This window comes from Sinohyriopsis cumingii, chromosome 2 (genome assembly GCF_028554795.1).
Source record: "Sinohyriopsis cumingii isolate HCF-2022 chromosome 2, ASM2855479v2, whole genome shotgun sequence".
In the NCBI taxonomy this organism is placed as follows: Eukaryota; Metazoa; Mollusca; class Bivalvia; order Unionida; family Unionidae; genus Sinohyriopsis; species Sinohyriopsis cumingii.
Genome location: NC_142962.1, coordinates 105,828,822 through 105,889,769, shown reverse-complemented (window position 1 = coordinate 105,889,769; position 60,948 = coordinate 105,828,822). Strand labels below are relative to the sequence as shown.

The 60,948-nt window shown below is 36.5% G+C and overlaps 1 protein-coding gene across 1 annotated transcript; it reads left to right on the top strand.

Annotated features, from left to right (window-relative positions):
• Positions 1 to 728: 728 nt before the first annotated feature.
• On the top strand, positions 729 to 33,361 carry LOC149805560 (uncharacterized). The gene is made up of 5 exons (XM_089936420.1): positions 729 to 976; positions 24,992 to 25,022; positions 28,084 to 28,227; positions 29,827 to 30,069; positions 33,121 to 33,361. Exons 1-5 carry the CDS (start codon positions 974 to 976, stop codon positions 33,150 to 33,152), a joined length of 453 nt encoding a protein of 150 aa, XP_089792546.1. The 5' UTR covers positions 729 to 973; the 3' UTR covers positions 33,153 to 33,361.
• The last annotated feature ends 27,587 nt before the right edge of the window (positions 33,362 to 60,948 follow it).

Sequence of the window (60,948 nt, the reverse complement as noted above, 5' to 3'; positions counted from 1 at the left end):
CTATTTTGAAGCCATTGTTTTAACCTGGTTTGCTCTATACTCTGAGCAGCCTATCTTTGTATTCCTTAATGTACGCATCACTCTATTTATTGTTTATCTGTCGGATAGATAGATAGATGGACATCCGACAGATAAACATATATATATATATATATATATATATATATATATAGATAGATAGATAGATAGATAGAGAGAGAGAGAGAGAGAGAGAGAGAGAGAGAGAGATAGAGATTGTAATTGAGATTTATATCAAAAGCATGTGATCCAAACAACAGTCAAAGTGAAGAACAATTTCACTATTTTAGTCAAGAGAAGCAGGCGACGATTACTGTAAGTCTGTATGTCATTATGTTTATTGTCAGTAAGGTTCAGTCAAATTAGAAATGAAATAACCATTTCTTGTTTGTAGAGTGGATATAAAATCCAAAGTAAAAATCAAACGGAGCTGTTGTGCACGTAATGTGTATTAAAAGAGGCAATTTTATTAATCGTTTTCATGTTCATAACTGAATTGATCGCTGTCGCTAGTGAAGACTCAGATTCGTTTAGCTGTGGCGCAATTGACGTATTTCGATCAAACCAATATCACCTTTCAAAATTCTATTTTTATCTCACGTTTCAAACAAATGCCAGTTAAATCTGTGTTAAAAGCATCGTAATCTCTATCGAGAAGTTTCTAAAACTAAACCTGGAGTCCAAACAATATTTCAGCACGGAAATTATTGATCGAATACGAAACAGGTACGTTCATGTTTAATAATGAATGATGCTAGAACGTGAAAGGGTAACGCTTGAATAAAATATTTCATATTAATAAGAGTCTGAAAGACGTGGTACAGTGAAGCGTTCAGAGTCGAAACTGAGAGGCCTTTTAACGGTAATGTGTGGTCGCTGGACCTTTGTGTAATACGATACCCGCCTGACAGCAAATTCCTCAACGGGAACGAAATAACGGCGATAGCGGTGGAAAATGGTAAGTACAAAACAGGAAAAATGTGATAGTATCTGTTTCTAGTTCGTTGGTTGCATTAATAATTCTTGCAACGACTGAAAATGCAAAACAGTTCGATTGTTTTCCGTAATGCATTTGCCACCTGTTACCGTGTTAAATCAGTATATTAATTATTCATATAAATTACAATACATGTACGATAATATTGACAGATATTGAACACTGTTTGGTATTTTTAATATTTAATCATGTATAATTCTTGCTTGGCAATATTATACAATATGCTTTAAAAACACAAAAAAAAAATCAAATTTGTTTCTCATTTGAATTATTTTTCGGGTTTCGAGTTTTGTATGACTTATCATCTTTTGAGGAAGAGTCAAGCGTTATGGGGAAATACACAGTAGATTACTACGTTTTGTGAAATAGATTTACCTCTAATAACATTTCATCAACGCAAGTATGACATATGTTATGCCAGTATAATTATATACTAATAGTATTATATACCGAGCTTGTAGCTTTCTCTGCAAATGCAATCCTAGGGGTGACCCAGTATATTTATTTGCAGTTTAGTTTGACGTTAACAACATGACTTGAAAGACTCAACATAACGTAAAGACACATAATATCATACATGCTCCACTCTTATAGAAATATTTTAGAAAAAGATTTCTCAGCAAACATATTTATATTCGCCTTAATTTCGGGACAAGATATTTAAATACAATTAATTTATTATTTAATAAATTGGAGATGTATAACAAAAAAAAATAAGTTATAGTGTTTGTATTGTTAGATAATCTGGCCTCATCTCAAGTTCCGTCTTGAGCTTGCGATATCCAAAAAGAGAATTATTATAATTTATAATTAATCTACAAGTTAAGATACTTTTAAAAAATGCTGTCATTTTTTGTGTGAAAAATGGCTTCATTTGATTTAGTTTCCTTGTTCACGTCATGATAATACAAGCACGATTCAAAACAGACAATACTGGAATATCATTCAATCTTAATGTAGACATACCTATGTTTCATGATGACTGCATGTATCCTTGTGCCCCTTTGTATCACTGAGCGGATTTTGAAAACTTCGTCATAATACGTATCGTAATATCTATATTATGTGTTAATGTTCATGATTATAGATTGTAATGGTCATTTAGTAAATAACAGATCAAATACTAATAGCCGCTATAACTGTGGGGTTGCACATTAAGGTGAAGTTATTTTAGTAAACACATTATATAGATTCATGATAGAAGTAAACATGTTGATACGATTTGAGTTCAGGTCATTGGTTTCCTTGAAAAACCAGGCTTACCTATTTCATGACTGGCTAGCTGCTAAAGTACCCAACCTTGCTGACAAAGTTAGATTACATTTCGTCTTAGTCTTTTATATAAAGAACGATTCAATGAAAATGGGTTATTCCTGACATAAACATCAGGCTTAGAGGGGTAATATAGTTGTCTTTAATTCTGTTGATGGATATAATTAATATGATGCAATTATTATATTGGAATTACAAATTACTCAGACATGAGTATTTGATAGCTGTTTTGGAATTACTATGATTCATTTAAAGACATTTTGGAATATATCATTGTGATGCACCAAGACTAATGTCACATCAACACAATATATTTAACTTCATTCGGAATATCACTGGAACTCATTTGGAATTATCGATACTTTTGGACTTGTAATAGAACATTAGGATTATTTAGTAGGTCATTCACCGAAATGTAAGTTATTTTTAATTTTTCATTTGTATTTTAGGGAAGCAAATTATAATTTGAATTTTACAAAACTTGTTGGTTTTCATTCTTTTCTTTTACTTAGTTTAAGACCAAGAGTTGTAACAATGTGTAACTTAGATATGATATATTTTAAACTGGAGTTTGAATATATTTTGCGTAGGCTAATTATAATGTTCGAGCGAAACCTAATTCTGTCTTCGTCATGTTAATTGTTCAATTTTACAAGTTGGTGGAACAAATGTATGAATACTGCTGTAAATAATCTCTTTTTTTTTTCAAAATTATCTTCATCAATATAGAAATACATAACCGCCGGAAGATTGGTTTTCAATAAAAGTAACGTTAACAGATAGAAGAAAACGTTTCGCATGAAGACAAACAAGTTACTGTCAGCTTGAAGTATAGTGTACTGTATAGGTATTTCACCTGTAAAAAGGTTAATCTGCTTGGTGGTCATACAGATGAGAAGGAAAAATGTGCAGAATGCTGAGAGTTGATTGAGGTAATACTTCAAAACGCAAATTATCATACGCGTGCAGTGAAAAAAACACTGGCAACGGCAAATATTTAGGGTCTTTTTTTGTGTCATAGTCCAGCTACTTTTCTCACCCATGCGACAGAGAAATCTAGCTGTTTTGCTAACCTTACTTTTCTTATCTCAGTCTAGTCGTCTCAGACCAGTCGTCTCAGTCAATCCAGAACTTTACTTTAAAAAAAATGAAACCCTTGTTGTCTTCCGCTGTGCCTGACGTAGTTGTACTAAAATCAAACAAACAAACAACAACAGCAACAAATATATAACAAAAACATAGTAACTTAAGGCAAATCCATCTCTGAGAACACACCATAAAAACATTTCGAGTGAGACAAAGACACAAACGCATACGATGTCGAACTTGTTTGGGTATTATGCTAGTTCGTTCCACGCAGCAAGGTCAATTGGCCAAGCTCAGTACATTTTCAGGTCAGCGTCATTAATGTAGCTAAAGCTACCTAACTAGTTTTAAATACTTCGTGTGAAACAAATTATATGTTGTTTGCTACATTTAATGACGCTGACCCGAAAAATGACTGTGCTACAGATAGGATAAAATTCTCAATGCTGTATGAAGTGAACTATAACAGAAAACACTGATCCCTGCACATAGACTATATACCTATACACTTAATAGTCTCCTAACTCTCTTAACAATTCGGAAAATCTAGTAACAGCCTAAAAAGTGTTATATAAAACATGCTTTATTCTAATTTTGTTAAGCAATTCCATTTCGCCCCGGTTAAATCAAAAATTTACCTATACTATTTAATGACAAATAATGCACTTACCAGCCAGAAGAAATCATTTATCCGTCAACACATTAATCCATAAGCAAATTTCAATGTAGCACTTGCCATATTTCCAGGACAAAAGAAATAAATGTTCAAAGAATCCGTGAATTTGAACGTTTAGCACATGGTTATTCGCTCGAGCCAGTTTTTGGAGGATCTAATATACACGGGGATAATTTTACAATAAATATTAAGGACAACACAAGCATGTCACAAACAGTTTCATCTCCTCCACAAAATAGAATAGTTATATAAGATAGTGACACAGATCTCTAATTACCCATGAATAATCTAATGCAAGATATTACTATTCATTACAGCTTGTACTAAATATAACTACAGTAGAGTTGAGTAGCCAATATCGTTTTATTATTTACAATATAACTTTTCAAAATTGGAACTGATGAAAATGAAACAGTTTCTTGTAATAAATATTAATTATTTATTGTCAATTTCATATAACATCTACATATTAAATGTGATAATACCACATTATTATGCGACGTTTTATGTTGTTATTTTTCTTTGCTCACGCGAATAAACTGTGTACTTCGGACGCAACGGTCACACCACAGCCCTCATTAACATATTTATATTCATGCGCCACATGTAAACATTGGACGCGAACACTAGTTAAGAATTCTTTTTACTTTAAAGGAAAATATTGGGTTATAAAAATAATCTACGTTGGGGTTTTGACCGATGCGAGGAAATCCCAGTCGCGGGGTTACATAATATGTCTCCCAACTCACACACGAGAAGGAGCAAAAAACAAACAAACCCCAAATCTACTATCCACACACGGGAAGAGGAGAAAAAGAAACCACAAATGTACTATCCACACACGGGAAGAGGAGAAAAAACAAACCACAAATATACTATCCACACACGGAAGTGGAGAGAAAAACAAACTCCAATATACTATTGACACAAACGTACGCGAACGCATGCAAACACACACTATACTATTCACACAAACAGATACTATACTATCCACACAAACATACACTCTACTATCCATTCAAACGTATGCGCACGCATACAAACTCATTCTCTACTATCCACACAAGGTAAGAAGAAAATAAACCAAAATATAATAATCACACAGAAGGCAAATGAGAAATGTCCTGTAAAAAGTATAAAAACTCATATCTTGTATGCCTTCGTGTCCCTGCAATATGGCTACCTCTGCTGTCTATGTTCCCTCTTCCTCCACTTTCAAAATCATCGATGAACGCATAGATCGTTCTAGTTGGGAGGCCTTTTATCTTCGCCATCCCTTTCACATGTTAATTGCCAGATCTAGCGGCTCAGGCAAAACAGAATTTGTCAATCGTTTGATCGAACATAAACATCATTTGATCGATCGTCCACCTCAATCGATCGTGTGGTGTTACAAAGAGTGGCTATCGGCGTACAGTCTCTTGCAATAAAGTCAAGGCGATTCCATCGTGTTTGTTGAATGCATTCCTGGCGAAGATGACGAGATCGTGTCTGACCCCAGTCCAACCCATCTGGTCATTTTCGACGACATGTTAGACGAATACGAAGAAGAAATTAAACTGTGGTTTATGCGCATCATCGTAATGCCAGTGTCAGTTACATCACTCAAAATGTGTTTCAACAAAGTGAAGTCCATCGCACCATCAGTCTCAATGCTCAATAAGTGGTCTTGTTTAAAAGCTGTAGAGATAAATCGCAAGTGCAAGTCTGAGCTAAACAGTTAGGAACGCCTTGGTTGATTCATGCGTACGACGACGCCACTCAAAACGCTCAAGCCTATTTACTCGTGGATTTAAAACCCACACAACCCAATGGATGGAATACGATCGTTGGCAAGGACAACAGACCCCGCATTTGCCTCCCAATCCTCATTTGACCGAGATGTCCCATTTATAACACGAATTGAAATTGTTGATGGATCGATATCACAAAGGTACGGTCAACTATTTCAACGACTGCAAATATTTCATAAGAAAGATGTAGACGAAACAGCTCAACCGACTCTGAAAGATTTTCAGACCTTGATGAAAAGTCAGCCACCACTACCCACTGTGACCAGGACAGAAAAAGGAGAAGAAGAATAGTTTCAAACTCCACTAGAAAAATTACGCAAGTTAACAACACCACCAGAGAACGTCCGCAAGCTAACAACACCGCCTACATCCAGAATTAGATGGATTAAAAAAATGATGGCCACCCCTTCTGCCACAGACGAGAAACGGAAGGTGAAGACAGAAGTGAAACAACAACCGATTACCCCTGTTCAGACAACCTCCTCCTCCTCGACACCTATCGCTCGCAGGACTTGCAAAGCATTACAATCCAGGAAAATACCACGCGAAACAAAGAGTAGCATCAGTGAAGAGTGGGTGACTTATAAACAAAAATGGAGAAGGTGATAGCCAGCATTTACTACGATCCATCCTATCCTACGGGATATGGTGGGGTTTAGAAAATGTATCGTGCTGCCAAAACCCGTCTGAAAAGTCACCATTTACATCAAGTGCAACGACGATTACAAGAACAAGCCACAGACACTTTACACAAGCCCATTCGACAAAACATTTTCAGAAGTCGCATCCGAGTGGAGAACATGGATCATCGATGGCAAGCCGATTTAGCAGATTGTCTCTCATTTGACCACCTACAATCGTGGCTACAAATATTTGTTTTGTGTCATCAACATCTTTTCCATTTTTTTCTGGGTCGTGTCATTGACTTCCAAATCGAGAAGTGAGTTAATGCGAGCCTTAAAACTAGTGTTAACACAAAGTTTTCGTCACCCTCTTCTATGTTAAACCGACAAAGGCGCCGAATTTGTTAACCAACCTTTCCAAAAAGAATTAAACAAACGTCATTTTTTCGCCACCGAGAATCCTGAAACCAAAGTCAGCATCGTGGAACCTTTACAACGCACATTGAAAGAACGCATTTGGAAATATTTTACGCATCAAAACACTCTCAGGTACATTGACGTCTTTCCGCTTTTGGTCCAAGCGTACAACTAATTTTACCAATGAAGCATTTGACGTGAAACCCCCCAAAGAAGTGTCTCCCGACAACGAAGTGACTATTTTTGATCGCCTGTTTAGTACTTCCCCGACGGTGAATGTCCCCAAGTAAGATGAATTGTTGACAGCAGGAGATTGAGTGCGCATTAGTAAAACCAAACACACTTTCGAGAAAAGTTACTTACTCAACTGGACTACCGAATTGTTTCGTGTCATTGGACGAGTGCCTGGCCGTCATCCTGCCCTCTATAAATTAGATGACATGAACAGGGAAGTGTTAAAAAGAATATTTTTTCTTGCCCGAGTTACAACGTGTGACTAAAAAAGAAGACGAAGTGTGCGACACCGAAAGCATTCTCGAACGATGAACCCTAAAAGTGGGAAAACGACGTGTCAAAGAAGTCAATGTACGTTGGAAAGGATATCCTTCCAGTTTTGATCGACGCTTCGCAAGTCATCGACTATAGAAAGAAGTGACTATCATATCCTTCAACACAGCCTCACCTGGCACTACAACTGCGACCACTCCTTCACCAAGTATCTGGACTAAGCTTGGAGTCTCATCTCGGAAGAAGCAGCGTTGCATAAGTGATATAAAAACTTGCGTGATCATTCCTCTCCTCTATTGATTGCTCTAGAGATCCATCACATCGAAGCTCTCTTGGCTCAGAGTGCGGAGACGAAGCGCTGAAACGGTTACTTGTCAGAGATTTTCAAGCACAAAGTTCGGATTGAATTGATGACTTATCATTACCTGTGAAAAAAACCCCAGAAAAACAAAACAACACAACAATTGGATACCATGGAACTTTATTGTCTTTAGAACAATATTTCGTACACTGTTTCTTGGAATCTTGTTAAAGATGAACTGCCTCATTGCAAACCTCAAGACCATTAAGCTTATGCCAACAAAACGGACGACAGTCATCTCACAGGAACCCACCGGGAAGCCGTCTATTTTCCGAAAGAAGGTTGTGTGGAGAATTTTGATTTGATTTGTATGGATTGCCACTTTTGGAAGACGACATCATCGACTTTATGAGAATAAATGCCAGGCGACATGATTCAATAATGTGAAATTACAAGGCACAAATTCCATTGTGTGTGGACAATATTATGTGTATTGTCTTCATCAACGCAGTCTTGGATATTCTTTAGAACATTTAGTGACTTATTTTGATCGTTACTCATCTAGAAACGATGACAAAGTAGATCGACGATTTTGTGACCATTATGGCTATATTTTCTCTTTAGCTAGGAAACGTAGTGTACATCAATTTCCTAATGACTTTCATCAGTGGAAGTCTCACTTTACTTCACAACGTTGTCAACCTTGTCAAAAATAGTTTGTTTTATTGTTATTTGTTGGATGGTTGCTGTTTGAATAAAAACTGTTGTGTTTTGAAAAATGTGTCTGTCGTTTGTTTTCAACTGTTATCATTATACATGTCATTTGACTTATCTCTATTCTTCACCCTAAAAAAAAACTATCATAGCGTTCAGGCCCAACAAAAATCGTAGGGATGTTTTCTATCGGGTCTGTGCTTGAGTTATATAAAGTGAGGCAGTCTCCAGTCTGACCATCCATTCACATTCATTCATTCATTCATTCATTCATTCATTCATTCATTCATTCATGCATTCATTCAGTCAGTCAGTCAATCAGCAGTCAGCAAGAGGACGTCGACCACAGCACTTCGTGAGTGAGGATCGCGGCTGAAGAGCGGGAAAATCATGGAACTACAAGCAGCCAGGAATTACCATTTGGAATGGAAAAGAATGGCACCGGCCATAAAGGGATATTAAAGTTCAGCGGTTGCATTGCATTGCATACTGCGTATTCAACTAAACCGACCCATTTCACCACAGGAGATGTCTTAACAAATTATCTGGAGCGCCGACCATCATTTGAAAGAGGCAGAGATAGGAGCGGTAAGGCGTGATACACATGGGCTCTGAATAACCAAGAAAAACAGCAAAAAAGGGAGAGTGGCATATACATGTGCAAGCCGCTCGCGGAAACCTACTTACCTCGTCGGGTCTAAAGGCAAAAGAGCTTGGCATTATTAGTCCAGTATGTATGCTGCAGCTGAAAAGTATCAAGACTGGGAAAAGATGGCAGACTTTATTTGAAGAGGCCACATAGGGGTGGGTGCTGCCCACAAGTGAAGAATATGCCAGACCGAATGCCAGTGGAGACCATATCAAGATTAGACGTTCCTGAAACTCAAGGTGTACAAGCCGAGTTACTTTCAAAGTTGCCTGGTCGAATACATGTGGTTCTCATTTTGGCCGGAGAACCAGTTTTGATAATATCTATTTTAATAACCTAATTTGATCTGGGGGTTTTCCGCCATCAAATTGTTTATTCTCTAATTTTTTCTTATGCGTGATACGAACTACGTACAAATCATTTTGACTTCGCTGATTGGTATTTATTAGTTTACTATATGTACACTTTGTACACAAAATTCCAACTTTATTAATGAATGAACCATTTTTGAAATATTTTGACTCAATATATTTGATTAATTGCACAGGTGGCTTACACTATTATTGGTATTATTTATGTCCATTAAATAACTGGACTAGATTTGGTTAAGTACGGACTGGCGTTTCAGGGTCTGTGTCGTTTGCGCCTGTTTCTTGGTACCTCTCCTCCCTTGCTTCTACTGACCCTCTGTACCACGACGGAGATGTGGTACTATTACCACCCGTCCAAACATGGGTGTCCCGATGTAACGACATAGTGGCGACCTTTCGCTAATGTCGTCACTTACTGCTTTGGTCGACACCTAGCTCAGTGATAGCAGACTGAAATTATCCTACTTATGCATGAGTGTGTGTTAAGTTCATTCCCACTCATGTAAGTCCTACATTCAGGTCGTTAGGTACTTAAAATAATATTCCTACGACCTAATGGCTGAATTAAATAGTGTTCTGTGAGCACATAAATGCCTGGGGGATGAGGCACTTATTCCTTCCCCCAGGAGTAAATAAACATCCTGCTGTGCATGAATAAAAGCGACGTACATGCCCTTGTTGGGCGAAAACGTCGTTAATTCAATATAAGTAAGTCTGACCATCCATTGTTGACTCATCCTCCTATGAAGATTTGTGCAAGACTAGCCAAGCTGAACGAAGCTTACGTGAATTTACATCGTGTCAGGCAAACCCTGATACCGAAGCCTGAAGACAGAGAATGTCAGAATGTTGAAAGTGGTCGAAGACCTGATAGAAGAGTTCTTCAGAGAGGAAATCAAGAAAGAACAAGAAGAGTGGACGGAGAAGTATAGACTTCAGAAGCAAAGAGAGCAGAGAGAGCAGCAGCAACAACAGCAGAAGCAACAAAAACAGGGGCCTGACAGAGGATTTGTCGATTGCCATGTGGTCACGAAAGAGTTATCCTTCTCTTTTCGAAGAAGCAGACATTATCCTGTGGGAAAGCCTGTCGCCAGACGGGGATGCAATCGTAGACCATACAAAATTGCCAAAACTCACCGTCCACAAAACAGCCCTTTTCAGGTCTACCCCAATACTCTAGAAAAGAGATACTAATTAAATTGCCAAATTGTGATTATAAACACTCACTCCTTTATTGATGTGATTGTGTGTGTGTGTGTCTGTCTGTCTGTCTGTGTGTGTGTGTGTTTGTATGCGTGCGCGTACGTTGTATGGATATTATATTTGGGTTTGTTCTTCTTCACGTGCGTGGATAGTAGAGTGTGTGCTTGTATGTGTTGGCGTATGTTTGTGTGGATAGTATATTTGGGTTTGTTTATTATTCATCCTGTGCGTGGATAGTAGAGTGTGTGTTTGTATGCGTTCGCGTACGTTTGTGTGCTCAGTATGTTTGGGCTTGTTTTTTCTCGTCTTCCGTGTGTGGATATTATATTAGTTGTTTTTTTTTCTTCTCTTCCAGTGTGTGGATAGTATATTTGTTATTTGGTTTTTCTCCTCTTCTCGTGTGTGGATAGTAAATGTGGGACCTGTTGTTTCTTCTCTTCCCGTGTGTGGATAGTATATTTATGGTTTGTTGTTTTCTCCTCTTCCGTGTGTGGATAGTATATTTGTGGGGTTTTTTTCTTTCTCCTCTTCCCGCGTGTGGAGAGTAGATCTGATGCTTGTTTTTTCTCCTCTTCCCATGTGTGGATAGTAGAATTTGGTTTTTTTATTTTTATTTTTGTTCCTTTCCGTGTGTGGATAGTATATTTGGGGTGTTTTTTTGTGGTCCTTCCCGTGTGTGGATAGTATATTTGTTGTTTGTTTGTTTGTTGTTGTTTTTTCTCCTTCCCGTGTGTGGGTAGCATATTTTGGGGTCTGTTTTTTTCTTCTACCCGTGTGTGGATAGTAAATTTTTTTCCCCCTCTTCCCATGTTTGGATAGTAGATTTTGGGCTTTTTGTGCTCCTTCCCGTGTGTGGATTGTACTTTTTGCTCCTTCCCGTGTGTGGATAGTATATTTTGATCTTGTTTTCCTCTTCCCGTGTGTGGATAGCAAATTGTTTTTTGTTTTTTTTTGTTTTTTTCCCTCTTCCTGTGTGTGGATAGTATATTTGGATTTTGTTTTGACTCTTTCCCGTTTGTGGATACTATATTTGTGTTTCTTTTTATTCTCCTCTTCCCGTGTGTGCATAGTATATTTGGGTGTGTTTTTCTCCTCTTCCCGTGTGTGGATAGTAGATTTGGGGTTTGCCAAGAAAGTAGGAGAAAGAATAAGAAGTTGGTAGAGAAAAAGAAGAAATTAAAAGACTAAGAAGAAGACAACCAAAGGCCATTTTCAGGGCCACTCATATGCCTCGAAAAGATATTTATTCTCTTTGCCTAAAAATGTTTTTTTGTCGATTATATAGATTAGGTGTTGTATAGGTTTTATATGTCTATGTCTATATCCCGCTAGTCCCGCCCCTGCCAAGCGTTGTTTTATTGGTATAGTTTATGAACTAGCTGGACTTACCCGCCACCCGCTACCCGCCACTCGCTGAACTGTTTGCAGTTTGGCCCGATTGTGGTCAGCTCCTTGCCACATTGTTGACAATGTCAAGTACCGTGATGTCACCTTGTCTATTACTTTCCTATTATCCGTATACAGGCCCAATAAGGCCCATGTTAAATTCCCATTGTCCCTATAAATCTTATCCATATACATCCCCAGGGATATTTTAATGGTAAGTCCCATTGTCCCTATACTCCCCCTACTTCTATTAGCTGAAGGCGCAGGTCAAATTGCGTAACACCCTATATTCCAACAACCCGTGTTGCTATCGAATCTTGTATAAAATAACTATTATTATCCTTTTACACTATACCGTCTTAATCCCAAAAAAATGAGCTGGCGTTCGTTACGGATGTTCTGTCCATATTTCCATATTACACAGCCATAATGAAACTCTTAAACGTTGACCTGGGACTCCAAGATCACTAAACTCTAAATTATTCGATGTGAACAGAAAGCGAGATATTTAATTTCAAATGTACACGTCACAATACCCACACCCCCTTTTCAGGATATGTACAACTGAGGCAGCTCGTATGACGTCACTGGAGGAACCCCACATTGCAAATCACCATTGTTATTCGGCGTTTTGGTTTGGTGTTTGTTTTGTGCGTTTTAACGGCACTTTTAGTACGTTATTAGCTAGATAATGTCGAGGAAATGGGAGCTAGAAGTCTTTGCCAAGGACACACGGGGGCAGATTACCGGGGTTTCCTGGGCGGTTATCGAACCCGCGACCATGTGATTACGAGCTACTGCCACCCCCTATGTTGTTGGTGGATGTAGCTCTACGAGCATATCTTCTCAACATCACATAAAATAGAATATCATAATGTAGAGATTTCGTAATCAGCAAAACATTAAATGAAAATACAGTAACACGTAAATCCGTACCAATATTTTTACGTTTATGAAATGTATCCCCCTCCCATAAAAAAAAAAAAAAAAAAAAAAAACAACGCTATCAACAACGTTATCAACAATACCGTGTAAGACGGTTCTGCTGCATCCGCTATATTATTACGAAATGTGTCCGATCACATTCTTTTTGTAAAATGTGGTTCTCTTCACAAGCATGTGTCCATAAGACATGGTTTTGTTCTTATATACATGTATATTAATATATTTACGGTTGATTCAAGTCACAACAGAGAGAGAGAGAGAGAGAGAGAGAGAGAGAGGAGGGAGTGGGCGAGCGCTGAAGAATCCCGAATTACAATTAGAAACGAATTTCTTTTTTTCATTTTTAATTAACCGGGATTCTGAAAGAGTGTAAATTAAACCGCGAGAGGAGCAGAGAGAATGAGGAACCAAATATCGAAAGAGAAGGATTAAAGAAGGGGGCGTGCCCAGTCTCTACTTCACGACAAAGATTATAAATAAAACAAACAATTTTGTTATTATCTTAAAGTCAACTGAAAATAATGTATACTGACTTCACATTCCACTGGTGGGGGGAGATGCCTATGGTGTGATAATCAATACCTTTCTAAAGCTGAAAAATTCAATTTACCAATTAAGTAGAGATTTAATTCTCTAGCATTGAATACATTTGGAAGCTTATAAATTTGGTCGATATTTTGCAGCTTTCAAAAACAGTAATATGAGCTATTTCGATTTTCGAGCATTCATTGTTGAAAATCCAGCATTAGTCAACGATACCAAGATTTATTGAGAGTTTTATGTAGTCCAAACCCACCACATTATCCTGGACTGAAAGAATACACAGGAAATTAACATTCCACAGCATTGATGTGTGCTCTAAGTTTGAACAGTGCTCAATCTGCATTAGGAGTATCACATGTCACGAAGAAAAACGAACAGGAAATTTATAACAACATCAACAACAAAAGTACAACTTAAAGAAAGCAACAACACGAACATTACCTTGAACCAATTTAGATTACAGCCACCTATCCACTTTCTTATTTTATTCATGTTTTCTAATCCATTAATAAATTCAGCTCTTGGCTTTACATAGGATAAGATTCTTTCTCATTCGTAGTAGATGTCGGCGAATTAGGAACGAGAGAAAAAGCGACGGACTCATCCTGAGATGCAAAAATAAAAATTTGAACAGAGATAGCCGCCTATTTTTAATTTTCCTTTGTCCCTAGAAAGTTTGACCCTCTTTTGTCCATATTTCACCGGCCTCTACTACGGCAAGTTTAAAGTTTGCAAACAATCTCATTATATATTTATTTATTATTTTATTGTGGGTGTGGGGTGGGTGTGCATGTGTTTTACAGTCAATTTGTTGTTACTCAGATAAGAAATTTTTTATTCTCTGCTTTTCATATGGGTATGTATGTATGTATGTATGTATGTATGTATGTATGTATGTATGTATGTATGTATGTATGTATGTATGTTGTAGGGTTTAACGCCATTTTTCAGCACAAGATAGGTTATATATGGCGGCCAATATAAATGATGGAGGAAGAACCCGGAAAAACCCCAGAAAGAACCACCGACCCACGAGAAGCTACTGGCAAGCTTTCTCGTATACCCACAATGGCCGAACACGAGACTCGAACCCACGGAGACAGAGGTGAGATGGCAATAATCCGGTATGTATGTATGTATATATGTATGTATGTATGATGGACCTGCCATGGTACGTGCCATTAACTTGAATATTTTACGGTTTTAAAAATGTCTAGAAAGCCGCTAAATCATGTGCGAGCTACCGTTTTTCCGAGCCTGTCTAAGTGTGCTCATTTCTAAACATAAGGTCACGTGACGTAAGTTGGGAATGTGGTTGTTAGGGTAAGTGTAGAATTTTATCCTTTATGGTGTCTTTGGATGATGATGATGATGATGATGATGATGATTTGCATCTAAAAGAGAATTGATTTCTTTCAGAGCGATTACAATGATATTTCAGAACAGTATTTGAATACAACGGAACATTTAAAAATAATTATGAAAAAGATAGTAAACTGAAACAAGTATGAAAAATAAGCTAGTTAGAAAAGAAAATCAAAATAAAAGCCTGAATTGTTAATGTTTTGAGTCTATTTCAAAACAAAGATTTTTATTTTCCTCTGTTAATATACTCTGATGAAGATGTCAATATTGATTCTTTTTCCATTGGATTAATATTTTCTATAAGATGATGTAAGAAGTACAAGTCACTGTAACCAGCGTTTTACATTGCCTTTGCCGTGTCAGAAATTCCGACTTGGGTTTCCTAATAGGCAAAGAAAGTCTGCACGTAAACAGCGGCAGTAACGTTAAGGACGCACATGCCAGAGTGAGTCAAATATCACATTAGTTAAACTGGACATTTTCATTTCGTTTCCTTGATTTGCATTCTAGGAAGTATTTAAATTTTACAATGTTTCTTAAACAACACTTACCATACGCTACTGATCCAAATGATGACGACAGTCTCAAAACGTAAGCGCGAGGACTGGAGTAACATGACACACGAATTAAGAAAGGTAACTATTATTACGGTCAATGATATGTATGTATTTATGTCGTATTTTGAGAGTTTCCATTTTACAAACTCGTAAAACCGTATTGCTGAAATATAACAAAGGTGTCTCTTCAGTGCTGTTCTGGGTAAAAAACGTAATAAATTACTATTTCATGAATATGGTATGAGGACTTCGGGAAAATAGTTCAACTCCATGTTAAACTAAATGATATCTATTGGATTGATGTTGAATTAAATAATAATTAATGACGTAACTACGAATTAATTAGTAATTCATGTTGAAATAAATAGCGAGCAACTTATGAATTCTTGTTGTTTGTCAAATTCCATCACCAATATTATTATGAAAGAAACGCAAATTTTATTATTATGGCTTTCCACCAGACTCACTATTCATAAGCAAATCTATGAAGTCGCTAAGAAGAATGTCACAAATATAGTCCATGCAGCGAAATCAGCCCACTACACTACTAAGATCATGGAAAGTTCCAGCTGCAAAGAGCTCTTCGAGATTACTAACAAGCTAATGTCAAGGAACAAATCAACACCACTTCCAACTACCTTCTCTCCAGTCGACCTTCCGGACATGTTTGCAAATTTCTTCCGTCACAAAGTACAAACCATTAGAGATAAGCTTGACACCACAATTTCAATTGACTTGTCGTCACCATACAGTTGGGATACAGAATTTGAGCGGCAAACTTTAGCAGCATTTCAACCGGTCTCTATGGATTTCGTACGTACAATTGTGATGAAGAGTGCACCAAAGTCACGTGAACTTGATCCAATTCCAAAATCACTGCTGCTTGAGTGCTTAGATCCAGTATTGCCTTCACTAACTGATGTCATTAATACTTCTGTCTCATCTGGGGAATTCCCATCATTTTTCAAAACTGCCATTGTAAATCCTCTGCTGAAGAAACCAACTCTAGACCATAACGATTTAAAGAACTACCGCCCAGTTTCTAAGATCCCATTCATTTAAAAAATCTTAGTAAAGGTTGTTCTATCCCAGCTTGTATCTCATCTAAATTCAGATAGTCTTTTTAGCAATGTACAATCTGCGTATCGCCCTTGCCACATTACTGAAACTACTCTTCTAAAAGTAGTTAATGACATTCTCTGTGCTTTGGATAGCGGAAAGATTACAGTCCTCACCCTCCTTGATTTGTCTGCAGCATTTGACACAATAGACCATGATATATTACTTCACCGTCTCCAGAATGTATTTGGCATTCATGATACAGCCTTACTGTGGTTCAAGTCCTACTTGGTCAACAGGTCACAAATTGTATCTGCAAACGGAATACACTCCAGCCCAGTTGATCTATGTTGTGGTGTTCCAGAGGGGTCTGTTCTTGGACCTGTTCTCTTCATTATGTACACTCAGTCGCTCTCAAGTGTCATAGATCATCATCCAGTGTCTCACCAATTGTACGCTGATGACACCCAAATATACAAATCTAGCCACCCAGCTGAAGTTGATGCTACCATCCAAGGTGTAGAGAGGTGCATTTCTGATGTGAAATCATGGATGACTTGTAACAAGCTGCAGATGAATGATGATAAAACTGAGGCCATTCTGATCACAACACAAAGACTTTCTCATTCACATCCTTTACGTCAAACAATAAATATCAGCAACACCAACATTAAATTCACCCAATCAGTACGAAACCTAGGTGTTACTTTGGACAGTGCTCTCACATTGCACCAGCATGTCATGAACATATGCAAGGCTGCATATCTTGAGCTGAGACGCATCAGCTCAGTTCGCAAATATCTTTGAGTTGATGCCACTAAAACACTTGTGTGTTCATTAGTACTTTCAAGACTGGACTATTGTAACTCAATTCTGTCTGGTTCATCTCAATATCTACTCCAGAAACTTCAAAAAGTTCAAAACACAGCTGCTCGGATCATACTTAGAGTACCACGATCAGAGCACACCTCCCCGCTGCTCTGTACCCTGCACTGGCTATCCATTCGATCCAGAATCAAACAAAAAATTTATTCTCTGTGCTACATTTCACTGTCGGACTCTAGTCCAACATACCTATCTGACCTCACGCATGTGTACACACCAGCAAGATACTTACGCTCCTCTTCTGACAATCGTATACTCATTATTCCCACTATGAAAACAAAGTCATATTGACAGCGTTCTTTTGCATACCAGGGCCCAGCAACGTGGAATGGATTGCCCACTGAACTTAGACACAAAGACACAGTGATCACATTCAAGAAGGCTCTCAAAACTCACTTATTTCGACTGCAAGAACAAACTTAAAGACATTATAATGTTTCCTACCTGAAAGATTCTCAGCATGTTTTTTATTTTTTAATGTTTTTCTAATTTCATGTTGTTTGTTTTTGTAATAATATTATTATGTTTCTTATCTTATAGGTGTTGTCTAATGTTGTAAAGCGCTTAGAGCTTCTAAAGATTAGGCGCTATACGAAGTCATCATTATTATTGTTATTATTATTATTATATGGTATGCAGACTTTGTCCTGGTGAGATGGATTGCTGACACCGGTATGCGGACTTTGTCCTGGGCAAATGGATTGCTGACACCGGTATGCAGACTTTGTCATGGGGAGATGGGCATAGAACACAATTAATTTTACTATATGTTCTCTACATCTGTTTCTCAATACTGACCTTTCTACTGTGTGACAATCAATACAAGTCATATGTTAATCTAAAATACCTTCAAAGATGACTTCACAGTGAAGTTCTTGTCAAAGGTTGACCTGCATTTGTTTGAGAGGGTGGACTGTCAACAGAACAGCATCTAAACAGAACACAGATTTCACTTCCGGATCATCACAAAGACCTTATTATTCACTGTGCACTGTCGTCGAAATAAACACAGAAAACCACACCCTGAGTTCATATTGTCAAGAATAAACAATTACCTTTAAATCCCTACCAAAAATGCATAAATATAACTCTTCTATCACCACCAAAATGAGAGAGGAAAAATGTTCTGAAAATAGACTAGACCTACATTCGTGGATACTGAACTGAAAGTACTAATAGTGACCTGATTCCAGATGGATTGCTGGCACCAATCGGCTGCAGATTTTGATGCAAAGCGATGAAATAAAATATCGGTATTAAAAATGTATACATACTTACCTTTTTGTTGTTAACTGAGTCTTTTTTTTGGAACAAAATGTTTGAGAGAATAGTTCAAATAATAACCAAAGTAAATGATGTATATTGGATATCGTTTGAATTTTAGATGTATACTGTTAAATTGAAAATTAATAATTTTATATAAACACATGCTGTTAAACTAAAATGGAATAACCCTACTTAGACACGTGCTGTTAAATTAAAAAGTAATAACCTTACATAGACCAGTTAAAATAAAAAGTAATAGCCTTATTTAGACACTTGCTGTTAAATTGAAAAGTAATAAACTTACATAGACGAGTTAAAATGAAAAGTAATAACCTTACTTAGACACTTGCTGTTAAATTAAAAAGTAATAACCTTACATAGACCAGTTAAAATAAAAAGTAATAACCTTACTTAGACACTTGCTGTTAAATTGAAAAGTAATAACCTTTCTTGCACGCATCCTGTTAAAATAAAACGTAAATGAGTTACGAATTCACGTTGTTTATCACATTACATCACCAATATAATGATACATTAATGCCGACAATTGTATTTTTATAGATCTATTCATCCAAAGAATAACAATTAAAACACAATTCCATACCACGCGTATGAAAGTATTAAAATCTACAATATATGAATCGCACATTGCTTTCATTGATCAAATATTTCTTTCATTTATTTATTTTCTGTTTACGTCCTCTACATTTGAAATACTTTCGTTAGGTTGTGTTTTATGCAGCTATGATTGGGTGTTGGTGTTAGCATGGATGTCAGTAAATTTTCAGCTACGATTGGGTGTTGGTGTTAGCATCGATGTCAGTAAATTTTCAGCAAAAATAATTTATGACCATTTTAGTCTCTTGATCGTTTTAGTGGCTTTTAGTATTGAAATCTCATTTTGCAAGATAAATTAAAATCTTCGTGGCTGATTTCATTACTTGTCGTCCATACTGTTTAACTTGATATTGGCAGATGGTACTATGTCATCATGTTTTCATTATTTGTTGAATAACATTTTATCCTTAAAAGCTTCTGTAACAAATCCAGTAGTTATTACACCAAACCTCGCTAAAAGTTATTCGTGTAACACCTAGTCCGGCGGCTTTGTCCCTATCAACACTGAAACCGTTGCCATGCTATCCTCCTTTCCAATTGAAAACTTGATATGCTGTTTTGAGGCTTTTTCCAAACCGCTATAGTGTTTGATTCCTCTGGCCAAACCATTTTAAACATCGTTAAGTTTTCGGAATTTGAAATTAAAGCTTTATAGCAAATATACAGTTTTGATGTAAACGGTTTTATCAACTCTGTAGACGATAGCTATGCACAGGCTCTGCTGCTTTGGGTTCCACAGTCGTATTTGTGATTTGAACATTTTCCTTTTGGCTTGTAAAATAGAAATTTGACTATCAATATCTGAGACAAAGAACTTCGGAATTTAGCAGCTCTAATTTTAACAAAGACTTCACATATTTTCTTGATTTGTTTCTAGTATATTTGCAATAGGTATGAACAATTTCTGTTTGCACTCTTTCAGTTCTGTAGAAATGAAGTCATCGCTATTTTATATTTGATAAATCCCAATTATAAATTCCATCTGTGATTTCTCGGTCTCTTTGATCTTTAAATGAATACAGGTAGTATGATATAGAAAAGTCATGTGCAAAGATAGTCATGATGACTAAGACACACGAGTTCAAACATAAATTTAATATCCTATGAATCTTGATAATGACTTTGAAAAGGCAAAGTATCGGATGTTTCCTTATGTAATAACAATTAGAGATTCTAGATATTCAATGCAAATTTTCGACATAAATGAGGGCGCTGGCATGAATGAATTTAACTACCATTTGAAGAAGAAAAAAATCCTTACAATGCAAAACGATACTCTTTATTATCTAAAACCAGATGGAAATACTCTTGTATTATCTAAAACAGAATGGTAATGCTCTTGATTATCTAAAACCAGATGGAAATACTCTTTTTATTATCTAAAACCAGATGGCAATAATATTTATTATCTAAAACCAGATGACAATACTCTTGTTTATCTAAAACCAGATGGCAATAATATTTATTATCTAAAACCAGATGACAATACTCTTTATTATCTAAAACCGGATGGTAATGCTCTTGATTATCTAAAACCAGATGGAAATACTCTTTTTATTATCTAAAACCAGATCGGAATAATAATATTTATTATCTAAAACCAGATGACATTACTCTTTATTATCTAAAACCGGATGGTAATGCTCTTGATTATCTAAAACCAGACAGCATGACTCTTTATTATCTAAAGTCGGATGGCAATACTCTTTTTATGATCTTAAACCAGATGGAAATACTATTTTTATTGTCTTAAACCAGATGGAAATACTCTATTTATTATCTAAAACCAGATGGTAATGCTCTTGATTATCTAAAACCTGATGACAATACTCTTTCTATGATCTTAAACCAGACGGAAATACTCTTTTTTTATTTTAAACGAGATGGAAATACTCTTGTATTATCTAAAACCGGATGGTAATGCTCTTGATTATCTAAAACCAGATGGCAATATTGTTTATTATCTAAAACCAGATGACAATACTCTTTATTATCTAAAACCGGATGGTAATGCTCTTGATTATCTAAAACCAGATAGCAAGACTCTTTATTGTCTAAAGTCGGATGGCAATACTCTTTGTATGATTTTAAGCCAGATGGAAATACTCTTTTTATTATCTAAAACCGGATGGCAATTCTCTTGATTATCTAAAACCAGATGGCAATATTGTTTATTATCTAAAACCAGATAGAAAGACTCTTTAGTATATAAAATCAGGTGGCAATACTTTTATTATCTAAAACCAGATGGTAATACTCTTTATTATCTAAAACCAGATGACAATACTATTGATTATCTAAAACCAGATGGCAATACTCTTTATTATCTAAAACCAGATGATAATACTCTTTATATGATCTTAAACCAAATAGAAAGACTCTTTAGTATATAAAATCAGATGGCAATGCTTTTTATTATCTAAAACCAGATGGCAATACTCTTTATTATCTAAAACCATATGGCAAGATTCTTTATTATCTAAAACCAAATGGCAATAATGTTTATTATCTAAAACCATATGACAATACTCTTTATTATCTAAAACCAGGTGGAAAGACTCTTTATTATCTAAAATCAGATAGCAAAACAATTAAAATCTCTAGGAAAGCGATATAAAACAATGCTAGTATCCAGCACTATATTAGGCCAGAATGGAAAGGAGTTGTTATTTATAATAGCCTGAAAAAAATCGAAGGGAAGAATTGGCTTTATCCATTAAGGACATGCAACACACTGTTGGACGTGACAACAAACAAAAGTACCTGAGGAAATAGAAGTGCAACCAAAACAGTTTGCTGCAAAGATACGATAATATTAAACTCTAGCTGATGGATGCGCATAAGAAAATAAATTTCAGAACTTGATTTTAAATAAATAATCAAACAGAACTAGAGTAAAAAGATTATTCAGTACACAAGGGAAAGCAATTAATAGGTTCTGTAATTGTTTTAGAAGTTATCAAATCATCTAAATATTTGATATCTAAATGTATGATAACTCACTGAAGAGACGAATATGAGCAATAATAATAAACGACCCGAAACAGAAAACCTGCATTAAAAAATCTGTTGAAATAAATTAGCTGGATACCTAACATAGCTGGAAAGAACTTACGCGGAAAGTTGGAAATAGAGTCAATTAAAGGAGTTAGACAAAATTTTTACAGTGATGTGAAAGTTACAAAAAAAAAACTGGAAAGACTGGAATAATTGTTAATATAGTTACACCGATCCCAGTAACCATAGCAACAATTGTCTTGTCTGAAGAATATTTATTCACAGGTGATGTTTGTCTCTTCTCTTCTACCACTGTCGGCCTCAACATATTGCGCTATTTCTTCCTATCGATTCTCAAGCAAACGAACTTTTTTTCACAAAATAAAAAATGACTTGAAAAATTTGCTAATTATTTAAATGATTTCACGAATACGTTAAATTTACAGTTCTTCGCATTTATGGGAGTGTTAAAAACTGGGTTATGTAAGGGTTTCGGCATATTAATTATGTTTTATTAATGGATGGTGTATTCGCATTATTGAGCAAAGGTGCAGAGAAATTACTCAAGAATGTCATTTGAAAGTTGGAGTGGGTAAAAATGTATCAACTGATTTCGAACAAGAAACCACACCATCTCATGCAAGCATTAGTGTCAATATTAATGACGTTTCCTTTGTTTCATGGTGAATAACGTTTTTGTTAACTACACATAGGAATCATCCACACCTATGCTGACAATGTATCATTCGAACGTCTAAGTGTCTGGTCGTGCTCTGTGATTGGGCTTTGTATGTATGCTGATCCCCCTTGCGATGGACCTTGTCACACTAGGTAACGACAGGCACACTTGCGCTGGTAAGACGTGACAGTAGGACTATATCGATTATAATCCGTCTTCTCAGTACACTTTATTTCCACTTTGTGTTCTTTTTTTTCTTTCTTTTTTTTTGTAATGGTTATCATCATGGTCATTGCCAATCTTCTCATCATCGGTATTAGTAGTCGGGATGAACCAAAGTTTAAACCGATCACTGGATTTCTGTAAATCATTATTGTATCCCACAGAACTAGCTTTTTGAAAAACAAGGTCACATGGTGAAATAAATGCATTATAATTACTAATAGCATAACCCAATTTCAATTTTGATAATCTGTTGTATAGTATTTAGATTTTACCATAATCTGTTGTGTAGTATTCAAATTTTATCACATGTTGTGTAATGTTCAGTTTTTAGCATACTGAATTCATCTCTGTGAAAAAATGTGTAGCTCCATTACTTGTTTACTTTTTAAACCGTGTATAATACTACCGAAATATACTGTAATAAATGTTATTTTGTTCCTGTGACCTGATAGCAACAGATCTTCCAGTCTAGTTCCCACTCTCTGGTAATCCACAACTATCTTGTAGAAAGAAACAAGTACATTATGTTGGGTCATCTCCAGTCATGCTGTGGTGGAATTTAAACATACTTACATCTCAGATTAAACTGTTTCATATATATGCTTTGCTTTTTGCACCATCATCAGGTAAAAGTATTTTATATTAAGACATCAGTTTCTCATCTTCAGATAAACATGACATTTGTATACTGATTGGACAAAGCCTGGTCTGCTGAATAACTGTAGGAAATCCCAGAACGCGATGTTATCTTCCACGCTGCCATGTTTAGCTGATTCTGCCACAGTTTCCCACCACATTGTGATCTCTATATTTTCACAATGTCATCATGAACATATTTTAAAACATAGCTAAAATATGTAACGGCTTGAATATGAAAAATGGTGGTTCATTGGAGTAAAACGTATTTCGATTCGATTAGGGTTAGTTAGCCGAATTGTTGTGATAAGCTAACTCACAGTACCAGGGTAAGGCGCCGAACATATTATTTAGTTTAGAGAAATCAACAATCACGCGAATGTGGACAGTGTATCGAAACTAAATATATTTGCACAATTATAAATCGACATTGTTCAACAGTTATTGTGTCCACTGTCTTATGTCTTAACATAATGTAAATAATGGACTTAAGATTTTTTTAAAAACATAACAAGTAAAATATACGTTGCCTTTAGAACGGCTGGACTGGGACCATACATGTTTGTATTTTAGTTTCAATTGCTATTATATATCAGATTTTCAAAAAGTCCCCGAGTAATGCTTGTCGAATGATTTTCAGTTTTGATTTTTAATAGACTCGTTTTGAATGCTCAAGATAATATTGCTCATATACAAAAATGATTGATCCTCAATCCGCCCATCGATATACTGCTGTTTATAGAGGTAACTCTGGTGGGCTTTCGGCAATTGTTTTGCATGGCGATATGCTCCAACAGGAGAAATTTGGGTTATTAAACTCGTAATTACATGTCTTTGTTTTTTTAAAGTATGGGACTTGTATTTGGTACATATTCAAACACAAATTCGAGTTCTTACTGGGTTTATCAACAGACCTCATTTACAGTGTAATTGGATTATTATCCAAAAGTATCTCATATTAGTTTTTTCCTTTTCAATTAGGGATTGCTGTCAATCTGTGCAAGAATATGCTCCTGTATTATGGTTTATATTTATCATTTCAAGTTATGTTAGACTCTGTAAACATTGACACACACACACACACACACACACACACAGTTGCAAGATCATCCTTCTGTTCTTCATCTTCGCATTCACATTGTCAAACGCTGAATCAGGTCCTGTTCAAACACACGAGATTAATAAATTGTCTCTTTGTTCCAGGCTGATGGACTAACGGAGGAGCAGATTGCAGGTTAGTATTTAAATAGTCTCCAGCAGAAAAAAAGCTGCAGATTTCTCGCAGGCTAAATATGAAGGTAGCTGTCATCCAGAAAAGTTGCGCCGTATTAAGCTCTGTTTGGCTGATTGACCAAGATTACAAACTGACTAAGTAAATAACAGGTTGAGTTTGACGCTAGATTGATAACTGTCATCCAGAAAAGTTGCGCCGTATTAAGCTCTGTTTGGCTGATTGACCAAGATTACAAACTGACTAAGTAAATAACAGGTTGAGTTTGACGCTAGATTGATAACTTTTCAATCTTGTTTTGCCCTTTATCCCAGCCATTCAGTTTACAAACTCTGCCTTCAAGTTGTAATACAAATAAGTCAGGAACCAACTGTTTAATTTCGATTGAAATACAAAATACTCCACTTTCACGAGTCGATTACAAGCAACATTTTACCCAGTACAATTTGATGTATTTAAATACATTTTCCCAATAAATAGTAATTATTTAAGTGCGAAAAATGCGAATGTAATTTCAAGTATCATCCAGTAAATTCAACTGTTCGATGCGATCTTTATTGATCATTCCAAAATACACACACTGTATACCATTGGTAAGGATCATTTTAGTGAATAAATCTCCAATTTCTGAACCGTAGATTGTTACAAAATTGTTATTAAAAGAAAGACATTCGCTGAATGCATGGTTATATCTGTTGAGAAAATATTACTATAACTGCCTGAATGGATACTGAAATGAGAGGTATATAGGTCCTTCGTGTACAGTATCAAATTTGGATTCCTGGTAATGGCTAGTTAACCAAGATGCAAATGACAATCTCAGTGACTGATAAGAGTAAACATTACCAACTTTCAAAGACGTTGAATCGCTCGTGTTGCTGAGAAATTTATGGGATATTAAATCATAAATTCATTCATATTTTTCTCTGATTGCTGAAGGAAAATATCGAGGCATTCCGTAGAGAATGTCACACGAAGGAACGTTGTAAGATAAAAAGGAAACTACTGCGGACCAATGTATTACATATTTTTGGAGCGATGTTGGTTTGGATCAGTAGCCTGGGCTATACCCTCAAATAACGCAGTCTGACTTATTGTCAATATCGTTCAAATTTCAGCACATAAATAACAAGTGGACAATATATATAGATGACGTATAGGGTTGTTAGGCCGCCACTGTGATAGGTGTATTATTGTTGGGGTGGGGTGCTCTCAATATTCTATTTCAATTATTATCGAAGTCACACCCAGGTTAGAAGTTAAATTAGTGAAAGATAGATGTAAAGCTCCGAGCCCCCATTCAGCAATACCGACGGTTAAATGATTGAAAATACAAACATATGAAATTCAACGAATAACAATTTAATGACAATTCAATAATCAAATGATTAAAATTTCCCAAGTACTCTTTCTTCCGCTCTACCCTGTGATAGCCTTTTGCGTCATTTGATTAGTAGTGTGAGATAGGTTTCTACCTGTCCTTGTATTCTACTCATATGTGTATTCTTCTTTCCTATTCCTCCTATCTTCTCCTCTTCCCTACGACTTTCTCTAAATTACTTCAATTCTTTGACTTCTCTATACTCCTCCTCCTTCTCCACTTTGTCCTCCTCGACTCCTTTTCCTCCTCCTCCTCGACTCTCTCCACCGACTAGACTTGTCGACTCCAACTGCTCTGCTAGTCTCCTTCTGTCTCCCCTCTTAGAGACTCGTGACTCCACTGAACCGGTAGTTCTGTCCCCAAAAAACTTCCCGTGAAAACACAAGGACGGTACAATATTTTCCTTAGCCCTCTCATCTCACACTACACACAGCCCATCATCAGATAACGGCTATTAAATTCCTTCGGTCACGCATTCATTCACATGGAAATACTGATACGTTCTTGAATGGTAAAACAAAGTCGTATTTAAAGAACGGTATCAGTTACTTGTCATGCATACATCAATAAATTGCGTCACATCAGTACATATTCCGAATCCCTTTATACTAAACAATATCACATCAATCAGACGCATTTCTTTACATTACAGCTCATACAAAGTACAAAAACATTCAAATATTCATGCTCTGATACATCCATATTAACCAATCTTACACACTTCAACCGTTTTCCAAATTCACAATTCAAGCATGTGCAAATTCTAACATATCACATGAATAAATGAACTAGCTTACTTCGAAGTGACCTAATACCGAATTACAAAATTAATTCTGACCACATTCTAACAATCTGCATAGTTCTCTACATAATACTCAAGCTCATTTCTCAAATACGCATGTAAATTAAACACTACAAAGATAAGTCTACGTACTAAACGATCCTATTAATTAAGTATACATACTATGCATAATTACAATCACAATGCCGTAATATTCTTCAAAATCGAGCAAATAACTTACTGACCTTTACGACGCTTTGTCTTTCCTTAGAATCTCCTCTTTAAGGTTTACCGCCAAATTACGAGTGGCTTCCTCTGAGTAACCCCATGTTGCTCAGCAATCTTCCTAGGCAAGACTAAATTTTCGCTTGCTAGTTAGAAGTTATAATTCGGAACGAAGTTGTTATCACAATTCCCACTGGGTGTCGCTTTCACCCGATCCTATCAATCTTAGCGGACAATGTCCTTCTCGCTGTCTGTCCACGTCGGGACGGATTTAGAACACGCCCCGTTCCCGCGTGGGTTCCACTGATCTTAGGACAAAGTTGTAAATCATAGGTGGGAAGTCGCGCTATCTAACGCCTGTGTCGATTCAAAATGCCGGATCTTCTCTCTGGTCACGGTAACCTTGCGTAAGAGATTAACTCTAGCCTGCGGCAATGTTTAGACATCAAATCATGGCTTGTAATAATACCTTAGTTTATACATGACTTACGATATGGAGCTGAGAAAACTTGACTATATATATATATATATATATATATATATATATATATATATATATATATATATATATATATATATATATATATATATATATATATATATATATATATATATATATATATATATATATATCTTTGCTTTTTTACAAAATTCATACTGCATCTGATTTTGTACAGAACTGAAGGAAGCGTTCAGCCTTTTCGACAAGGACGGGGATGGAACCATATCTACGAAGGAGCTTGGCGCAGTGTTGAGGTCTCTGGGACAAACACCGACAGAAGCCCAGATCCAGGATATGATCAGTGAAGTGGACGCAGATGGTATGCCCAAACAGCTTTATAGGTGGCGTTCTCGCTTTTTCCACACGTCATTCCCTGTACACACTGTTGTTTTGGTGTTTTTTTCCCTGGTTAGATCTTAAAAGTTTTCAGTAAATTTCAGTAGACCACCAAGCTTCAACTTTGAAAAAAATTGGATATCTTTGACATTTTTGTTCAAAAAAGGGAAATGTAGGCTAAAAACCAAACAGAAAAAGATTTGCTAACCAAACTAAATCCAGGTAAAATGAAAAAATGTAGAAAAATTAATATAAGTTCACGAAAATGAAACCGTCATTTACACGAAACAACAAAAATTAAATGTTTTTCTTCTCAATTTTGCTAACAAATGTCTTAGTCTTAAGAGATAATTTTTAAAAAAAATCTGATTACTTTCTGCAATTGAATACAAATCATAATTAGCTGATCTACATTATTATACAAACCCTTCCAAATTTTATTTGGCCATTAGACTTGGCTTGATTGTGTTTAAAATGTTTTATTGAAAAATGTTTAAGTACAAGAAGGAACAAAATCTGTATAAAAAAATTGAAAATTGAAATGGTTGAATGGCAAATAATATATTTTACATATAAATACAAATATAACACTACTTGTATATATAAAGTCCAAACAGTTAGAAACAACGTTAAACAAATTGAAAAAGAAAGCCAGGCTCACCGTATATTCTAATCTAGACTTGGGACCAATCCTAGGTGTGTATCTAACTATTAAATATGGTCGGGTTTAGCTTAATTGCTGTGGATCCAACCAGTTTACAAGAAAGTGTGACTGGCAGAATGGCAGCACAAAACCAGTATTTATGTCTCCTTCCGTGTGTGTGTGTGTGTACCAATTACATAAAAGGGACAGCACATTTTGCCAGGCACTCTCGACTTTTCAGATGATAGCGCGAGATTGTCTTCGAAATGCAGGAAATCAATGTGCCTTAAAGAAACCATCAACCTCGAAGAGACGACCGCTTAAGAGTCACTTGTCGGCAGTGGCGTACTTAGGGTAAATGGTGCCCTGGGCGACGATGATGATCCAAAGGAGTTTTGGCGCCCCAAGACCTGTGACGCCTGAGGAACCTCCACCCACACCCTTAGTACGCTACTGCTTGCCAGAACCAAGGCCTGCCCAGATATAAACGAAGAGAGTAAATGCTACGCCAGTCGGGTCCCTTATGAGAACGAAGCGTTGGAGCATACTGACCTGATAAAGCTGGCTGGGTTGTTTTAGGAAACGGCTTGATACACTTAATCAACGGATCGTCCCAAATATAATTTATTCTTCATTCTAAGAGTCACGCTGGCTGAGTGGTTAAATACATTTAACTCGTGACCAGAAAAGTGCGGGTTTGAATTCCCATAATCATTTCAGCCCTGATAGGCTACAGAGTCGTGTCCTTGCGCAAGGCACTGTTCTCTATTTGCAGCCACTCGAAAAAACTTTTGATTGCCGTGACGTAAAACAGCAAACCCAATCCAAACAAAACCGAATTAATCAATATTCTAAGGGGTCTGGAGTACTTTTTTCATCAAGACACGATTTCGTTTTAAAAAGTCTTAATTCATTTTCAACGTATTTGTTCTTTTCTAGGAAACGGCACCATTGATTTTTCTGAATTCTTGTCTATGGTGGCAATGAAGATGAAAAATGCTGAAAGAGAGGAAGGAATTATGGGGGCCTTTAAATTATTTGACAAAGATGGAAACGGATATATAAGTGCATTGGAGTTGCGTCACGTCATGACTGCAGTGGGGGAGAAAATGACAGATGAAGAGATAGACAGGATGATAGGAGAGGCCGACGTAGATGGAGATGGTCAGGTTGACTATGAGGGTAATTTCCAATTCTTTACAAAGCTTGTTCAATCTTATTATTTACTTTATTATTAAATATTTGCTCACTGTGCCATGAGGCCATATTTAAACGAAAACCGCCAGCTTAATTTGCAAACACCAACCCCTCCAAAATAAATTTAAAAAAGTTGATTTTTGTATGCCATTTTCCAATAACCTCCTCGTAGCCTAACAATTATGAATGCATCTTTGAAAATATATACACTTTTTAATGACTCTGAAAATATATACACTTTTAAACAAAACATTTTTGCCGAGAATCGTCAAACAGAATTGGACCAAATAGAAAAATTTATGGCAAAGAGAAATAATTTCTTTTTGTTAAGTTGGTTTATCATTAAATTTGGCAGCCGCTGCTAAATATAGAAAAAATTAATAAACAGTGTCTTCTGTAAACCAATCAAAATAAAATAATCAATTCGACTGAATTCAATCATTATCGGGTCCTTGAATCTTTTTAAACACTGCCTATCTCTAAATAAATATGGCAGTCAATACCACATCATTAAATCAAGCTGATCCGGACGAGCGCGTGTACAAAAAATAAAACAAGCTACATCAATAATCAGACGGCATTTTAAATTAGAAGAAAAATTCTGTGTTAAAACGAAAAGCGAAATAACTTTGAGTGTTAGGTGGTGACTTTTGGATATCTGCTAGTATCTTTATATGAATGATTTCATTGTGGTTTTACGGCGCACCAGCAATCTAAGGCTATATAGTGCCATTACAAATCGAACATACTTCGACAATGCAATACATATTGTTGTGTCTGGCGTTGAAATAGATAGAGCAGCCCTTTGTAACTACTTCCACCTGCTGCTTCTTCCCTTCAGCTATTCCCACTTGAACAGGATGTACCCACGACTGCTTTGCTGAACGAGCTAAAATGCTTTCAGCCGGACATGAATGATTTCTATGCAAAAATGATCTACGAGTGTACGTCATTCTTGTAGCTTTTCACAAAGGCGCTTGTAACTGTCAAAAAGTATTCTGCAAGCTGGTTCACTTTGACGCTCTGTGTAAATCATTTGTACATGCCATAGTCAAGGACCAGAGTCGCCGTAACAAGTTGAAGAGTAAAAAAAATATCAGTTTTAAACACCTTTTTAAAAAAACAAAAAGCTTTCTACTAATCCAGATTATTTTTTGAACGGAAAGCATTCTCCTAACCCAGATTATTTCTGGGACCGCTTTTACATGATCTTCCGGACGACCAGCGAGTAATCTCAGGACAACTACGTTCACTTTTCATACTATGACCTTCAATACAAAAACTTTAAGGTATTTGTCATTATCCAAACGGACATCGACCCCCCTACCCCCAACCCCCCTCCAACAAAAGCATTTAAATAATAAGAAACCTAGACAGCTTTTGCGTGCTCTTCGTACGGCAGGTGAGTACTCTCAGGATCACTACATTCACGTTTTGATACAATGACCTTCTGAACGAATAGTTCAAGGTATTTGTCATTATGAAAAGGACACAAACAAAGTAAATCCCAGTTAAAATATTAAGAAACCTAGGCTCACGTAGGAATTGGAAAGGAATACAAAATTTGTACTACCGTTGAAAAATTACGTTTCTATTCTGAGCTGGGATCCATCTTCAAATCAAAGTCATCAGAGTGTTTAGTATTATCGGTAAAAGGACGGGAATCATCAAGGTTTTGTCAGTTCCTGTTAAAAATGACCTTGTGTTATGTGCCAAATATTGAATTTGACAAAGTTCAAAAGCAACGGCACTAAAACATGTATTGTAATCTATACTACAATTACTACCACTACTACTGCCATGATAAGACAGAAAATTCACTGTGTGCCATGGAGATAACATTGTAATGAATTCCACTATTTTTTTGTCTGTCTATTTTATTTATAAGGAGAAAAATTTAAATTCTTACCAACTTTTTACTCTGTTAATCCTAATGAAATAAAGTTGGTTAAATTCATTTCTTACAAAAATTACCCAGTATTAACAAGTCTATCCAAATATGTTGACAGAATTATGAAATAATTTATTTATTTTCCAGTAACATACAATCTGCATAACCGACTGAATGTGCACTTGTATATGTATGTATGTGCATGCAAAGAAAACATGTTTATGCTTACGCGTATGTATGGGTAGGTATATGTACATGTATATGTAATACGTTATAAAACTTGTTTTTCATAATGTACTGTTTACGTGATTTACTTCATCATGCATGCCCCATTTATTTTGTCATATATATGTTTGTACAATATAACGTTTGATAGCTACTCTTTACACACACTGGCACGTAAGAAAGCATTCTAATATGCTGCCAGCGTGTGGCCGGAGATTTCAATATAAAAAAAAGTTTCTGTTCTCTACTACCACTACTACTACTACTACTACAACTAAGTAGAAGTAGTAGTTGTTTCCTGCGGCTCAGTGAAATAGAGTAAGCCCAATGCATTCTCCTGCACGTCAAAAGAGACGAAAAATCGAGGGAACCTGCCTGTTTGCCGTGGGATGCGTACTGTGATGATGTTACAGTTTAGTGTGTTTTGGACTTGTAACTTAGCTTTAATAATTTATTAATCTTTCAGTCATATCGCTACGATGTCAGCAGTGTGATAGTTTATAGTGATGTCTAGCAATGAGGCATCATGCCGCAGACATGTAGCTTCATGTTCCACCCAGTCACATATATCCTGACACCAGGCCGACCAGTCCTTACACTAACTTGTCTGTGAAAGGTGTTGTGCTATTGTTTAATTGTTTTAATTTTTTCAGAGGTGGAGGGTGGGAAGCACGATAGCTCAGTTGGTAGGGCGACAAAGTAGTAATTCAAGCGTCGTGAGTTCGATATCTGCCCAGACCAACCTGTGGTGGTTGCCTCGGCGTGAAATAACCGTCATATCTCACAATCGAAAAGTTAATTTTTTTAAAATTTTGTGAGGGGTTTGGCTAGGGAGTGAACTTAACGATTTTGAACACTATTCAACAGGGAATTTACCATTCATTGTCCGGCTGATTGTTCCTTTTGTTATTCCATTTCAGAGTTTGTCAGAATGATGATGATGCCAAAATAGAATGGTTCATCCAAATCCAAAAGACACTTCCTGCACATAGAAATCTCGATCATTTTCTCCGAAAGCCCTTGCACGTTGTTTGCTGCATGTATTTATTAGTCGTTTTTCATTGGATTCTGCTAGATATTTTTTGTTTATGTGTCGAAATTTGAAAGATGTTTAATTAACTTGCCATGCATTCGTTTTGCTAAATAAAAAGCTTTGGTTCATGTTGTCACTTTAACTTATGTGAATGCAAACATAAAACAACGCAATACAATTATGTCATATCAGTCAGTTTCCATAATATAATCATTTCCCTGCCATATGCACATGACATGTCATGCAGGATTGCATAATATTATCGTTTATTGAGGTTTGTACTAGAAAGAAACAATTACACTAAGTAAAAGAAACAGTGGGAAACGAACCCGTGCTTTTCTATTGAAAAATATCACTACGCCAAAGTAGTTCCAAGATGGCAAGTTAAATCTATATGCAAAAGTTATTTTCCTAAAGATAAAGGAAACGAATTAATAAATTAATTATTGGACTCAATTTTAGTATATCAGCTTCTGTAAATTCAAACATGTTGTGTAAACAAAATTTCTACATGTCAAATACACTTTTGGGTATGCGTAATAGCAACCTCGCCCACTCTGGAGAGTTAAAGCAGTAATAACTGTTAAACTTACTCGTGATTCAGAATCCACATTCGGAACACCTTAGTAGTTACATTAAAATTATGTCATTCGACGCGTTTAATAGTATCACATCGATTTAAATTCAACAACGGGAGCATACTTATGTGCGCTGTCAATGCAAGTAGGTCCATTATATACTTTAGCCTGGTCAAATAAATGAGTTATTTTCAAATGTAATAGTGATCCTTTAAAATCTTAGCATTGATCAAACATACAATGTGACCATGATGTCCACCACAGAGGCTGATGTATCAAATTCCAAGGTCAAATCAAGGATCGTTTCTGTTAAAAAGCAAACCCAAAAAAAATTTTACGTTATACGTCAACACCATTTTGAAAAACTTGACCAATAAGAATTTTAGACCATAACACTTTTGCTTTTATGTTCGAATGAGGGCAAAATTCGTAAGCATTATTCAGTTTTATTTGTAATGAATAGTGTTGTGGCAGCTTCTCATGAAATCCTAAAAGAAAATAAATCTGTTGGAGACGGGGGAATCTTTAGAAGTACAGTATTCTCAAACCATCCAGTTTGCTTGTATACCCACCCCCACCAATTTTGAAAACAGAAGGTATCAAGGATATAAAAGCTTATTCATTCATTCATTGATTTATAATTTCAACCTGGTTGTCGCCAAGGGATCCCGAACACTGTCAACTTGTTGGCATTTCGAATCAACCGGGAGGTTCTTTAGCAACATGGTCGCCATATTTGCTTTGGCCAGTGCATGTTTTGAAACGGCAGATGTAATGTTGTTTATCTTCTTTGAAAATCTCAGTAATTCCGTAAATATTTGGATTTGCATAACTTTTAACATATGTATACAACAGTTCATCCTATTTATTTGTTCAATACGTTTTACAAATGTTATAATTAGGCATTGCATATATTGGACGCAGACGACACAGTTTTTACTGCAGTAAGTCCTTGTAGAAAGCCAGATATGGATAGCGAGCAGTCTGACTGCATCTTAACATCCGGGGCTTCCGTTTGCGTTCGACAGAGTTAGGGACCCCTTTGGTGACAGTCAGGTAAATCAATGAATTAAATGTTTAAGTTTTGTGCAATGTTTTTAATATCATTGATGCATTTTGTTTTTAAAATCGGTAGGTACTAACGATCGTTAATAGGCGACCTGTACTCTTTGGACCAAACGACACCAGCTACTGGACCATAAAGCCGAGAGATACAAAATAAGCGTTTTATTGGTGAACCCTGTGTTAGATAATACCAGTTTATAATTATATCCAGACATTTTTTTTAAAATGTGGTTAGACACAAACACAGTTTACACTAAATAGCGTATATAAAATCGTAATTTCGTTATTTGTCATCCTATTTACATCACATTTTCAATCAGCTGAAATGGCCAAATTAAACCAATTTGGAATAACTGGACGCTTGTTCAACTGGATTGGCGATTTCCTCACAGGCCGGAAAATTACCACAAGAATAGGCAACACCCATTCGGAAAAATTTTCACTTGAAAATGGAACACCGCAAGGCAGTGTAATAAGTCCGTTACTATTTAACCTAATGGTAAACGACCTTGACCTCAATGTAGCCGCCACAAAAATAAACTTGTTACAATTTGCAGATGATAGTGGCATATGGAGGAATGGAAATCCTGCCAATAACACAGTAGTTAAAGAAATCCAGCAGAGCCTAGACACCATAGGGAGATGGGCGGACAAATGTGGTTTCAAAATATCTCATGAAAAACTGTGGCAATCATATTCACCCCCAAACGAAATAACAACCTAGTCTATCCAAACTTCTATATACAAAATCAATTAATCAAATACGTAACAGTAGTAAAATTCCTAGGAATGTTCTTTGACAACCACCTCACATGGAAACAGCATATTGAACAACTCACCCAGAATTGTAACAAAGATCTCCATTTACTCAGGAACATCACAGGGACTGACTGGGGATCCAACCAGGAAACCCTCCTCACGATATATAAAAGCCTAATTAGATCAAAACTGGATTACGGTTGCCAAGCATATAACTCGGCTAAGCAGCCTGTACTACAAAAACTTGACACTATCCAGAGAAAAGCCTTGCTATTATGCACAGGAACACTCCCCTCTACATCATTAGAAGAACTACAAACACTAACAGGAGAACTACCCTTAAAATTACGCAGGCAAGAACGGCTCCTCCGATACTCCATTCGATTAGATACCCACCCAGACAACCATCCCACCAAAATAGCTATAAATAAGTGTAAAGTTGTCTTCAAACCCAAAATCATACCTATCACACCAAGTGGCAAAGTAATCCTTGAACTAAGAGAAAAGATACCTCTACTAAAAAAACAGGTAACAAACAATACAGACCAGAACAAATCACCATGGTTACAAAAAACCACCAAGGATTAACACTGAAGCTACCAAATTAGGCAATAAAGAAGGACAAGAAAACTTACTAAAACCTGTACTGGTAAACGAAATCAACCAAAAATACCCGGACTATGTTAAAATATATACCGATGGATCAAAAACAAACAACCCATCAAGAACAGCAGCAGCAATAGTCATCCCTGAATTCAATATACAAACGGGATCCAGATTATCTGACTATTGCTCCATTTACACCACTGAATTATGGGCTATACTTGAATCACTACAATGGATCAAAGACAACCAAATACCTAAAGCAGTCATTATAAGCGATTCCCTAAGCGTTATCAAATCGATCCAAAATCGCAATACACACTCTAGGGAACAATTCCTCGACAGAGCATGCCAATTAATCGACGATATCACCACAGCACATCAATTAGTCGAGCTTATGTGGATACCGTCGCACATTGGAATCTCTGGCAACGAAACAGCAGACAAAGTTGCAAAAACCAAACTAGGAGATCAAAACTCTATCAAGCTTAACTATAGCTCTACAGAAGCAATAAGCTTCGCACAAACATATATAGACCAAACATGGCAAGATTTTTGGAACTCCTCCACAAAAGGTGAAAAGCACCATGAAACCCAAAAAAACGTAGATAGGAACATACAGCTACCTAAGGATACCTATTTAGAACAGAAAACCATAAACAGGATAATAAATGGAGAAACTAAACTAGCAAGCAGTTTTGGAAGGTTTATAGGACCCAAACCAGCAACCATTAACTGCTTTAACTGCCACACCACCGAAGATCTACACCACGTATTCAGTATATGCCGAAAATATCAACCCGCTCGGAAAATATTTATCAAAAACCAAAAAGAGATTGGATCACCACACACATACCCAGAGTTACTTATGGACTCTAATAAAAAAAAACAATCAGCATATAAAAATATAAATCAATTCATAGACTCAGCAGGACTTAGGAACAAAATATAATTACTATCCCCACAAAACCAAAAGACCCAGTAACTAGCTAAATAAATTTGGAAGCCACCACATAAAAAACCATAACATATCATTCAATTTTAGAAAAGTATTAATAAATAATTCACTTACGAAGCACCTATAAAAAACTAAGGAAACCGCAAAATCGGATATCCTAGATGTCCTTAACGAACCGAGTAATCAGTTAGGATTCCGGTCCTAGATGTCCTTAACGAACCTTGTAATCGGCTAGGACTCCGGTCTCTTGCTAAATAAAGTATAAATAACATTCAATCTCTAAAAACATCAATTAATAAATAACTTAAAGAGGTAATATCTAAAAACTTATAAATAACATAACGTAGGAAACACACCCTAATCCCATAATAACCTTGAAAATCTCTCTTCATACATGATATTTACTAAGAACCTCTATAAACAGCATAGAACATCCCCCCTCCTTTTTAGAACATTTTGAAGAAGAAAAAAAAAAAAAAAAAAACACCAGGCAAATGCAACAAGAAACCAGCGATGTAAAGCAAGCAGGACCGTTCCCGAGCTCTCCTTCCCACTAATGACAGCCAACCATTCAACTGTAGGGACCTTTATGGATCCACAGATTGAGGCCAAACTATCAGGGTTCCTTGAATCCATAAAAGCCTGGGGGAGGTGGCACCATCCCCTTCCCCAGGAACAACTAGCAGGCTGCGGTGCAGTCAGAAAAAACTGGCACATGCACAATTGTGCGAACGCTACTATAATTAAACTCAACAACAACAAATCAGCTGAAATGCGTTTTCAAATAAGTGGTAGAGCATGTTATTTTTATGCGTAGGCGTGGTTACATCAGTTCTGTCGATTCGTCAATAGTCGTAGTATTGGCAGCTTACCAAGGTCAAAACAGCCTAGATTTATCTGTCATCGCTTTGGTACCTTCAAATATGACGTAACACGAGAAAGAGTAGTAGTCATGCTCGTTAAATATTAACTTTGGAATAAAGTCACACTTATAGCGATATGAGACACCCCAACCCCTTCATGTAGGCTAGACAAACTTAAAAATGTGGAGGTTTTAAAGCATTGTTTTTCACACTCATAACAAACATAAACAACATAAAGAGATGAATATGGAGATGTGCAATGCTTTGATGATTGTTCTTCGTCGCACGAGAGAGAGAGAGAGAGAGAGAGAGAGAGAGAGAGAGAGAGAGAGAGAGAGAGAGAGAGAGTGTTCTGGCATATAGTGAAATTTCAATAGTACAAGCTTTCTTTCGCCTACAAATAAATAAATAAATAAATACATCGATAAATTTCGAACCTTTTTAACTTTAGCTCCCTCTCTTACTACTATGAAGATATAGCCTCCTATCATGTAATTCACAAATCGCAGACTGAGGTGGCCGGGGTTCGAACCCGCGACCACCCGCATCCGAGGCGGACGCTCTAACAACTTAGGCCACCGGAGTTGTCCTATCAAGACGTATCATTATGGATGAATATTTTTTTTTTCGATTTGGGTGTCATAGGAGATTAAAGACGTTACGAAAAGGAATGAATATATATATATATATATATATATATATATATATATATATATATATATATATATATATATATATATATATATATATATATATATATATATATATATATATATATATATGCCCGTATTGCCTTGCAGCCAATAAATAAATCAGAAGAAAATATAAGCTGCGACCAACCCATATTCAGAAAGAAAAGGAATTTGGACCCCTAAAAAAGTTCGATTCCGAGTCTAGAAGCCTTTATCAACTCAGCTGAAAACGACACTTCCAGACACATCAACCAGGTACTCTAATAAGCCTGCAGATAAGGGTTCCGCTGTAGTTGTTACGAATAGGGAAGACTACATCAGTGAAGAAAGTAGACAACTAAGTGACGGTAGGTTCTATCAAAAACTAGACCATGATCCAAACTGGAATATGCAAAAACCATCACTAATATTATTGTCGAGGCGTACCAAATCGGGCACATAGACCAGCAAACGAGAAACTAATTAAGTCCAGAAAACCCAAGGGCAGGTAGATTTTATCTTCTAACTGAAATCCACAAACAACGAAACCCTGGCAGACCTATACTCTCCGGTAACGGGCATCCCACAGAAAGGATATCAAAATATTTGGATCATTTTATGAGACCACATATTCACAAATTACCATCGTATCTTCAGGACATGACAGATTACCTCATAAAAAGCAAAGCAAGGGAACCATTACTGCCAGCTACATTGCTTGTTTCCTTAAACGTCACATCTTTATATACTAACATACCACACAACGAAGGGATACAGGCGTGTAGAGAATCATGGGAAACTAGAACTGTAGACAATCCACCCACACACTTCCTAGTCCAACTACTGCAGCTTGCCCAAAAATTTAATAACTTTGAATTTAATAAAGAAAACTACCTCCAAATTAATGGGACAGCAATGGGTACAAAAATGGCCCCTTCGTATGCAATTATTGTTATGACTGGAGGGTCAACTTTTAGCATCGGTTGAACTTACACCATACCAGTGGGTACGCTTTATCGATGTTATAGAAATGAAGTGGCAACATGGAAGAGAAAGTCTGGATGATTTCATATCAAAGGCAAACAACTTCCATCCCTCAATACATTTCACGACAGAAATCTCCAGCTCAAACCTCGTCTTCCTGGACACAACAACCAGAATAGTAGAAAACAAACTCCATATATATATATATATATATATATATATATATATATATATATATATATATATATATATATATATATATATATATATATATATATATTCAAATGCTTGAATATTTTAGGTACGACGGAAAATTAAGAGAACACAAATACAATGATACAATGTAGATAACTCAATAGATATAATCTTTGGAGAGAGAGAGAGCTAAGTTGTGAAATTAAAATAATTTATCAATACCAACAGAAGTTCCGAACGCCATTTATTGTGATTTTAAAAATATCATTGTACACATGAAAAAGCGAAAATTGACACAACACTTAACATAGTATATTGCATGAGGATACGCTATTATATACGGTACAAATCGACCCTCGTCTTTATTACAGTCCTTCCCGATTAGCACATGATGCAGGATTAAAGTACTCAGGTACAATACTAGAACTTTGAACAGTTCTTGATGATTAAGTTTGGAATAAGAGGTGGAGCTAGCATTCTGCAACACAGAGGCACAAAAAGCAAATAATTAATACCGTATATATTTGCTTATAAGTCGAATCAAACTGCAAACAACAAAGATCCTGATTTGCCGTTAGTTCTGCTAATTACTCCTTGCAAATTGCACAGACCCAAATCTGGCTGTGCATTATGCGGCGGTAGATCTGTGTGTGTGCAGTCTGCAGTTGGAATCGACTTACATATATATATATATATATATATATATATATATATATATATATATATATATATATATATATATATATATATATATATATATATATATATATATATATATATATATGAACTATTTGCAGAAAGGCAGACAATAAAAGACTGCTACTGAGTATACAATCTCCTTTTCATTTGGTATATACGTAGCTAACAATGAGCTCTATGAATGGGTCACGACCCAAAACATGCCGATGAAGAACTTTAAATGGGGAACTGATGAACAAATTAAAGTGAGAGAAATATTTACTCAGATTTACATGACTAGTTTTATGACTATCGATTAGCTCCTGACAAATTAATTCGAGATGAATATGATTCAACAGAGTTAGAGAGGTTGACAAATTACTAGAACGGTATCGAAACCAACATCACCAATACCGTTGTTTATAGATAACGAAAAAATACGTTCTTCACTACAGGACTCAATGTCCTTAAACACAGTTAGGTTTATGATGACGTGGCTTTGTATAGGGCTAGTTGCCTTTTTAGGATGCGCTCTTATATACTTGATTTTTATTTGTCTTTAGCTTGTTTTTGAAACAGAAATGCAATGCAGAACTTGTGTACAAAAGTTGCCGTTATTTTGTCCAGATTCCTCGGTGCTAGACTTCACTAGACACTGCCACACTGCGGATATCATAGTGATATAACTGAAACAAAAATTATTAAAGCTACGTTAAAAATCCTAATCACACACACGCACCTTTTTCTTTGTCCAGTTGTCACATGGATGGACTAGTGACAGGGACAAATGTCACTTCTTAAAGAAGCAAATTTATTTAAAATGCGTCAAATTCACCAACACCTGACACTACCACGCAATCAAGAATATTCAACTACAGGGATAATATAAAAGTCAGACATATCATTTTCGTTTGTTTTAACGGTTTCCTTATATCCCGGATTACTGTGAAATTGTTTTTAAAATAAGATGTAGAGAGCGTCACAGAAATGTATATACTTGATGTTTATGCACAATATATGAACGTAAATGTGCCTATGTTTCTTTAACCTGTAAGGAGTTGCCCAAGAGTGGTTTATTTTCGTCTTCAGCTATTTCAGAATGTTTAATTCGATGCAGTCGATGCTGCCTGAGCAAAGTGACTGCATTGCAAAGTTCTCTGGCTGTTGATTTTTAACCACAACCAGGGTACTTATAGAGTAATATGTCGTTATTCTATCACAATACAACGAGTTTTGTCAGGAAGTTGTCCACTTCACGGAGGGCTTCCCGACCAACACAACGCCTGTAAGGCGCAATGCTTTACATCGGGCTCTGCTCAGCCAAACAGGGTATTGATTGTATGTTTAGAAATACATACACACATAATCTTTACCTATGGCCTCCTGAAAAAAAATCCTGTTGATTGGCTTTTAGTTATATTGGATTTAAAAACAGAAACAATGAATAAACATTATCAAAGCAAAAGGGAGGGAGTGCGATTTACCACCCCCTCCTTAAACGTTTATAAAGCAAAATATCGTAGAGCGGGTACTGCCAAACCAAAGCACATATTCACTGTGTGCTGAAAACAATTTAACCAACAACATTTACGGAAGCAATCGTAAACTGTAGAGGTAAGTGAAAAATTAAATTCTTATCTCGCTATCCGTCTTATGTGACAAAATTGTTTTTTATATTGGATGTTTCAAAATGTATTCAAAATTTTACAGAGTCAGAACTATGTCGTACAATGCCGTGCTACCACAGAGACGATAGTTTGTTTCAAGCAGATCATTTATATAATCGGGCAGCTAAATGTATATTCATTTATACGCTGCATGTATTAAAGGACGAGTAACGTTCCAGTCCTTGTAATTCAACGATATTTTTCTTGTCGTACAAGGATTTATGTACTAACGTGGTGATAATAATAATAATAATAATAATAATAATAATAATAATAATAATAATAATAATAATAACAACAACAACAACAACAACAACAATAATAATAATAATAATAATAATAATAATAATAATAATAATAATAATAATAATAATAATATATGTAGAGTAGATCTGTTTAAATGAATTAATGAGTAATGGGGCGTATAACAAAAGTCAGTTGGAGAGAAAGTAACAACAAGTAATGTGGGCATCTAACTCAGTTTGAAAGTTTGAGAAATTATTGGAAAACATTAACTCATGAGTGAGAGAAAATTAGAATTGGATGGCTGTGAAACTGTGCTGCAATGGGAATGTTGGTATCTACTATTACTCTCTGCAGCAAATTTTGAAAATGGTTTGGTAGCTGATGGAGGAGGAACAAAAGGCGTTGATGCCCAATCAGCAGGTAAATGTGATTCGTTTATTTAAACAGTTGAAAATGGCACACCAGGTATTCGCAGTTATTTGTTTGAGCTAGCCAAACAAAAGTAGCATTACCTGCCAGTAATGGCAGTGCTAAAAGATTAATTAATGGCAGCATGTTCTTTTACGTGATCTGGAATCAGCGAGTTTGTAATTGACATTTTTAGTTGCAGGTACAAACAACATGACTATTATTAGAGGTCCAGAATTTACTTCAATAACTAAACTGCAGCACCGCTTCGGTGGCTTAAGGGGTTAGAGCGTTCGCTTCGGATGCGGGAGGTCGCGGGTTCGAACCCCGGCCGAGTCATACCAAGGACTTAAAAAATGGTACTAGCAACTTCCTCGCTTGGCGCCCAGCATTAAGAGGTTAGTGCTAGCTCTTGTCGTCCTGGCGTCAGCATCATGTGACTGGGTGGGGCATCAGTCTACATGTCTGCGGCATGATGCTCCAGTGCTTGACATAACCATAAACTGCCACACTGCAGACATCGTATCGACATGACTACAAAATTTTTAAAGCTAAGTTAAATATCCTAATCACACACACTAAATTACATCAGCTCCATCAACAACAGGCATCAAGATAAATGATAGTTCGTTTATTTGTCGTGTGTCACCTGAATATCCGAGTATCTATCTGATCGCATTAGGAGCTCTGACGATGGGACGTGCTCGCATCATAATCCTTCTTTCTTTACACAGCTTTTATTCAGCTCGTCTTCTTTCTATCAACAAAATTTATTGCCGCACCATTTAAGATTGTTTATCAGCGTTTTGAATACCACTTTTTGGTACTATGTCGATGTTAATGCATAGTTTAATTACAGTTTGAAGGAATCTTTGAATTTTTAAATTTTATTGTTGAATCCAGTGATAATAACCATTCTCATAGCCATGTCAGTAAAACAAAGACGTAGTCACTACAAACAGTATTACCCAGATTTGAGGCGCACATAAAGTTTTAAAATCTCGTCATAAAGTGTTCGTCTGGTTTGTAATTTTGTTAGCTAGTATTAATTCCAAAATAACTTGATAACAGTGTCTTAAACAATGTAATAAACTGTAATAGATGTTGTGTTTCCCACATGTGCTCATAAGACAAATTACATAACTCCTTGACTTTGTAATACCTTTAGGTGTTAATACAATACCATATCGCAGAAATTAGTGTGTCGAGTCAGTATGTTCATCTGTAGAAGTATTCTCGTTAAAATATTCGTTTGGTGAAGTAACATTCCAATTACGATTAATTTAACCCTGATTATTTCTATTTCTTCACACTCTAACAAATCTTTATGATTTTCAGTAATGCTTAGCGTTACAAATGTTTTTTTTTAATTTTTTTTTATAAAGCTTCTTTGATGTAAAGTCATTACGATGTGATGAATGTTAACATTATTAAGATAAAATTAAATTGCTTTGTGTGTGTGTGTATATATATATATATATATATATATATATATATATATATATATATATATATATATATATATATATATCTGTGTGTGTGTGTGTGTGTGTTGTTCGGGGCTGGTTCGGTTCTGTGCGTGCGCAGGTGGCTGATGAGGCCAATCCTTGCACGGAATGTTCGTTTGCATAAGGGACAAGGGATGAGTGGACATATCCAGGTGGGTTGATGGCACGCGCTTGTCTGGCTTGCCTCTTCAGCTCTACAGCTGATGTCCTGCTAGATTCACACAAAATGGAGGTTTTGTGCACGGAGGAACGTCAGTGCGCTTACTGTTTGCTCCCATGAATCAGGGTTTATGTTGAACGCTTTCAATGCAGCTTTCAGATTGTCTTTGAAGCGTTTCTTCTGACTTCGGTGGGTTCGTTGTCCTTGCTGTAGCTCGCCAAAGAAGAGTCACTTAGGTAGCCGGTGGTCTGACATGCGTTCAACATGTCCTGCCCAGCGTAGCTGGGACTGCGTCAGGATGTTGTGGATGCTTGGGAGATCTGCTTGGGTGAGTACCTCAGTGTCTGGAACCTTGTCCTGCCACTTGATGTTGAGGATTTTCCTGAGACTTGTGGTGTGAAAGTGGTTCAGCTTCATGGCGTGGCGTTAGTACACCGTCCACGTTTCGCATGTGTAAAGTAGTGTAGGGAGCACAACTGCGCTGTAGACCTTTAGTTTGGTCTGGATGATGATGCCTCTTCTATTCCAGATGTTGACATACAATCTGCCGAAAATTGCGCTGGTTCTGGCAATTTGGAGGTTCGCCTCGTCGTCAATAGTGACGCTCTGTGACAGTGTGCTGCCAAGGTAGGTGAAGTCGTTCACTACGTTGAGTTTTTGGTTGTTGAAGGTGATGTTGGGCTTTCCAGGAGCTGGTTGATGCAGGACTTCAGTCGTCATGGTACTGATGGTGAGACTAAAGCTTGTGCAGGAGCTGGAGAACTTGTCGACGCTGCGTTGCAAGTCGGCTTCTGAGCTAGCGTTGCGGGTGTAGTCACCAGCAAATAAGAACTCCCTTATGGTGTCTGCCATAACCTTGGTTTTCGCTTGAAGTCTTACGGGGTTGAACAGTTTTCCATCTGTACTGTATCTGATGCCGACTCCAGCATCTCCGTTTCTAAAAGTATTAGTCAGCATGGTGGAGAACAATAGACTGAAAATTGTTGGTGCCAGAACACAACCCTGCTTGACGCCACTGTTACTGGGAATGGCTCAGATGTCTCTCCATTGCCATGGACTTATGTTGTATGCCGTCGTGTCAATGCTGCACCATGGATATAAAGTTTCCCTGGCATCCGTACTTGGCCATTACCTTCCACAAGCCTTCTATGCTGACAGCATCAACGGCCTTTGTCAAGTCAACGTAGATGGAGAAAAGGTCAGCGTTTTGCTTTTGACATTTCTCTTGTGGCTGCCACGTAGCAAACACCATGTCAGTGATCTCACGTTCTTTCCGGAATCCACACTAGCTTTCTGGCAAGAGTCCCTGGTCAAGGTGCGTAGTGAGGAGGTTCAGTAGGATTCTGGCGATTATCTTTCCTGCGATTGAGAGCAAGGATATACCCCTGTGGTTGTCGCAGGCCTGGCGGTTCCCTTTACGTTTATACACGTGGATTATGGAAGTGTCTCTGAATTTCTGGGCGATCGTCTCTTGCTGCCACATCAGTTACAACAGTTGATGGAGCCTTTCTATCAGGGATCTGTTCCCTTCCTCGTAGACTTCAGCTTGGATTGTTGTACGCATCTTTCGTGGAGGTGGACTTGGGGTTGCTGAGGTAGGTTTGATGAAGGCGGTGTTTCTCATTCAGCAACTGCTTGATCTCGTCGCAGTTCTCATCAGACCAGTCTTGGTGCTTTCTAGTTGATGGTCCTAGGATTTCCGAAGCCGTTCTGTAGACAAACTCTCGGAATGCCTTCCAGTCGGCCTCCACATTCTGATTGTCCAGTGGGGTAATTTCAGACGTTCTTCCAGGGCATCCACGAGAGACTCTCTGGTACTGGTGCATTTTAGCATGGTGATGTTTAGTCGTTTAGGAGCCTACTTTCCCTGCGGAAGTCTTTTGGGCTGAATGAGGTTGCTAAGCTAGGTGATGATGATGCGGTGGTCTGTTCAGCAGTCAGTGCCGAACAAGGACTTGGTCACACGCACATCCTTCCTGTCCCTCTTCCTAACAGTGACGTAGTCGATGAGATGCCAGTGCTTAGAGCGAGGGTGTATCCATGACGTCCACTTACGGGTAGAGAGCCGGAAGACTTTATTGGTGATCAGCATTTATTGCTCGGCGCAAGTCTGGAGCAAATGGAGACCGTTGCTTTCACGGTGACCCACTCCGTGCTTTCCTAGCACTCCATTCCAGGCAACGTGATCACAGCCTACTCTTGCATTGAAGTCGTCAAGAATGACAAGCTTATCTGCCATTGGAATATCAGTCAGCAATGACAGAGTTAAGATCGCCATAGAGCTTGACCTTCACTTCAATCTGGGTTGGTCATGGTTAGAACGTATCAACTAATGATGGTAAGGTGCTTTCTTCTAGACAAGAAGGGGAGTTTCATGGTCATGAATCTGTCGATTACTCCCTTGGGAGGTCCAGCCAATATGTTAATCAGTACTGTCTTCACTGCAAAGCCGGCACCAGCCTAACGGGGCTCTTCATTTCCTCGGCCGCTCCAAAAAAAAGTGTATACGGAGCCCCTTTCACAGAGTTCGCCTTCTCCTGCAAGCCGGGTCTCGCTCAAGGCAGCAATTTCCACGTTGTATCTGGCGAGTTCCTTTCCTATTAGGGCGGTTCTCCTCTGAGGTCTCTGTCCCGTAAGGTGCGCTCATTCCATGAGCCAAGTGTAAGAGAAAAAATCCTCATTTTCTTCTTTATATTTCGACCTTTGGAGCAGGGTCCCTGCCAGCCGCGGTAAGCTGGCTATGGAAGTTTAGAGCAGGCAATGTTTAGGGCACCTTTTGTAGTCCCTTCCTCATGTCAGTGAGATGAGCAGTGTATTCCTGAAGAGGGCTGCTCAGTCGCTCAAGGAGCTGCCGGACACTGCTGCTCCGTGTCAGTGGTGACGACCCTAATGGCCTGAGCCGCCTGCATGCAGGTTTACGGCTACTGTCACGGACTTGTATAAACCCTTTTATTTATTAAATATATGTAGTCGGGTTTCGTTTTTTATTGTGTACAACGATACCCTATGGTGATTTATGTATATTATACAATGATTTTGAAATAGTGAGTTCGTTTCATCCTATGCGTTACGTGCGAAATGCTTTCGATGGGAAGAACCGAATAGTTCCAACGCACAGACAATGTATTCGGCATCGTCTGTGTATAAATACCTTACCGTAGGACAGAACCTTTACATAATGGAACGTCTTGTCAGTGAGCGGTCTACTTTAAGGACTTGCCCATATTCAGCTGTAGAGGTATGTGAGTTATTTATTAATTTTTTGTGTATAAGTTATAACTATTGTACAACCACGTTTTATTTTTTTAAATATATTTTCTATGTAGCTTCGGCTTACGTAGTATCATGCAAATATTTTCTATTCTTGTTTGTGACTTAGCAAGAGATTTATAGTAGCAACATATTAAATTGCATTTTTAAGAAAGGTTTAGTACCGTAGGATTCTTGTCGGGCACTGTTGGGTTCACTTCTGAACTTGTTCATTGTTTTATAATTATTGTGCCGATAATGTAATCTGTATAGCTTACCGTATATAATGTCATTACGTTTTATCGTATATGCCCGTGTCATGCATAGTACACGGTGTTAGATGTATTTTCGAAAGGTACGACACTGTACAAAAATAGAAAAAGACGATTGGTCGCTTCATCTTAGCGCGTTGTTGAAAGGTAAAGCCTTAGACGTGTATTTGAGTTTACCCGCGGACGATTCCCTGATTTATCTCGCGTTAAAAGACGCACTTCTGAAGAAATACGAGCTAACCGAGCGAGAGTTTCGCAAGAAGTTTAAGTATAGCAAACCTGAGGGAGGTGAGACATTCACCCGGTTCGTCAGTAGGGTGTGCAATTACTTGCAGCGATGGGTGGAATATTGGTAAAGTCGTTAAGACAATTTAGGGTCTTATCGATTTGTTGATTCGGGACCAGCTATTGACAACTTGTGGCAAGGAGTTATATTTGTTCTTGAGACATTTGAGGGGCTTATCGATTTCTTGCTTCGGGACCAACTCTTAACAACTTGTGGCAAGGAGTTATATTTGTGCTTGAGGAAAAAGTCCTTCACGAATATATGTGAACTGGACACACATGCGGATTTATTCGCTGAAGCTCGGGGAGTTTCACAGAACGTTTTCTAGCGAGAGATCAAAGGTGGGAATGAGGTCAAGGACCACAAAACCAGATAACCTGAAAAACCTGGTAGGGTTAATAAAGGAAGTCATAATCTTATATCACGTGTTTAGGCTCGAATAAACAGTAGCACAAGAAAGATGAAAACAACAAGTTTTGAAAAATATAATTTTTTCCCCTGGAAAATTTCTGTACAAATGAAAAGAATATGAACTTACGGTTTTAAGAATCAAATCCAAAAATAATCCAAGAATAAAGTTTTAGTAGTCCTAATGACAAAATGTTCTACTGATTTCAAGTTCGAATCCCGACGAAGAATCCAAGATGGAAGACGATGACGTATGGTGCAATATGTAGTGTTGAAGTCTACAGTTCCTTGTAGAAACAAGAATTGTCACTCCGGTTTCTGGTAAGATCTAGACTCCCAACCATGTCCGACTTCCGATTCGCGATCTTCGAAGCAGTGCAAACCTGAGCTCTGGTTAAAGAAGATAGCAAACCTCTGCGTAAATTAAAAGTACCGGAAGCCATTACTGATATCTCCCGCGAAGAATTTCTGAATGAGCAAGGACGTGACGAGTCTTTACATGCAACCGCGGAGAAAGCATTATCGGGTACCGTTAGAAAGTGTAAGAACGGGGGTTCCTCTAAATTTCTACTTCGAAAAAGTTTAATGTAAAGGGAATACTCTACGCTCAGTAGGAATTATTTGCAACTAGTGGTTCTCCAGAAATTCAGGTCGAATGTACTCAAGGTCGCGCACGAGTGGAGTATGGCGGGTCATTTAGATATGAATAAAATAACGGTTAAGGTATGACGTGAATGTTATTGGCCCAAGGTTACCAGTGACTTGGCACGATTTTGTCGTTTGTGCAATGTTTGTCAGAAGACGATCTCAAAGAAATTGGACTCATTGACATGGAAAGTAGGTCCAGTTTGCAGAAAGATTAAGAAGAAAGACCTAGTCAACCAGTTGATTAACTGATCCAATATTAGGATTTTATATACTCACGAATCAATCATAATTATTTTCTCATTCAAGTCATTTATCATTAAACATTGTCTTTGTGTCACCATCAAAAGTGTTCTGTTGTAAATCCGAAATCCCACCCGTTATCTTGTTACAGCTACGGTTACCAGTGTACCCACACCTGCGCTTCGTCGCTTGCGTCTCGCGACAGGACTTTAGCAGGGTAGGAAATGGGATGGATATAAGACAAGAGTGACTTGTACGGTGACTTTGTTTTTAGTGAGGAAGAGTTGCGCAACTTCACTCTTTCGCCCAAAACCAGCAGCATGACAAAGTCGAGACGGCCGGAGACGGAGTGGTATGCAATGGATGACCAGGACGTCATACGTGTATCGCCGAGTTCAACATATATATATAGATATACATATATATACATGCATATACATATATATAGATATACATGCATATATATATATATAGATATATATACGTATACATATATATAGATATATATACGTATACATATATATAGATATATATAGATATAGATATATAGATATATATAGATATAGATATATAGATATATATATAGATATATATATATATATATATATATATATATATATATATATATATATATATATATATATATATATATATATATATATATATATGTGTGTGTGTGTGTGTGTGTGTGTGTGTGTGTGTGTGTGTATAAATGTATAATATCACATTATGATTAAAATCATTGTGCATGTTTTATTTTGAAGTAAATGTGAAACCTGTAAGCAGATTTAAGTAACCCTGCTAAATGTCAGTAGAAAACCACATGAGTTCTTGCCATCTACGCTTTTCAGTTTAGCCAAAATATCATGCTACATTGTGCCTTTTATCAGTATAGAGAATCTTCGCTGTGGAATTTTAAAGTGTGATTAACAGAAAGATTTAATGGCTTGTTTAGAAAAGAGTTCCGTTAGAGTTTATTTTTTAAATATCTGTTTACATACTATACGGTGACTGAGGGAACTGTGACGTTAAATTCAGTTGCTAGACACGGGTAAGGTCATATACTTGTTAGTTATTGTAATATAAGGTTTATTGTTTAACTATGAATAATGCTTTGAAATTTACTTTTCTTATGTAAATAGATTGAACCTCATTAACTGTTCCCATGTAATTCTAGTTGATATCCATCTCTCAAAAAAGTTCATCAGTCGTCACTTGAATATTAGTTTGTTGATTCTGCACAATGTTTACATCTCTGATATTCTGCATTAAGTTTTTCCATTTCTTCTGTCAATGTTTCTTATTTGCACTTGCAATCTACCCGATTTTAAGTATTTTTAGGGAGTGAGTTAGAAAGGCAACTTTCTTCAGTGTCTGTTGGAGATTTTGAAATTCTGCTTGGTTTAGCGACCTTAAATTTACGCGTTCCAAAGATATTATTTGTTAATTAGCCGAGTAGTTGGATTTATACATTTATCTGTTTTTCCTGATTGTTTCAACCGGAGTCAAGTATGTCGATATGTAAGGAATATTACCATATCCTTCAATGAAATTTGGTAAACGTTCTGGTTTCGTTCTGCGTGAAATGCTTCCCTATTCCAACAGTCTGAAGGGTTCAACATTTCCACTTCGGATGCTTTTGTATGAATAAGTTGCAAAGTGTAAATTAAAACCCTTTCCTTAAGAGCCTTAACATTTCTGTAAGGCATTTGTCCTTCATTAAACTTTATTGTTTTGGCTTGTCTAAAAGCACCATGCATATGTTTTCCCTTGTTTATTTTCTAAATTTCATCCCAAACGTATTTCGAAAAAATATAATCCCTGTAAAAATACATTTGTATCCCTTGTTGCATTTGTATCCCTTGCTGATCCTCTATGAGACTGGCACACGTTATTTGTTATCGGCAAACTAGCAAGAAGACCATCTTAAATAAGCGTGTTTTTTTAAACGAATTTGCAACATTTTTGTATCCTTGCAAATGCATGCATGATTTTTTTATTTTTGTCACTTTTTTTTGACATGTTATCATCAATTCTACCGCGTTAGCTTTGCTTTATACATTAAGTCGCCTGTGTTGTTTTAAGTTTTGAATATATATTCCGTACCTTTTTTTTGTTGAAGCCTTGCAGATTCATATTGTAAAGTTAACGAGATTTTTAGAATGTACTGCAATTTTAGTGGACTATAAATTTGTGTATTTGCCAAACTCAAAATATAATGTATTCATTCGGTATACTGTATTGCTTCCTTACCTATGTAATCTGGGTTGAGACTGCTTATTATATTGTTGAAAGCAATATGTAAATCTGCATCTTTTCTGAAACATTGGAGTATATCATTTTATATGTTTAATCTGAACACATTAATGGCTTTATTATATATAATGTTATTCTTCAGTACTATCATCTTTCACAACACTTTTATTCCATCCAAAGTTTCGACTGTATATTCTCATTATTTCTATACAGAAAGTGTTACTTATATGTTGCATTCGTTAAATATTTTTCCAAATTCTGATGAAAATCGACGAATTTATCAGCATATAACTTTGTGCCATTATTTAAAGTGTTATTTTTTAAAGGTAGTACATGTAATACTATACGTCGTTGTTCATTGTGTACATTACACCATAGTGTTTTAAGCAAAATCATGAATATTCGCCAAACGTACTACTAATCCAGAAGCAGCCATTGTGTATTGTGTACATACTTGCCGCTGTTTTATGCGCAGAAATCATGAGTATGCCTCTAGAGTCCAATAAATTCGAAAACATCACTACCTTGCTGTTCCGCCGCAGATGAGTTTTAAATCAAAGGCCTTTCAAATATGTATTTCTATAATTCACGTTGACGCCACGCAACCTTGCTTATTAAAAATGCAAGCTATGCAATATTAATGTACCCGTAAATCCTATATCTAATTGTCTGCACTTATTAGTGTAAAATAATGTCAAACAGAACGATAATAAAATTAAGCTGTGCGAATAGAGAGGCCACTGAATTATAATTTACCGAGAGAAGAAAGATTATTATGTTTTGAATTTCTCTATGGTCCAGAATTCTCCTTTTTACCTGCCATCACTCATGACAGGACAGATTGTGGAACATTTTGGCGACTGAATATCTTTGCATTTGGCAGGGTATGTAATTTATCACAGAACTAGAGAGGTGCAAAACGATAATTTTGCTGGTAGGAAATTTGATGATTCTTTTCGTGCCTTTAACAATAAAGTTGTTGGTGTTGTGGGAATAATGACAATTTTCGGCACAAGATAGGCTATACATGACAGCCAGTATAACTGGTGGAGGAAGAACCAGGGAAAACCCCGAGAAGAACCATCGACCCACCGGAAACTACTGGCAAGCTTTCTCACATACACACATTGGCCAAGCCTGAGACTCGAACGCAAGCAGACAGAGGTGACAAAGCATTGATCTGTAAAGGCAAAGACTTTAGACTACTCGGTCAACCGGTGTCCCCACAACAAAGAAAAGTGATTTTTTAATTAAAAAAATACATACATAGGTTAAAAAATTAAGTACATGTTCTTAGTGTGAAAGAAATTGAAATGTTTGCCATCTGTTCATTGATCATTTAAATTTGCTCCAAAATGAAAACCCGTCCATTGTTCAGTTGACTGCAGCTGTGGCTTATTCAGTGTTTTCAACTGTGATTGAACTGAAATTAGAGAAACCCCGCTTCAACGCCGTTGCAATGCTCTAAGCGACATGCATTAGAAGTAATCTTTAGTCTGTCTTGTACAATCAATAAATTCAATTTAGCATTTCAATGTTATCTTTGATGATTGTGGTGGCTCGCAATTGTTTTTTTTTTTTTGTGTTCGTTTTTGTTTTGTTATGCGATGGATTTTAGTGGAAGGTACAATACATAGAGTGACTGTACATTGTGATGGTAATTAAGATGAACAGTCTAAAGAACCGTCATTAAACCTACATATTCTGACCGAACATTTGGAAAGTGCATTTGTTTATACAAAGAGAATAAAGAAACATAAACTACTTGTCGTGATTTGTAAGGCCTGTCATAAATCTTCGTTTTCCCGTGTGAAAAAAATAAACTTGGTCCATGTCAGTTCTGAATTTTTGTTTCTTACTGATGCAATAGGCAGTGCTTTTTGTTGTCGTCGTCTTTGTTATCCTCCTCGTCATCTTCTTCATCATCTATCTCATCATTTTCATAAAAATGTAGTTCCTAGTTTCAAGTCTACAAACGCAATATTCTTTTTTTTTTTTTAATACAGAAATTGAAATTCTTTTTCGACTTAATTTCTCTTGAAAAAAAGCAAATCTACATGACCAAAAGTGCAAACAACTGAGTCTTATGAAGTAATTTACGGTAGCACTAGTTCTCTTGAGAAGTTACTTCTGGTGTCTTGAATTCTTAAATCAGTATAAGCTATGATTCTGACATCTGAAATTTCAGGCTTTGTCTATATTTCTTCTCCAGTTAAAACGTTGCAAATTGTATTAACAGTTACTGAGAGCACATTATTAAATTACAAATATTTAAATATATTTTTATGACTTGCTCCTGAAATATGTGATTTCGAATTGTCGAGTGAAGTGAAAGTCTCATACATAAAATGGTTTTTTTCTTCCCCTGGGCAGATCCGAAGATATACAGTGCACAAAAGATCTGGGATATTTTATGGGATGTCGATTTCGGCATTAGTTGATCCTTTGCATTCACTTTAGTTACCTTAAACCTAACAGATACTCGTTTATAAAATGAGAACTATAGTAAACATTTAGCATACTTAACATTGTAATCCTTAGTGTCGGACAGCTCACAAACTCTTAGTTGAGTAGCAAGCGTAGCGTCAAATTTGTTGATTTGGGTTTAACGCCGTTTCTCAGCGCAACATGTGCTATACATGACGACCAGTATAATATGTAGTAGGAAAAACCCGGGAAAACACCGGTAAGAACCACCGCCCAAAGGGAAGCTACTGGCAGCTTTCTCACTTACCCACAATGGCCGAGTCTGAGACTCGAACCCATGCGGACACAGGTGAGATGGCAGTGATCGGTAAAGGCGCGCGCTTTAAACCACTCGGCCACCACTTATTCAAATCTTAGAACAACGATTATGTCTGAGTGTAATGCTGTTCAGAATCCACGTAGACTGTACGATTATGTCTGAGTGTAATGCTATTCGGAATGCACGTAGACTGTACGATTATGTCTGAGTGTAATGCTATTCAGAATGCACGTAGACTGTACGATTATGTCTGAGTGTAATGCTATTCAGAATGTACGTAGACTGTATGATTATGTCTGAGTGTAATGCTATTCAGAATGCACGTAGACTGTACGATTATGTCTTAGTGTAATGCTGTTCAGAATGCACACAGACTGTAGCGCATCAGAATCTGCAACTTTGAAGATGTGCAATTTGCAAGCTTGTAAGCTGGCAGAAAACAAAATAGACATAGTAAGGGAAGTAACTCTTACTCAGTCATTTATAGACAGGATTATGAATACAATTCATTTCCCTGTGTGTTTTTAACATTTACTTTTCAGTACTCAACTTGTTATTTTGTTCGAGTCTAAATAAATTATATGTTAATCAAACATTAATTCCTAGGCGAACTTACTGTGAAGTTCCTGTCATAGGTTATTCGGCATATCTTGGAAAAGCCGAACTGTCAACAAAGCAACGTGCCATTTGTCACAAATTTCACTCCGTATTCAGTGGCGAAAATACATACAGAAAATCAAACAAAATTTATATTATCGTAAAGAATAATATTTTCATTTACATCAGTACCAAGAATGCCGGAACTTATCCAGGATCAAGTCCATATTATGAGAGAAAAAGACTCTTTACATATGTAATGACCACAGTCACTTTATTCTGTCAGATGGAACAGGGAAACTCATGATAAACACCAATCTGATTAAAGATCTGGTGACCTTTGAATTACCCAATGGAAATGCAGCACATTGATTGTGTCTAGTCATGCTAATCAGTCTCCCAAACGCGAAGATAGTCGTCTGATTGGCGGTCAAAATTAGCAATCATAGTAATAACATGGGTCACCAGAACATGATCCTTAAGCGGTCGCTGTCAGATCTTCACGAAGGACAGTGAAAATTTGATTTTAATCAGACTGATAACACGCTCCCCTACTCCCAATTAACACAAGGTAAGAAACTATCGCAGTTCACAATCTGACCATTCGATGACTCTGTTCTAATTTTTCTATATCATCTGCGCATATATTCACATATAACTTTCAACACTGTAAAGACATTCCTCACTGTTCAGTTAGAAAGCCCGAACACGGTGAACAAGACAAGAAGCAACAGATAAACTTTGCGTAAAAGTGGCTATTCAAAATCAGTGAGGTACATAAATGGCATAACAAGAGGGTTCAAACAGAGAGGTGTATTTTGATGTGTGTAAAGAGGCATGTTTGTATTCGGCTACATTTACAGTACCGATTGAAGGTGTCCTACACTTTACAAGTCCGGTCTACATCGATTGAGCAAAAACATATACACATTTCAATGGGATTAAATTTCAGTTCAAAACAACACGTGGTGACTCAAATTTTAAATCATTTACTTTGAAAGGATGAAACAACGTTGCTAGTCATAAAAAACAGCAGAACTTGTTAAAGATGGATTTTCTGATGGTTTGTAGCTAACAATTACAGACACTAGCGTACTAACGTGTGGCAGACGGGGCGGTTGCCCCAGGCGCCAGAAGTCTTGGGTCACCATAACCTCTTTTGGGTCATCATCTTCGCCCCACGCGCCATTTACCCTTAGTACGCCACTGCCTACAGACAAATTATCGAGTGCAAAGTATTCTTTGGATGCCATTAACAGAGAAGTATAAGATTTTTTCGACAGCTTACTGAAACAAAAACAAGCATTTGTAGTGAACGCTTTACCACCAACACGAAGACTAGAATGCTGCAGGATTTCAATCAAAAATGAAACCTTTAAATGGGTAGATTTTTCATAATATTTCATTGAGTGATACTACAATACAAGTTACAAATCAATAGACATGATTCTAGTCGAAGGAAGCAGCGAATATACCAGTCAAAAAGTGTGGATCAATGTATATAATAACAAGCACATTTAATATCCTACACTTACACATAATTTAAAAATGCAAAACAATATCTGCGAAGGGACACCATTGAACTCTGCTAGGGAGTCATTTAAAATCTGGCAAGTAATATTTGGTAATACAGTTGTGTTCAGTCTGGGAGACTTAAAGGAAGATGATATAGACGGCATATTTTATAAACAAGAGACCGCTCCGGTGGATTAGTGGTTAGAGCGTCCGCCTCGGAAGCGGAAGGTCGTGGGTTCGAACCCCGGCCGAGTCATATCAAAGACTTGCAAAAATGGTACTAACAGCTGCCTCGCTAGGTTAGTGTTAGGACTACTGGTCGTCCTGGTATCAGGATAATGTGACTGGTTGGGACATCATGCTACATGTCTGCGGCATAATGCCCCAGTGCTAGACATCACTATAAACTGCCACACTGCAGATGTCGTAGCGTTATGACTGAAAAATTGTTAAAACTACGTTACAAATACGTTAATTACACATATACACTTATAAACAAGAGTCACCGTATGTACTCACTTATAAGACGCCTCCAACAGAAACTACACAGACCCAGATCTGTTGTCATATAATGCGCAGGCAGATCTGGGTCTGTCAAGTTTGTTAATAGTGATCATTAGAATAAATAACATTGACCCTGGTCTGCGGGCACATAATGCTTTGAAAGGTCAGGATCTTTGTTTTTTGCAGTTTGACTCGACTTATAAACGACTATAGACGGTATCTCTATACGGCAAACAAAAACATTTACCCATATAAACTTTTGAAGGCAAAAATAATGAATGGTATAAGTTTGTACTAGTGAAACGGAAAAGCTATGATGACTCGTTTCACAATTTGGAACCAGATGAAACCAGTATGCCATTTAAATAAGTAAGATGCCAGAAGGAAAACGCCATTGAATGCATTACCAAGGGGCATGAACATAGTACTAGCTGTAACAATTCCTGTAAATGCTATAAAAGGCATAAATAAAATGGAGAATTTGAATATATAATACGAGAAATGCAAATAGTGCGTAAAGGAAACGATATTAAAAATTAAAATCACAGTTGTGGAATGAAACTAGGAGAGAGAGAGAGAGAGAGAGAGAGAGAGAGAGAGAGAGAGAGAGAGAGAGAGAGAGAACAAATTGTAACGTGAATATGTACAAATAGAAAGTATAGGCTGAATGTATTTTGCACAAGAAAAGTCAATTACTTATTATCTGTGCATACGATAAACATGCTTTAAGCATGGTCTAAGAAATGGATTTCAGATTTATAAATTGACAATAGCAGCACCTTATGCTTATTGTACACCTTATGCTTATTGTACACCTTATGCTTATTGTACACCTTATGCTTATTGTACACCTTATGCTTGATGTACACTTTATGCTTGCTGTACACTTTATACTTGCTGTACACCTTATGCGTACTGTAAACCTTATGTTTGCTATATACGTTATGCTTGCTGTACACGTTATGCTTGCTGTACATGTTATGCTTGCTGTACACATTATGCTTACTGTACACCTCATGCTTGCTGTACACCTTATGCGTGCTGTACACGTTATGCTTTCTGTACACCTTATGCTTGCTGTAGACCTTATGCTTGTTGTACACCTTATACTTGCTGCGCACCTAATGCTTGCTGTACGCCTTATGCTGACTGTACAGATGAGTTTACTGTAAAGCATAATCCTAATATTGCAACTACAGTGACACTCAAATTTTCAAGTACAATCCATTTGTAACTGGGATTAAATATTTCAGATAAATTCACTTAGAATATACCCATGATGACTCAGTGAAAAGATACAGATCCAGCTGTGACGTAGATTTTGGCTCAAACACCTCTAGCGGGCATAGTGGATGAATAAAATTTCCTGCTGACGTTTAATAAATAAAAACACTAAATGAAATCAGTATTCAAATTTGACGTTTCTTTCCTGATGCAAAAGGGCAGTCTGAATGTGAAATATATTCTTTTTAAAGACGTATCAATTTAATTTAATATATTTACCTAAAGACGTATCAATTTAATTTAATAGGTTTTACCTAACGACGTATCAATTAATTTAAGCTGCAAATATTTTAACATTCCGCCAAAGCACGACTAGAGATACCTCAAGTGAAAAACAAATATTTGACCGATAATGGACTTGAAGACTATAAAACTGTACACCAAGGTTTTGTGGAACTTACACATGCTTTGTGTCTGTGAAATAAATGCTAAATCAAATCAGTATTCAAATTTGATGTTTCTTTCCTGATGCAAAAGGGCAGTCTGAATGTGAAATATATTTTTTTTTAAAGACGTATCAATTTAATTTAATATATTTACCTAAAGACGTATCAGTGTAATTTAATAGGTTTACCTAACGATGTATCAATTAATTTAAGCTGCAAATATTTTAACATTCCGCCAAAGCACGACTAGAGATACCTCAAGTGAAAAGCAAATATTTGACTGATAATGGACTTGAAGAATATAAAACTGTACACCAAGGTTTTGTGGAACTTACACATGCTTTGTGTCTGTGAAATAAAATGCAAACCGATCGTCTTAATAAAGATGATGGTAGCTGGGAAAAGATTCTGCTTTGCATGTAAAAAGTTCATCATGGGCGAAGTTTGATATATTGAATGATTCAACGTATCTCTTGTACTGATCAATAGAGCTTCTCAAAGGTATTTAGTATTTTTCAAGTCTAATTTTCACTTTATTTGGTGCATCTGCTGTTTGACCAATGGCAGTAATGTTCAGAATAAGATAGGTCAAAAGACGCAATGATCCGTGTCTTAATAATCTTCACTTTAAGGTTCTATCAAATTTGAACATCTACTGTAAAATTCAGTTGATAGTATACCGAGTATTTTCAAGGTTATGTCTGGTTGAATGTTTCGTCTTAGTATTTGTAAATTGTGCTTCTTTTTTGTGAATTATTCTAAATTTTGTATCGTTGTGGTGCCTTTTCCTAAAATATTCATCATAGTACTTTGTGTTTTCTTCTCCACATTTTTTTTCCTGAAAATATTATTTATTTTTATATCTGTAATTTCTCATGTTTAGCTTATAACAATGTTTGCAATAACCGTTTTAGCTGAACTCAGTTATGGGTGTTTTTTCGCATCCAGGACATATGTTTGTGTCCATCTTGTGCATTGTCCAATTAGATTTCAAATCAACTTTCAAATTTAAAAGTAACCTTAAAATATGTTGTAGAAATTAACCTTTGTTACAATTTAAATTTACAGAGTTATCTTTCCAAAGTTCCTTAAAGCAAATGGAATGTTAATAAGATAAAATTTAAATAAACATAAGGCATGTGATAAACCTGAGAGATAAAAAACTTCAAAAAAAAACAGAAGACCATAGTAGCTTTAAACTTAGAAGAAAACTTAGAAAATATTAAACGAAGTTTTTAAAAGCAAAGCTGAACGTTTGAAAAAGAACAAGATTTTACAAAACCACAATATGCTGTAATCACAATATATGAAAGAAATGTTTTTAAAAAATCAGGTTTCTCAAACACCACAATCCTATTCTCTGATAAGCGGTGAAGTAGTTATTTTAGGTATCTTGTTCATTTTGGTCAAAATGTACGAGTAGTTTACCTACAATGAAAGTAGTTGGAGACCACGAAAATCATCACAGATAAGGAACAATTGAGATGCATATACTAAATATAACACGACAAAACTTTATCCTAATGGAATCATGTACAGAATACATAACGCCTTAAAAATATCAAATGCAAATGAAACGAAATACACCATCAACAAAGTTTGCCATGAAACATAATTCTTTCCTCCTTATGTTAAAACATGTTATAACACATATTATTAAACATGCTATAAACATATTATAAAACATGTTACAAAACATGTTATTAAATAAACATGCTATAAAATATGATGACACATGTTATAAAACTTATTATAAAACATGCTGTAAAACATGTTATAAAACATGCTTGAGGTTTCCACCATCGATCACGGGTATTGAAGAAGTGAAGCTAATAGTTATAATTTCTTTTAGACGGTTTACAATGGACTAGGGAGTTGCGGTAACTCACTTGATATACTCTCGGACTCGTAATTCAAGGGTTGGGGGTTTGATACCCGACTAGGTCAATAATTTGTTAGACACCAACATACCTTGGTGTGA

What these genes read in the sequence shown, in the direction of transcription:
- LOC149805560 (XM_089936420.1), top strand. An exon ending in AACGGAGGAGCAGATTGCAG is followed by an intron (nt 25,023 to 28,083) that starts GTTAGTATTTAA and finishes GATTTTGTACAG; the next exon opens with AACTGAAGGAAGCGTTCAGC. An exon ending in CAGTGAAGTGGACGCAGATG is followed by an intron (nt 28,228 to 29,826) that starts GTATGCCCAAAC and finishes GTTCTTTTCTAG; the next exon opens with GAAACGGCACCATTGATTTT.